The sequence below is a fragment of the Nicotiana sylvestris genome, chromosome 1, assembly GCF_000393655.2.
Source record: "Nicotiana sylvestris chromosome 1, ASM39365v2, whole genome shotgun sequence".
NCBI classification, from domain to species: domain Eukaryota; kingdom Viridiplantae; phylum Streptophyta; class Magnoliopsida; order Solanales; family Solanaceae; genus Nicotiana; species Nicotiana sylvestris.
In genome coordinates this window covers 48,271,893-48,343,981 of record NC_091057.1, presented here as the reverse complement: position 1 = coordinate 48,343,981, position 72,089 = coordinate 48,271,893, and the positions used below count along the sequence as shown (strand labels likewise).

Here is a 72,089-nt window from a genome sequence, read left to right as displayed (position 1 = left end):
GTTCGTGGCTGGAGCTCAAAGCAGTGGCAGCCATGGTGATGACGAAGCAGAAGATGAAGCAGCAGGGAGCTAGCCATGGCAGCCATGGCGACGGGTTGACGACGAGGACGCAGCAGCAGCAACAGAAACGAGCTCAATGGAGGAGAAAAATGGCGGTGGCTGGAGCTGTTCATGGTTGACGAAGCAGAAGCAGTAGCAACGAATGACCGGTGAAGGATGGTCGTTTGGTGGTCGCCGCTGGTCATTGAGAAAGAAAGTCGTCATGGGAGCTTGAGCTTGAGCTTTGCGACGAAGAAGACGAAGCAGTGGCAGCGGGGTCATTAGGGCGATGAAGAACGACGTGTGTGTGTGTGTATGTGTGTGTGTGTGTGTTGGGGGTGAGGCATGAGGGGGAAAGCAGCCATGGTTGCTTGTGTTGGAGAGGTGTGTTCTTGGAGAAGAAGAAGAGAGGGTGGGGGGCGGATAGGTTTTAGGGTTTGGGGGGATACAAAAATGAAAATGAAGAAAAGGGGTTGGGCGGGTGGTTTTAGTTATGGGGCGGACCAGGTCGACCCGGGTTGAAATGGACCGGGTCATGGGGAAGGTTGCGTATTTTTTGGGCCTGTGGTTTGAATTTGAAGAAGAGGCCCAATTCTGATTTTCTTTATATTTTTTGCTCTATTTTCTTTTACTTTCTAATTAATAAATTAAAATTCTAAATTAAATTATAAGCTAAATTAACTTATAAAAAATACTAATTAGTTCCTAGAGACAAATATCATACATAATTAAACACCTATTAAAACAAAATTGCACAATCTGACATTGAATGCTAAATATATAAACGATGCATATTTTTGTAATTTTCATTCTTGTAAAACAAACTTAATTATTCCTAATTGTAGAATTAAATCCTAAATGCAAATGCGACATATTTTTGTAATTTTTTATTAATTTAACAAATAAACATGCATGGACAAATACAAATAATTATCCAAAAATGTCACAAAAATTCTCATAATTGCACATAAAGGAAAATCGTTTTATTTTGAATTTTTTTGGGAGTAATTCTTTCATAGGGCAAAAATCACGTGCTTACATGTGTTACTTCTTACTGTTGCACTTAATTATATTGTCTTATTCTATATTGTTGTACATTGTTCTTCATTTAAAATCAGTAGGGCCCTGACCTTCCTCGTCACTACTCGACCGAGGTTAGGCTTGGCACTTATTGAGTACCGTTGTGGTGTACTCATGCCAATTTTGCGCATGTTTTTCATGTGCAGATCCAGGTACTTCGACTCAGCCCTACTACCCTTGAGGCGAGGCGATTCTCCAGAGACTTCGAGGTATATCTGCCGCGTCCACAGACCGAGGAGTCCCTTTCCATTCTCTCTCATAGTATTAGACCTTTTGTATTTACTTTTGTTTAGACATTCTGGAGTTAGACACTTGTAGTTATTCAATAGCTTGTGATTTCATGAGATTCCGATTTTTGGAAAATGTAGTTTCAGTTTGAGAGTTGTATTGTATATGCCGAGCGGCATCTTAAACGCTTCATTTTGATATTTTTCTACAGTTTTTGCTAGTTTTATTCTGTTGTTTTCTTTTTCCGCAATTTGTTAGGCTTACCTATTCGTAGAGACTAGGTGTCGTCACGACAGTTCACGGCGGGCGAACTTGGGTCGTGACAGTTAAAAAGTCTAACAAGTATTAAATAATATGTTTGAGTTTTAAGATAAAAATTTAATGAAAATGTAACTAATATAAGTTCTTAAAAATAATATACTCCCTCTTTTTTTATCTATGTGATACAGTTTGTTGAGCATAGAGATTATGAAAAAATATAAAAATACTTTTAAAATTTATGGTCTTAAACATGCCATATATTTGTACAACTATAAGACATTTGAAATTTGTGATTTTAAACATTCCAAAATACTTGTGTGGCTATAAAAACTTTTTATTAAAGGTAAAATAGATAAAATTTAAAGTTAAATATAAAAGTATATCATTCTTTTATTGAAGGGACTAAAATCACCTCATTCTAAAATCCTAATTTCCATTCCCTGCGGTCTAGGGCTGTGCATAATTTAGTAAATACCGATTAAATTACCGTATCGAAATCGAAAATTTCGGTATTTAGTATTCGGTATGGTTTTTGGTTTAATTTTAAAAAAAATTAGTATCAAGATACCGATACCATACCGAAATATATATTATATTGCATAATACACATATTATTAATTATAATATAAATATAAAAATTTAAAATTTTACTTTCTTTTATTGTCTAAGTTTATCAATTAACTTTAAGCGAGTAACAAGACATTTCTAATTATCAAATTTATTACTTTATGTACAGTTTTCTCTCTCTGGGTTGATATTTGCTTGTTTTGGACAAAACTTTTGTCAACAAACATTTTTAATTTTGTATTTTTGAGTACTTTAATTAAGAATATTACAGTCTATGACTCTTGACACTAGTTAGTATTCAAACCGAATAAACTGAAGTTACCGAAGTTACTGAAAGGAGAAAAATCGAACCATATCGAATTTAATTAGGTATGGTATTGGTATAGCATTTTAAGAAACCGAATACCAAAAATAATGAACCAAAATGTCTAAATACCCCACTGTACACCCCTACTACGGTCCCTCTCATAGAAAAATGACCAAAGGAATAAAGGCTTTGCAAAAACATTGAGGTTTTTTACTTGGAAAGGAATGGTGATAGGACTCTTAGCTAGCATTTAGTAACAGAACTGTTTGTGCGTGTGTTGACATCTGTTAACTGAAAAAATTCTGCCATAGCCATGAAGTTTATAAGAGTGCCATTGTCTCTTTTGAAAAACATCATAGTTAGGAGGGTTTATATGTATTTTAACATTTGGTGAGATATGACATACAACATCGTTTGTTATCAAAACTGTAGGGGTTATTGTGTAATTAGTGAAAGTTGGAGTTTGTAAGAAGAGAGTAAGAGTATATGTGGGTTAGTTATCATGTTAAATAGTGAACTTCCAGGAATTAGTTGAGACAAATTCATTTTGCCCTTTCATCTCTATCTGTAACAATGTAAAGAGCTAAGACTTCTCTCTCTTTCTCTTTCTAGAAGATTCCTTTGATCTCACATCTTCATTCATTGCATGTCGTTAATTCAAAGATTGTAAGCTCACAATTCAAGTTCTAACATGGTCTCGGAGCGTCGATCACTGGATTAAAGTTGTTTTTCGCAATTCTATTTCATCAATTTCATTCTTCGAAGCTTGACCTAAGTTCAGCAATGGCGGACGATGAGATTGCAAATTTGCCACATGATCATCCACTATTCCTAAAGGATTCTGATGCACCAGGAACAGCTTTAATCTCGCTCAAACTCACAGGGCCAGAAAACTATGCCCTTTGGAGTAGATCTATGCGAGTTGCACTGCTGGTAAAGAACAAATTATGGTTTGTGAATGACACTTGTGTCAAAAGCTCTTACAGAGGTGATTTGGTCACACAGTGGGAAAGATGCAATGTCGTTGTGGTGTCATGGCTAAGTAGCACTGTTTCGGCAAAATTAGTACCAAGTATTATGTACGCGTCTAGTGCAAGGAAGGTTTGGGATGTATTCAAGGAGAGATTTGATAAGGACAATTTGACTAGAATTTACTAGTTGTGGACAGAGATTACAACCCTAAGACAAGGTATGGACTCTGTCACAAGTTATTTCTCAAAATTGAAGGATCTATTGGATGAACTAGATATACTAGCACCTTTACCTTCATGTGACTGTGAGGAATCTTGAACTTATGTAGAACACCTAGTAAGACAAAGGCTGCTGCAATTTCTAATGGGATTGAATGAGATTTATAGCAATGTTAGGAGTGATATTCTGCTGAAAAGATCAGTTTTAAGTGTTAATCAAACATATGCAGTTGTAGTTCAGGAGGAAAGCCAAAGAAGATTGGGTATATTGGATTCCAATAAGGATCCTTTAACGATGTTAGCAGTAGGAAAAGGCTAAGTGTTTAAGAACAAAAGTCCAGGAATGATCTGTGAACATTGTGGTTATAAGGGACACCTAAAGGAGAATTGTTACAAAATCATCGGGTATCCACCTGACTTCAAGAGCAAAAAGAAAGGACAATACAATGTAGCCAAACCATTTGCCAACACTGCAAACACTAAGGAGAATGTAATTGGGAAGAATTAGATTCAAATTCAGTAGGGGAGTTATGTTATTGAGGAGCAGTAGAATCAGTTGGTGAACTTGTTGTCAAAGACCTCAACAGGTGAAAACTCTTCAATTCAGGGAGCATCCTCTAATTCGGTAGGTACTATATCACTATTGTCTAATGCTTAATGTTATGATTGGGTAGTAGACTCAGGAGCTTCACATAATATTACTTTCTGCAAAAATATTTTGGAAAGTATTCAGAGCATAAACAGACAGAGTAATGATGGAGTGCAGACTCCAACAGAATCTAGATCAGAAATTATGCACACAGGGGATGCAATAGTAATGGATACATAGAGAATTATAAATGTTCTACATGTCCCTGACTTTAAGTTCAACTTGCTTTTATTATCAAAACTGACAAAAGAACTATGTTGTTCAGCTTGCTTTTATCCTTACTTTGTCATCTTTCAAGGCCTTTACAATGGCAAGATTCTGGGTATTGGTAGAGAGGACGATGGACTGTACATACTCAGAAGGGCGAAGGATGTAGCAGTAGCATCTGTTCAAAGGGAGGAAATAAACACTACACTATGGCACAATAGGCTAGGACATGCTTCAACAACAGTTATGCAACACCTACCAGATTTGTAGAATAAAGTCAAGTTAGATGTACAAAAAAACTGTCGTATCTGTCCATTAGCAAAACAAAGACTAAAGTTTCCTATTAGCATTAGTAAGACTAGTAGTATCTTTCAGCTTGTGCACATTTGTCACGCCCCAACCTCGGGAGGCGCGATCGGCGCTCAATCGAGTGAACCCAACTAAGTAATCCTTTATAACACTTTCTACCCAACTCAATATAATTAAGGGAACCATGCTTTTGTTTATTTAGACATTAGGAGATATCATATATTCAACATTGTTAGTTCATTTTAAATCGTAAACCTTAAACCGTGGTTATATTCCCAAAACATCATATAGTTTACAGTTTAGAAGAAACAGGAGTTCAGAATTTCAACATGGTCTAGTGACCCACCAACCCAAACATAACCCACACAAACGTCTACGAAGCCTCTAAGGGTACAAAAGACAGTTATGATAATGACGACAACAAGGCCCCGGCTATACCTCAAAAGTGGAAATTTACAACAAAAGATGTACAACATAACCCCTTGAAGGAAAAGGGGCTCACCACGATTTTGAGAGGAAGATACTCCACTACGTGCGATCGGCACTATCCGCTATAGAGCCACCTACATTCATTCAAAAATATAGCGCCTCCGGCAAAAGGGACGTTAGTACCATGGAATAGTACTAGTATGTATAACTAAACACCATCTCATTAGAAAGAACTATCATACAAGAACAAGGAAATCACAAAAAATTAATCAAAGGCTTTAAATGAACACCACATCATCAAATAAAAGAATCATATAACTTTCACATAATTTCCGTAGCTTTAGGTTGGGGCCTTTAATACTATTCGTCACCATTCACAATACCACCGCTTTCTTGAGCGGAGTTTGATCACGGCCCGATTGGCTAAGGTGCCTCATTTGAGACATATACCTCAATCATCAGTTCATTCTCGCTTTCCGGTTTCAATTATCAACACAATACCACCATATATATAGCATGACGTCCGATCACGTCCAGATCGGCTAGGCCGTCTTACCAAGATGTTACCCTTTTCTATTAATCATTTCACTTCCATTTTTAGTTTCACATACATTAGTTCATCGGCACTTGGGGCTACAATTACCACATCATACTGGGCACTAGGCCACATTCCATAACTCACATTTCACATTATTCCCATTTTTCAACATTTAACTTGTCATTTAAGATCATAGGCACATACAAGAGCAATTCAAGTTATAAGCATAGAGAGGAATTCATCTAGTTCGGCATAATAATCACAATATAACCTTGACTTGAAATTTAGGCATTTTAGCACATAGTTCATGTTCTTCACATATCCTCAATTTTACAAAGAATAGCATACAAAACACATGGAGACGCATCTTCCACATACATTCTCACAACATCTATCCATTTAATATAACAAGTACTACATCAATCAAATTTTGGACTTACAATATTTGCACGAACACCATGGAAGCTCAATTTCCAAGAAGAGGGGTTTTTAGCCATACATACCTCAATAGAGCTTTCCTTAAATCCTTACAATAAATTCCGTAATTTCCTAGCAACTTCGATCTATTTTATGAGAATTACAAATTGAACCAAGAATTACAGACATGATTAAGGTTCTAGCTCATTTGAGCATATTATCAAGCACTAAGTGTGCATTATAATTTTAGGACCCTTTTGTGAGATTTTTATCATCTTACACCCCAATTGCTATCTTTTTAGCTCACACCCTCCCCATACCCTATTATCATTTAAGCATGCAAGAAAATCCATTCTCATACCTATGAACCCACTTGCTAATTATTCATTCTAGTGTGAATTTCGAAATTAAAGGTTAGGTCTCAAGTTCTTACCTCTTGAGGTGAAGGCCTTGCAACTTTACTTGATAATCTTCAAGGGTTTAAGCAAGGATTGAGTGGGAAACTTGATGATGATCATTCTCTCCCTCTAGAACCTCCTCTCTCACTCTATTTGTAGTAAAAATATCATAAAAGGGACCTAAGGAGGTGTTTTTAATGGGATGGGGTCGCGTTTTAAAAGTTAGAAAATAGGAGCCCTGACATACTCTACGATCGCATAATGGACATGCGGCCCACAGAATGTACCGCAAAAATGGTCCCAAAAACCTAAACAAACTATCCGGGTATGCGGCAAGAATGCGGTCCGCATACCTATTTTGCGGTCGCATAATGCACCGCAGAACTGCCCCTCGCAAAAATTCCAAGGGGATTATGCGATGACTATATGGCCCGCATATTGATTATGTAATCATATAATTGGCTGTATAGTTGACCTCGAAATTAACCATTAAACTGTCTGACTCTACGACGAATATGCGGTCCACATAGCCATTATGCGACCGCATAATGGACCGCGGAAATGCACTTTTCTGGAAAACATTAGTCCTTAACTTTTTAATGCACAGACCAGTCCAAAGGGTCCAAATCGTGCCTCGCAAGCTCGCTGTGAAGAATTTTACCAATTTCTAACACATATTCCTAACTTTGCACTACGAGCTTTCGAGTTTTAGGTAGAAATTTTCATGAGGCCTTACAACATTGATGTATGGGGTCCATATAGGACAACAACATATGACAGGAAATACTATTTTGTTACTTTGGTTGATGACTTTAGTGTATATACATGGGCTTGTTTGTTACATTCAAAATGTGAAGTGATAGTTGTATTGAGGGACTTCTTCTCATTAATAAAGACTCAGTTTGGTACTTGTGCAAAGACATTGAGATCTGACAATGGAATAGAATTCTTCAATAACAAATGTAATGAGCTATTATCTTCTCTGGGAATTGTACATCAAAGTAGTTGCCCTTATACACCCCAATAAAATAGGGTGGTTGAAAGGAAGCATAGGCATATTTTGGAAGTAACTAGAGCTCTAAAATTTCAAAGTGGTTTGCCTTCAAGGTTTTGGGGTTATTGTGTAAAAACTGCAGTCTATCTAATTAATAAGTTGCCTACAGAAGTGTTGAAGGGAAAGTCACATTATAAAGTGTTGTTTGGTAGGACACCTAAAATAGACCATTTAAGGGTATTTGGATGTCTATGCTATGCTTGTATACTACCTAGGAAAGACAAGTTCTTACCAAGGACAAGGAGGACTATCTTGGTTGGGTATTCAAAAACTCAAAAGGGCTACAAATTATATGACCTGGACACCAGGGATTTTCTAGTTGGCATGGATGTGAGTTTTAGGGAGGACATATTTCCTTTTAAGCATCTCACAGAAGACAATGAAGATATATTCACTCAATTTACAGGTGCACCAGTATACTCAGAAGCAAGACCAACACATGAAGGTGAACATCTTGCTACTAAAGGAGATGAAGATGTTGCTACAGCAGATGGAGATAATACTACAGGTGCTGGAGATATTATTTCAAAAGCTGAAGCACATTTAGATGAAGAAGAACTACCAGTACCAGTAGCATCAGATCAGACAGCAGTAGAAGCAGATGTAAATCCTACATAAGAAACAACATATGATCCATCTGATGCCTCAGCACCTGCAGCACCTTCAGTAGAGGAGCCTATGCAACCAGTCAACGACACTACTAAGATGAGGAGATCTGATAGAGGAGTGAAACCACCTATTTCGAATAAAGATTTTGTCACTGGGTGGACACCTACTCGGAACAATGCACACTCAATCACCAACTTTGTCAGGTATGCTTATTTGCTAGTCTAAATATCAGTCTTATCTAGTAGAATTCTCTACCACAATAGAACCTGCTTCCTTTAAGGAGTGCTCAAGGGACAACAGGTGGATAGAAGCCATGAAACAAGAAGTTCAGGCTCTTGAGGACAATAGGACCTGGGAAATAATAGATCTACCTCCAGGGAAACAAGAAATTGGTTCAAAATGGGTTTATAAAGTCAAGTATAAAGCTAATGGTGAAATTGACAATTTCAAAGCTCGATTAGTGGCAAAGGGTTACATTCAAAGGGAAGGCCTAGATTACCGTGAAATTTTCTCACCAGTAGCAAAAATGGTGACAGTGAGAATAATAATCAGCCTGGCAGCTGCTGAAGGATGGAATATCTTCCAAATAGATGTTAACAATGCTTTTTTGCAGGGTGATTTGATTGAAGAAGTTTACATGGATTTACCTCAGGGATTCCATAGGCAGGGGGAGTCTAAAGTGTGCAGATTACACAAGTCTCTATATGGTTTGAAGCAAGCTCCAAGGCAGTGGAACATCAAGTTGACCAATGCTTTAACTGATGTTGGATACTTGCAGAGTGCATATGATCATTCCATGTTCACTAAGAAGGTGAAGGCAGACATAGTCATCATACTTATCTATGTTGATGACATTCTAATTACTGGCAGCAACAACACATTTGTAGATGAAGCAAAGAACACACTACATAACAACTTCAAAATGAAGGACCTGGGAGAACTTAAATATTTTTTGGGAATAGAGATCATGAGATCTAAGATAGGGATCCTATTAAACCAAAGAAAATATGCCCTACAACTTATTTCAGGCACAGGATTAAGTTGTGCAAAACCTGCTAGTTCTCCACTGGAACAAAATCTGAACCTGACAACAATCGATTATGAAGAACACATGAACCAGACAGATGATGAGGAACTGAAGGATATCAATGGATATAAAAGGTTAATAGGGAAATTGATATACTTGACTATAACCATGCCAGACATCTGCTTTGCAGTACAGTTGTTGAGTCAATTCAGGCAACATCCAAAATAGTCTCACCTGGAAGCAGCTGTGAGAGTTGTCAAATACATCAAGAAGTCACTAGGCATGGGGATATATCTGAAAAAAGGAGCACTAACACAAGTAACTACCTATTGTGATTCAGATTGGGTGGCATTCCCAAACACAAGAAGGTTAGTGACTGGATATGTGATCAAGTTAGGTGACTCCTTAGTTTCATGGAAGTCTAAGAAACAACAAACAGTGAGAAGAAGTTCTGCAGAGATAGAATATAAAAGTATTGCAGCAGTTACTGCAGATATTGTATGGCTAGTAGGACTGTTGAAGGATCTTAATATGGGAGTACAAGAACCTATGGCAGTTTACACAGATAGTAAGGCAGCAATGCAGATAGCAGCTAATCCAATCTATCACGAAAGCACCAAACACATAGAATAGACTGTCATTTTGTGAGAGAGAAGATTAAAGAAGGGTTGATTGCACCTGACTATGTGCCCACCAAGGAGCAAATTGCAGACATTATTTCCAAAGGATTAGGTGTAGGCCAACACCATTTTTAAATGTCCAAGCTAGGAGTGTTAGATGTATTCCACCCTCCAACTTGAGTGTAACGACCCGACCAGTCGTTTCATGAGTTATCACTGCGTTTCCTCTATTTTTGCTTCTTTATGTCTTGTTCAGCTATATTATGTGGTATCGTATTGGTTAGTTTGTGTTCGGAGTGGTTTTGTAGAGAAATGAGACACTTAGTCTCTTGAGTTGGCCTTTTGGTTGGAAAAGTCAACCGGAAGTTGACTTTTGGGTAAACAATCTCGGAATTTGGTTTTTATGATTCGGATAGCTTTAGGAGGTTATTTGGGACTTAGGAGCGTGATCGGAATGTATTTTGGAGGTTCGTAGTAGATTTAGGCTTGAATTGGCGAAATTGGAATTTTAGCGTTTTCCGGTTGATAGGGAAGATTTTGATATAGGGGTTGGAATGAAATTCCGGATGTTGGAGTAGGTCCGTTGTGTCATTTGTGATGTGTGTGCAAAATTTCAGGTCATTCAGACGAGGTTTGGTAGACTGTTTGATCGAATTCGGAATTCGGAAGTTTTTTGGAATTTCTAGGCTTGAATCCAATGATGATTTGATGTTTTGAGTGTTCCGAAGGTTGGAACAAGTTTGAATGATGTTATTGGATAGGTTTGCATGTTTGGTTAAGGTACCGAGAGCCTCGGGTGAGTTTCGGGTGGTTAAACAGATCAAATCCTTATTTTGAAAGTTGCAGATTTCTCAGTTCTGTGTTGCAGAGTTTTTGCTCTTAACGTTCGCGAAGAGATGTTGGGTGCGGTTGGCTAGTTGCCCTTCGCGTTCGCAATATTGGTCCCTCATTTGCAAAGTTTGAGGTTGAGTATGAATCTCGAACGCGAAGAAAGTCCCGCGTTCGCATAGAGTGTTTGGGGTAGCTGGGATCCGAGGAGCTTTGTGCTTCGCGTTCGCATAGGTGAAGTCGCGTTCGCAAAGGCGTGGTCGGTTGAAGCATCGCATTCGCGAGGAGGCTTCCGCATTCGTGTAAGAGGATTTTTGGTCAACGAAATTTTTGTGCTTCACGAAAGCGAGGCTTTGAACGCGTTTGCGAAGAAGGAATTTAAATCGCTGGGCAGAATGTTTAAAAGGCCATTTTCGCGATTTTTGGCCGTAGTTCACCATTTTTGAGTCGGTTTTGGAGCTTTTTGAGGGAGATTGAAGAGGGAATTCAAGAGAACTTCTTGGAGGTAAGATTTATGGATTCAATACTCGATCCTTTTGTGATTTCTACCTAATTAAACATGAAATTTGGGGGATTTGAAGCCTAAAATTTGGGAGTTAGGGCTTGAAAATTGGAGACCTTAATCTAGGGATTTGAGGGGTCATTTGTGGTCGGATTTTGGTATTCTTGGTATGTATAAACTCGTGAGAGTACAAGGATTCTAGTTTTGATTTTTATTGGAATCCGAGACGTGGGCCTAGGGGTCGGTTTAGACCAATTTCAGGATTTTGATGTAATTTGATTATTTTTGAGTGGGCTTTGTACCTTAGCATATTTTGATGGTTATATACCGATTTTGGTTAGATTTGGGGCATTTGGAGGCCGAATCGAGATGCAAGAGTTTGGCTTGGCTTGAGGTAAGTAACGCTTCCAAACTTGGTCCTGAGGGTTCAAAACCCCGAACTATGTGTTCTATGATTACTATTAAGGTGACACAATGCCATATGACGGGCGTGTGGGCGTTCACCATGAGAAATGCGGCCTGGATCATTCCATGGAATCGCCTAGTGACTCTTTTATGTTGATGTCTATGTTGTAATTATGTGATTAAGTTAATAAGTTGCAAATCATGCTAATTATCATGTTACGGCTTCACGCCAACACTGTTAAGACCCAAGAGGTCGTTTCTTGCCGTCATGTCATTAGCTTCATTTATAACCTATACTCAGTCATGTTCATGCATATTATATCATGCCTCAGTCTCGATTATTGCTATTTGACGTATCCTATCATTGCTCAGGCTTGTACCATGACATTTTTAGCCCGTGTGTGCGAGACTGGAGAGTATTGACTGAGTGAGGCCAAGAGCCTGATATTGATTGACAGTATGAGATCGGGTTGCACGTCGCAGCGAGATATTTGATCATGCCTTCGCTGGCATTGATATGGCGCTTGGGCTCAGAGAAGCCCCTCCGGAGTCTTTACACCCCCAGTAAGCGCAGTTGATGATATTGAGGGATGGATCTTCCCCGGACATGGATCTTGTCCGAGGTATTGGTATGGAGATGGATCTTCTCCATGAGGCTAGATTGGCATATTTCCTCGGTACTGGGTGACTTATAGTCTATGATGTATATACATTCCGGGATGGATCTTCCTGGGCCGAGTGGGCCGTATACAGTATCGAGTGATTGAACACTGTGAGTGGAAGTATTATACGTAACATTGATCATGCTACATGTGCATTGGTACTTAGAGGTTCCTGAGCCTTATACTCTGTGCTTAATTACTGCTAAGAAACTACATGAACTGTAAACATGTCTACTTTTCCGTACAATTAACTGTTGCAACCTGTTGAGGTTTGGTTCGTCACTACAGTCAGTCCATAGTTTGGACTTGTTACTTACTGAGTTGGTGTACTCACGTTACCCCCTGCACCTCTGTGTGTAGATCCAGGTATCTCGGGGTACGGCAATGATTGTTGATCACACCAGTTGGAGATTTTCTGTGGAGATTGTGAGGTAGCTGCTTGGCGACCGCAGTTCCGCCTTCTCCTTTCCCTTATCTTCCTTTAGTGTAGTTATTTGGATATTCTCATATCGTGTTGGTCATGTTGTTTCAGACAGATGTAGTAGTTTTAGCTCATGACTTAGTGACATCTGAGGTCGGGATTGTGTTTCTTTCCGCTGGATTTTGATTTTTACTTTTATCTTATTGAATTTCTGTTAAAATTATGATTTTTCCTTAAGTTTTTATTTGAAAAATGGAGTATTTGAAAATAAGTGGCTGGCCTAATATCACAATAGGCGTCATCACGACATGGTTAGATTTTGGGTCGTGACATTGAGGGGGAGTATCAAAACTATAGGGGTCAATGTGTAATTAGTGAAAGTTAGAGTTTGTTAGAAGAGAGTAAGAGTGCACGTAGGTTAGTTATCTTGTTAAATAGTGAACTTCCAGGAATTAGGTGACACTAATTCATTTTTCCCTTACATTTCTCTCTGTAACAATGTAAAGAGTTAAGACTTCTCACTCTTTCTCTTTCTAGAAGTTTTCTTCGATCTCACATCTTCATTCATTGCATGTCGTTAATTCATAGAATGTAAGCTCACATTTCAAGTTCTAACATTTGTTATTTATGCCACTAACAGATGTCCAACGACATTATATTATAACTTATAGTTGTACTCAATATAGAAATTGCATTATCACAATGTATAAGAGAACCAAAAATAGAAAAAATACACTTGTTTGTTATCATATTTGTTAGTAGCTTGCCTAATTGTTTTCCACACTGCTGTACATACAACATTGTAGGTGACCTTATAGTATTATGTTTGTATTTATACTGGTAATGCATGAAACTAAACTCAAACTGAAAAGGTTTGTACTCTATATGGATAATGGAATCTTCCTTTCCAAGGCATAAGCGGATTCAATACATCGTTTTAGGAACACAAATATCTCATGACACAATCCGAAAAATAAACAACTTGAAGTATTCATGGATATTGTATAGTTCTTGAAACCAAGCTTTATATTAATGGTTCGAGGAAACTATGTGCTAAGTTGACTAACAACAACAACAACGATCCAGTAGAATCCCACTAGTAGGATCTGGGGATAGTATACGCAAATATTACTCCTACCCAAAGAAGTAAAGAGGTTGTTTGCAAAAGACCCTTATGTGCAAAGTTGACTAAGTCTACCACGTTTTCCATCAACACAAATCTTGATTTTATAAGTGAAGGATTGCGTATACGTGTTCGTAACACGCAGCGGAAGACAATAACAATCCTAGGCAGATCTTTTCATGTTTAAAATTTATTTACATATCAATAGATCGGATCTAAGACGTACCTGGTGAAGAAAGTCTTGTTTCAAATTCTTCGATAGTGCGAAGACTCTATGTGTATCCACACCGATACTGATCCTTGCTATCAACTCTTTGATCAACGAAACCCGCGAACAAATTGAATGGAAAACTTGTGCTGAAATTTTTCTCAAAAATATCAACTCAAAGATAGAAGAACAAGAAACACTTTTCTTGTAATTGTATTTTCTCTCTTGGCTTTGTATTGCACTCTCACTTTCACAAAGTGTTTTTCTTCTCAAGAATAATAATACGGCAAATATTCTCCATCACCCTTTATATAGTATTACCTATAAATCCTTTTCGTATTTGGTTGAGGTAATGATTTACTTAGGGTAAAAGTTTATTCCAAAAATAAACTTCAATCGAATTTTATGGAAAATTGATAAATCACGTCTTCATGAGAAAGTGACTACCGAATCCATTCCTCCAACTTAAAATTGGATTCTCGCCAATCCAACTTAATGTTGGATTCATTCTATACGTCCTTTGTGGACTTTATATTTCCAATTCCAAATTGGTAAATTAATTAATATTATATATATATATATATATATATATATATATATATATATATATATATATATATATATATATATATTTCAACCAAGAGATATAAATTAATTTTCTATTCCAAATAAAAAACTTTAATTTGTTCACAATATTAATTATATCCTCTGTGCTAGCAAAGAATATAATAATATTTCATTTGGGCTAACTAACTAAATTTATTTGACTAATTAAATTCTTTAATTTAATTATCAAATAATAAGTTAATTAATCCTTTAGCAAAGATCAGAACACTCGTTAGTGTGCGGCCCCATAGGTTCAATACTAAACCGGTAGTAAATTGACCACATCAATGTACTAATCAAGGGTGGCGTCTAGCAACACTCTTTAACGACCGGATAGCATGAAGTATACAATTTACTCTCAAGAACTAGTAGAAGAATAATGTAGTAATTCCTTCTGTCCTTATAGCTCTGGTATCACCCTAGGATATGGTTCAACTATCAAATCCTAATAGGCGACCAACTATGTGTTCATGTCAGATATAATCGACCATTGAATGACCTAAGAAACTCATTTCTTCTTTCATTCAATTGCCCTGGCCAAGGTCTTAGTTTGGTCATTTATAATTCATGACAACATGGAGCTTAAACTCATTACCAAGAGTTGACAGATTCCATCTTGATCAATCACGAATTCTACAAGTATTTAATCATACCCAATATCCTTTCAACTATCGCCCTGGGGCCATAGGTGTCTGGTATCAAAGCACAATAAATAACTTGTCAATTACTATGACGATCTCAGGTCAAAGGAAACTCTTACATCACATTCTTCAAGAGAATATCTTATTGACAGTTTATGGTAATTCTAACCATTAGGAATTATCCAATGAGTCGGTTCAATGATCATATCTCTATATGCATCATCTATCTATGTGATTTAGTTAATGAGATCAACTAATCTTTATCCAATAAAGACGATCACATAAATATTGATCTAACAGGATTACTAATGTCCAAATTAATAATCTTACGATCAAGAACAAATTTAGATTAAATTGTAAGAGACTTTGCTCTCATTATCATGATCTCTATCACGATGACAAATCTTAAAATTTAATCAGGGACCTTATCAAATTAATCAAATAATTAATAATAACTATGATATATAAAAGAATATCAAATGCCACATATTTTTATATCAAATAACATTCACAAAAATATGTTCAAATCATCAAATATGAGATTGGATCTAGGGCATATCTACTATATCCCTAACAATAAGAACTATACAATATCCATGAATATTACTTTAAGCTGTTTCTTTTCGAATCTAGTAATATAATATTTTGTGTTACTAAAACGATTAAATTTACGTATGCCTTGGCAAGGAGGGACCCACACAAAGAATAGAGCATTGGCAGTATAAAAAAAATTATACTATAAGATATATCATCCATAAAGTTGCAGGTAAAGCAATGTGAAAAATCTACTAACAAATACGGTAGCAAATGTTACAAGTGTTTTTTTCTTCATTTTTGGTTTTCTCATTGTTGGACATCAGTTATTAGTTGCATAACTAAAAATAAAAACAAAAGAAAAGAAAAGAAAACTGGTCACTTTTTTATACATGGAAGAATGATGGGCATATAGTAAAACCAACTTTGATGATCTTTATTTGATACTGTTTACTAATCGAGCAAGTGAAGAATGTCGACTTTAATCAAGTAAGAAATGTTCTTATATGCAAAACTAAAATCATACTAACATATACCCCTCCGTCTAATAGCATGAAAGAAATCTTGTCTAACCAAAAAAAGTTTAGTACCATTGTACGAACATAGGTCTACCTATGATGAACCAATATGATATACTAAAACAACACCATATAATAGTGAAAATTACCATGTATGGTCGTCGAAAAAAATTATTAGCCCGAAATTTTGCACGTAACCCGAAATGTTCAGTCGGATGAAATTAAGATCAAATTGTAGCCCATCGGATAAAAATAACAGACAAGACAAAAATAATTTTGGTACAGCTTTTTTATCTTCCCTAGATATTTTTCCTTCCCAACACCAAATTGTTTTCTCTTTCTTATGTATCACACTTGATTTTTACTCTTTCTATTATTTTCACTTTTTTCTTCGATTCTTTTAATTCTAACACCTTTTTTTTCTCTTACTTTTACTTTTTTTTAAATACTATTTAATATTGAATTTAATGATAGGCCAATAGTGCACTATATATATATATATATATATATATATTGCATCCTAAGTTCGACAGTCTATCTTTAGTGTATATTGAGTCTATCTCTAGTGTGCTTGTGTATCTAAAGTATATATTTAGTCTATCCCAAGTGTATTTTGTATCATGAATGTATAATCTGTCTAAACAATGTATCAAGATTGTATACACATGTATAGGGGTGTATAAAGAAAATCGATAAACCGCACCAACCCGATAATCTGAGTCAAACCAGGAAAAAAAAGGATTGTGGTTTGGTTTGATTTGGTTTGGTGTTGGAAAAAAACGACCATAATTGATTTGGTTTGATTTTAACTAAAAAAAGTCAAACCAAAAAACCAACCCGATATTACATTTATACAATTTTTAAAAATATTTTTATACATATAAATATTTATTGTAATATAATTTATGAATATTTATTAAACTTGTTCACAATTTTATCTTTAAATGTATTATTTAAAGTTTGGATTTAACGTTCTTGAATGGTCCAATAAATTTTATAGCTCATAAAGGTAGTAAGTCAAATAAAGTTCAAATCAATACTAATGCTAATAAAGGAAATTCAATTCAACACTAGGAATGACAATAGTGTTGGATATCTATTTTTTAGTTTTGCATTGATTTATAATGAAAATGTATAACTTAGTTTATCTTTTTCTTTAGTGCTTAGTTGTGTAATTAATACTAGTACTTATTAGTTGTACTTATTTTAGCATGACCTATATAGTATTTTTAGATTAAGTTAATTTTTATTATGGTGTATTAATTAGTAATATTTTTTGTGCGATTTTATTATCTACATTATTGAATATTCTAGTATAATGTTATGATTTATCTCATATTATTATTTTATTTTCTTGGAAAATGCATTATATAGTTGGATCCTACTAGGACTAAAATAAATATTTGGAGCACAAGTTACATATTTTGTGCTATTAAGACTTTACCAAGAAAAAAAAACCCAAAAATCCGAAAAAATTTAAAAAGCCCGAGAAAAACCGAGATTGAAAAACCCGACTTTATTGGTTTGATTTGGTTTATAAATTAAAAAATCCGACACCATTGGTTTGGTTTGGTAATTGAAAAATCCGAACAAATTCGACCTACGTACACTCCTACACATGTGTATTGTCTAATATGTAAACATAGTATATATAATTATAGACACATTTTGTATGTGTAATGTGTGCACACTGTGCATTTAGAGTGTATCATGTATTTTGAAATGTATTCCCAATGTATCATTAATGTATTCCGAGTGTTTTTATGTATTCAAAGTGTATAGTGACAATCTATTTTGTGTAGTTGTATCTATTTTGTATATATTTTGTATAGTGATACCTATATTGTATATTTTTGTATAGTGACAACCTTTTTTGTATATATTTTGTATAGTGACATCTATTTTGTATATTTTTTATATAGTGACAGCCTATTTAGTATATAAATTGTATAATGATAATCTATTTTGTGTATTTTTTATACAGTGACAGTCTATTTGTATATTTATTTTGTACTAGTTTTTATGTGCGTGCGTTGCACGTATATCTTTAGTCAACGTAATACCTAAATTTGAAATGATTAAATAATGTTTGAACTTGCAAAAATAATCAAATTAATTAAGTTAGTTAGATGCTTATGTTGTTGTAGTTACTGTGTCATGTTTAATACTCTATTCTCAATATTGATATACCTCTTGAAAATGCAACATAAAGTTATCCGGATAGAAAACATGTCGCCGTAATTATAGTACAACATTGAGAATCGTATGAGCATTTGTTGTTGAAAAAATAAATGTACTTATTTTCATATAAATATAAAAGGATATCCACTTTGTAGAGGAGAAAGTTGAATTCTTGGAATCACATGTTTGGAGCCATATTGGTTTAATATGCACATATCACATATGTTGTTAAAATATTTGCATACTATCTTTGTATGATTACTTAAACTGACTTTTCCTCATCTAACATGATATAAAGAACATAACTATCATGGCCTTTATATAAATTGTATAGATACTTTACTATATATATGTATACTCCTGGAGCAAGTTTCTACATTAAGGTTGCAATTGTATCTAGTTAGTAAAGAAAGATTATATGGCTCTAACTCATTTGGTTATTCATTATCATGCTAAGGAAAATTGTAATTTTCCTATCATTTCTTCTCCTATAAATAGTGTCCATCATTTTGTTACTACATACCGGAGGATGGTAATTCTTACATTGTTCATCCTTCATGTATGGATTTATTTCACAAACTAATCTCACTTCGATTTTGAGGTAACATAACAGTGACAAAGTAGCCCCCTAATGCTAAACTCCGTGAGTTAATTAATTAGTTTATGAAATTTGAATGACCTATCACTTTTTAATTTACAATTATTTCAAACCTTATTACAAATAATCTTCCATATTATGCATCACCATTCACAATATTTTGTCGTCTTTCTAATTAAATGAATCCCTTCCTTATCTTTAGCTAGATCTGTCACTAAATGCACATATATAGTTGCGAACTATAGACCGAGAAGAACATAAATTTTTTTTTAAAAAAAAGAGAGTAAAAACTTATTAAAACCATATATGTCTTGTAGATTTGGCTTCCATGAAATCCAAAAATCTCTAACAACAATCTAAAGTAAAGAGGAAAGCATATAGAATTGATAGTAACTTACATATCCATATAACAATTTGCTTTTGTTGATTCTTGTACCTAATGATTTTGATGAGTTCGTCCAAACAGCTCGTCGTAGCATAAATATCATAAAATAGGACTCTTGTGAATTCGATGGTTTTATGGCATCGATTGCTCCCTTAAAGGATTAGTCTTTAGATATTATCCATACGTTTACTTTATTGCGAAAATAGTCTTCTTGAGTTATATGTGCTGCAATTATTTTTCTTCACCAAAAACACACCTAGAACATCATAGTTTTTTTTAAAAGTTAGTGATTGATTATTGTTAAAATTATTTGAGTGTTGATAATTTGTGTTTAAGTTTTTAGTTTAAACATTGATTTAGTAATTTGCTTTTAAAATTTCAAAACTTCATTATTGATCCCATAAGAAATTCTTGTATAAGTAAAGTAAGTTACTAATTTTGTTTCAAAGTCCTAATATTAATATATGAGATAGTAATCAGTACGCCTTAGAGTTTGATTTATAGTCGAAGTTTCAACAAATTAAATTGTGAATCATTATTTTTATCCGATACGAATTACTTGTTTGAAAGAATCATTTAATTTTTTTAAAGACTCCAAAATTTAATGAATTTCAGGATTATGCCTTTCCATATCTTTCGACTAAAGAAAGCTATAATTTTCGAGGTATCATCTCCTAACTATCTCCTGAAATATTTTTTTTGTATAATATAATTAATATACAAGAGAATCCTTCTGGATAATATCCTAACATCTAAAGCAAACTTTTTGTAGGAAAGATATCGAGCTAATACAACTTGCAAACTTTTAACGTTAGAATATTTTTTAAAGATTTATTAGAACTCGATATTTTGTATCTAACAAATGAATACAAGAATTATGTGATTTATACATATATTTATTATTTAATACAATTAAGTAATATGTGCTCTCACTTCAATATACATCATCCATATATGATATACCTCACTTTTGTATAACTACTTCCATGCTCTATCGATTTGCACCTTTTCATGAATTCTTCCGGTATATATGAACATATAGCTTCGATTAATAGAACCTTTTTGAGGACTTTTAACAACAATTACCTTACCATATATGTATGGATTACAAACATACTCGAAAATAATATTTTAGGCCAAAGCTATTCACATTATCTCGCCATCACTCTATTTAGAGAGTTTCTAGATTATAGATTAATCAAAACTTTTGCTTTAAGAAATTCAGTTAACTAAGAAACTGATGAAACTAATGCAAAAAGTTGTAATTAGTGTCAAAAAATATGTAGACAATTTAATTGGGGTTGTAACTAATGTTTAATGCAACCAACTCCAAAACAAATAATAATATGTAGCCGCTCTTTATTTAACACCAAAATACAAAGGTAGAATCAATTTAGAACTCTAATTTTCTTCTGTTTACCGAAATAGTCTATATATTTCATAATTATTGTGATTATAAATACTAACATAAAATAATTTTGTCTCCTTTTGTGAACTAATAGAAAATCTAACATATTCCTAAAGGTATTAGGTTTACATTCTAACATGTAGTATTATATATCTAATGCTCGAAAATAATTATACTAATGGATTCCTAAAGGTAATCGTGTTGGATTCCTAACGTTTAGTATTATGTCCTAAAACTAATAAGATTACAAGTTTAATATCTAGAATTTCGATTATGTCCTTTTACTGTGAGTTAATATGCTTAATATTAAAAGGTTATTTCTGTAATCCAACAGTTTATTCATGCTTTTATAATAATATAGATAGTGAGAGTCTTTTTTTGTATATTGAATGACTACACGTTTGCAAAACCAGTCATTACATAATTGATCCGTAACCTACTTTAATCCGTCCTTCCCCTTGCTCTGCCACCAACTTAATCCATACCTCCGTAACCAGGTTTCTTTCAAAACATTTTTGAATTTATTAGTTGTACTTCTATGCATCACCATTTTATGTGGTACAAATATTGTCATGTTTGAAAAACTATTTAATTTTATTAACCTCATTTTATTATTAATGATATAATTTAAAAGTTCATCTTCTTATGAGGGGCGAGAAATAAGAAAAGACATGCAAAACTCTTAGCAATTACCCCAAGCCCTAACTCATTTAATTGTTGGAACTTGGTATTATAATTTGCTATTTTAGAATAACATATATATACAATATATAATATGCATGTATATTATTGATGTGTCAAAAACATTCCTCTATTTTTAATTCCGTGTCCGATTATACATCACTACATAAAATGAGTAGGGGGGACATAAAAATTTTACTATTTTATTGTATTTGTTTAGTCGTCTATAAAACAAAACCCCACCAACTTGGCTATCTTTTATGAATGTTTGCTGGACTTGATCAAGTATGAAGTAGACAGAAGAGAGGAAACTCCCTCAATTTTCATTGTTTTTGCAGTAAACCAAGTATACTTATTATTGTGAAGTAAACCAAACAATTTACTTCGAATTTCTCTAAGTAGGTGGCAGAGTGAGGGAAGATATGGATTAAAGTAGGTTACGGAGTTGAAAAGTTTGAAATTTGAAGGCGGAAGAGTGGCAGTGATTTTGGGTTAGCCCTTGTAATTAGTTTTGGGATATTAATTGTATAATTTATTTTGTGACTACCTATTATCATTAGTTTTTCCCGGATGGCCACAAATGAATGAATTGAAAATTTACCATATATTGCTCTCTCTAAGTATTCCGAATCCCAATCTTCAAGACATAGGGCACTGAGAAAAAGAGAAGAAGAAACTTTAGTTGTATATATCTTACGTACTTTATTTCCTAAAGATGTAAAAGATCATGATAAGTGTATAAAAGATAGTGTACTTCAACCGAGATCCAAAATTATAGAAAAATTAAGTTAAATATACTGAAGCAAAAAACACCATCTTTTCGGCCATCAAGAACTCAGGACATTCGGAAGCATGAAGATAAAAAGAAATTTGAGTCTATCGAAAACAACCCCTCTGCACAACATAGAAATAATGTCTGCGTACACACCAATATCTTGAAGAGTTTGTGAAAATGGTTTCTTCAATTACACTACATAATAAAGTTGAAAGTAAAATCTTAGTTGATTTTAAAGTTCCAAAAAATAGTTAAGGTCCCAAATATATAATTTTATACAATATGAAGTTATTTATATGAAAAAAATTATAAAACTCAGTCGATATTTCAAGATTATTTTAGTCGTACTACCCCTCTGGTAACATTAGATGCTCCCGGTAACAAATTAAAGGTCTCCTTCGGCTTATGTAAGAATTTCCCTATCGGTTAGTATGAGAAGGAACAATACAATTGACTCTCTTTCATTCTTCTATTCAAGTAAGAGGAAAAAGACCTTTCAAATCTCCTTAGACATGATTATCCTTAATAAGCAAGCCAAGATAAACACATCATTTTCACAAATATAATAAGCAAAAGCCAAGATAAAAGCATCCAAGTCGCCCCAAGACTGAAACAATTAATCATTTAACCAAGTCAAAGACCTTAATAGTATGTCTGACTAAACCTGACAAGAACCAAGCACTTAAAATTGCCAACCAAGTACTCAAACTACTACAGATACAAGACTAGTTATGGCTTTGGAGTTTCAGCAGAGAGAATGACAATAAGATATAATTAATTATATGTGTGTGTGTGTGTGTGTGTGTGTTGTGTATAGAAGAAAAAAGAAACATGTAATGTGGCAACTGTTTGACCAATAAATAAGAAATAAAAGAAGATGAAATCCTTGAATTATGAAACCTGAAAAATATTTATTGTGACAAGTACCTATGTTAACATTATAAAGATCTTGAAGCATGCTGCGATTTTGCAATTTCTCTCAATATAGCACCCACAATTGCTGCCTGCTCAAGACATTCTGCCTTGTGTAATGCATCTAAAAGAATAACACAAGTTTTTGTATATATATTACATCCTCTTAATCGTGTTTCTTCAAATAGCTCATATGCCTCCATCGCCCTGTTTGCGATGCTTAGCCCCTCTATCATAGTGTTGTAACAAGCAGAATCTGGTATACCTCCTTTGCCCTTGAATTTCTGGAAGAGTTTATCAGCCTCTGATACATTTCCCGCCTTTGCAAGCCCAGAGATCATGGTCGTATAGGTGATCATATTGGGCTTTAGTCCTTCTTTCTGCATCTCTTGCCAAAATACAAATGCTTTATTGAATTTTCTTACTCTACAGAGACCATTAATGATGATGCTATAAGTAAAAGTATTTGGAGTGCACTTTAACTCCTTCATCGACTTGAAGCATACGAGGGCTTCGTCTATTTCTTCAGCCTTCACCAACGCATCAAGCAAACAATTCCACGTGTATACATTTGGTGACAAGCCTCTTTGCATCAATTCTTCCATAATTAGATATGCTTCATCTATTCTACCCACTTTACCAAATCCGTCTACTAGACTACTATATATAACCACATTTAATGGAATACCTTTAGATTTTGCTTCTTCAAAAAGCATGTAAGCTTCGTCAAGTCTGTCAATCTTGGCAAGCCCATCAATGACAGAACCATATGTTACTACGGTCGGGTCAAGACCTTTTACTTTCATCTCTTCAAGCAGCTGATAAGCTTTATTCACTTTACCTGATTTGCAAAATCCATCTATGACAGTATTATAAGCAAAAGTATCCAGCACGTACCCCTGTTCCTTCATTGCATAGAAAAGCTCATATGTCTCACGAGCACAGCCGGCTTTTATGAGGCCATGGATTAGTATAGAATAGCTCCGGACATCTGGAGTGAATCCCCAAGTCTTGATTTCCTCGAAAATAGACCTACCTTTCTCTGTTTCACCTGCTTTGAAAACACAATCCACATAAGTGTTAAGGAGGGTAAGGTCAGGAGAAGTTCCTCGGCGGACCATCTCCTTGTAAATTTTGTGGCCATCTTCCTTTCTTCCACACTTGAAGAAGTTCCTGATAAGAGATGTATAGACAATGGCATTAGGAGTAAGATCAAAATCCAACATTTGTTCATAGAGTCTGTATGCACCATCGACTCTCCCTTGCCTACCCAGGCCATCTATCAGAGAACAAAATGTGAATTCATTTGGTGAACAAACTTTATGATCCATAGATTCGAAGATAGAACAAGCTTCATTAAGTTGTTGAGCCTTACATAGACGATCGATCATTATATTCACAGTCAATACATTAGGAAACAAGCCAACTGCCTTCATGGTGTCACGAATTTCTAACGCATCATCAAGCTTCCCTGCCCTGCAGAGCATGTCTATGAGAATATTATAGGTAGAAAGATTAGGTGCAGCATCTTTTCTCATCTCCTGAAATATCCTTAATGCCTCGTCAACTCTCTGTTTCTTCCCAAGGCAAGTAAGAAGACTATTGTATGCAATCACGCTTGGTATGGAACCTTTTTGTCTTTGTCTCTCAAGCAAATTATATGCTTCATCAAATTTTCCAGCGGATCCATAACCCATGATCATGGTGTTATAAGCATATGCACATGGAACGGTCCTGTTGAATTCCAACTGCTCAAACAAGTCTACAGCTTCATTCAATCTATTAGCTTTGCAAAGAACCCCAATCATACTGGTATATGTCACATCGTCAGGCAAAATACCATGCGCCTTCAACTCATGAAAGAATTTCCAGGCCATATCAACTTTGCCAGCCTTACCAAAACAGTCGATGCAAACATTATAGAGGACAATATCTGCATCAAAAGCATTGCTTTTCATCTCATCCAACAAGGAGAGAGCAGCATCAACTCGGCCCTCCCTAGCAAAAGCTCGAATTACTGTCGTGAATAAATGTACATTTACTTCATATCCTAATTCTTGCATCTGATGAAAGAGGGTGAGCATGAGATCAGGTTCTTGAACAGCAGAGAGCGCACCTATTAGAGTTGTATATGCAGAAAATGCAGGGCGAATCTTAAACTTTCTCATGGTTTGAATTATATCAAAAGCTTCTTTCAGTTTTCGCTTCTTTACACAGCCTGCAACCAACTCAATCGATACAGTGTTAGATGGGCCAAATCCAGCAAGACTAATTTCTTCCAGAATTTGTTCCAGATATTCAAAATTTCTACTCCTGGCCATTACCATGAGAAGTGAATTATATGCTTCTGGACAATGTGCTTGGAGAGTTTTCTTCTCAGCCCATCGGAAGTAGTTTAATGCAACATTGACATCGTCTAGCCGCCTTAATACTCCAGTGACCAACTCAGTGCTAGGATTTTCATCACATTTAGATAAAGCAATCTCCACGGAAGGTCCCCAAGGACCACTCTGCAAGATCTTGCAAACATTATCCACTGCTTGCCTTACACCCTCCAATTTGCTTGAAAAGGCCTCACTCCACCCATGCACGTTATCTACTCCATTTTGCACATACTCCGGCCTGTTTGGAAATTCAGGGTTCCTCTCTGGAATGACGGAACTGACAGGTCTATCCAAGTTGGAATATCCATTATTGGAAACGCAGAACCTCTTGCAATTAGCAAATACAGAGGTGCTTTTTAAATCGTACTGAGATCTCAATCCTAAAGCAGAATATAAAAAGAGTAAGCAACTATGATATAGTGCTGCAATCAAAGAAAAGAAGGCTACAAAGAAATAAATACTCCCGGCTGTCAGAAAGATAAGTACTCACTATTGGAAAAGCATCTAGACGAACACATTCACCCCTCCCCTCCCTTCCTTCACCATGTAATTTGTTTCTTTTTTTCCAAGTTATTTAAGTGAATAAAAAGTATCTTTAAATCGTGATCAATAACCATCGTGTAGGTAAGTTCTTTAAGTAAATTTGAACAAAAAAGTAATCTTTAAAGCTAATCAATAACATCATGCAGATACTTAAACAACAACAGCAATAATTTCGCTCAATCCTTATCTAGTTGAGGTTGGCTATATGAATCCTTATATGCATTCTGCTCAACTGGACCTGCTTCATTCTAATATTCGATAAGTTGTCTTTGGTAATTTTTACATGAATGGAGTCTATAAGAAGATCAGCAGAACTGCCAGCAATCAGTACTGCTCCGACTTATGTGCTAAAAATTGCTTACGATAGATTAATCCCAAGTCCCAACTAATGCATCAAGTAGGTACTTGAAGATCAAAACTTTATAGCTGAGATACACACATGAATATGAGGTTTTACAGCAACAGAAACAATGTTTTCGCAATTAATGGAAGGTTGATAAGCAACACTGGACAAGAACTGCTTCTAATCTTTCCAGTTTTCCTAGGAACGGCAGTCAAACAGCTAGGCTATATCTAACTTATAACAAATACCTCTGTTAATCAATTGTAACCTCATCCTAGCCCGTTGCAGCTGAGGCTATGTCATTCTCTCAACCTGCCAAATAGACAAATCGAGAAGTCTTGACCTAAAATTATCTCAACCTGAAAAAAAAACAAATAGAACATATAAGACTAGGTAATTAATCAAATTATCCTTCAACAGTCCTGCAGAAGTGTTTTAACATAGAGTACAACTAAAGCTTTGACACAAAAGACCAGTTTTTTATGTTCTGGGCTACAGTGTTGTCAAAAGTGAAAAGCTTCAAAAAGTGCTCCAGGTCGATTGGGGCTTTAAGCACAACACGCAATTGAAGTGCGGACTTTAGCAAAAAAGGCGCAACAACTCATTTAAGAAGAAGGAAACAAACTCATTCCTAATGTTTTCCTCAACAACTAATGCACTTATTTGTCAAAAATATTTGTTGTTTAGTACCACTAGAGTCAAGATAAAACTCATGCATGGCATAGTGCCTTGCCTACACTGAAGCACAGCTTAAGCGAGGCAAAGCGCCCTCCCTGAGCTTTTCTGAGCTTCAGGGCTGAAGCGCGCCTTAAATGAGCCTTTGACAACATTGTTGGGCTACCAAAGTTCCAAACTTTCCTGGCTCAGTATCTACTGCAAAACAAGAACTGAATTGCAACTAAATATTTGAAACAAAGAGATTAATCTATTATATGCCTGGCTTCCAAGTAAGAAGCTTTGAAAATCCTAGAGTACAAAGAAAAACAAGAATCGGGTTGCAACTAAATTTACAAAAGACCAATTTATTAGATGTATGGCTATAAAAAAGATGGGTTTTTCTGGGTCGAATAGAGAATCAGATAAAACAAAGGAAAAAAATAAAAAGCAAGAATTGGAGAAGAAAGACACAAATTTGTTACATAACATACCTCTGATTGATAGCTCAAATAGTTGCTGGTTAGGATTTTGGGGTGAAAACTTTAACACCCCAAGAACTAAAATGGAGCCTGAAGTTATTTAAGAAAAGGGTTTTAGCAAGTTAGGGTTTATGCTCTAAGGAGCTGAGTGAACAGAGTTACCAGGTGAGGAGTTTTTCACTTCAATAGTTGAGAGTGATTAGTGTGTGAAACGTAAACTGGAGTCCGATGTAAGATCTTGGTTTTTAGTACTAAACCAAGTGTATTGTCGTGTTCAATCTATTTTTAGGGGTGAAGTCCATAATGTATATTCCCATTGACCAGAAAAAATGACATGGTCAATACATCTAGTTTTTGTTGTTATGTCTATTCAATTTTCTTAAAGTTTTCCAATATTTACTTACTTACTTAAGAAATTTAGAGTACGATAAAACATTTAATAAATTTTTAAATCATGTTTTAAGGTATTAACATATTTTAAAGTGAAATAATTTTTCTTTTTTTGTACAAAAGATAAATATCATTAATTAAATATATGCGTACAGAGAGATCGATGCCCAAATTACACCATATTACAAATTAAGCTATTACTAGTAGTAGCTACATTGTTTGTGATATTACTAATGGAGCTATCATCACAACAACATAAGGAGGTTGATAGTAGCTGATGTACATTCGTGTTTCCATTTTGTGGTTCATTGCTGCTCCTCCCAACTGATACAGCATGGTGATCTTCTAAGGCACATGTTGTTGATGGTATTGAGCGCATAATTGTGAGCCCTTGCTTATCAACTTCCAAAATTGGTCTAACAAAAAGTGGTGGTGCATCAAAAACTCGCATTGTAAAGGTGCTATCGTACCTCGTTTTCTTGCGAAAGCGGGTTTCGACGTCGTGACAACTCCTTTTGGAATGGAAGGTAGAGTTCTAAAGAAGAAAAGTCGCCACCAAACGATTTTTAAGGTGCGTTAGGGCACCTATTTGCAAATAACTCTATTTGACTAGTCAACGCCACCAAAGATCGGGTAAAGGCTCAAATTACCTTAAAGAAAAGGTGTTAGGCATTCTTCGAGGACCACAACCGTGGGTCTCGGTCGAACTTAAAATTATGTGGATTACTATTAAACTAGGTGATCAAATAAACAAAGGGAATTCAGAAGTCAAAGGATTTTATTATAACACAATTAGTATAAGTCTTAACATGAATGCATGGATACAATTATTTATATCTAATAACCGCACATGAAAGAAAGAAAAGGAGGGGGGAGGTCCTAAGTTTTTTAGCCTAAAGGATCACCTAATGCAACATAAATAATACTTCGCAACTCCCTTAGGATAGGAGTTACTCATATTATTCAACGGGCACAGACTATTATCTCCTGCTACTCGATTACTATGTTAAAGTTGTACCTAAAGCGTTCTAATTTAATTCTAAGTCATACCATATGCGTGCACTACCCGTCCCATACCTATGGTCCAGGAGGTATTGGACCTCTATTTGGGTGGATCTAGACCTCACTTAGGCTGCTCAGAAATGTCAAAACTAGGCGACATACAAAACACATTGGACTTCACATATAGGGAGTTAAGACTCAAGTTTGCCTCCACACTTATGCAACAAATGCATGCAAGACAAATATTCAAGTTAAAGCAATCCAGAATTAAGAATCTTAAGCCCTATAGACATGATTTCTTGACAAGGCATCAAAGCATACAAGCAGTCACAAAAGACCAGGCGTTGTTTATCTCTAAATGATTATACGATTTGCATGTTGATTTGAGATTGCAGATTTCTAGTATTTTAACCTACAGACACTGTATTTAAGTGATTTACGCACTAAGTGATAGTGAAACCTATTGGGAGAGACCTAGAATTACTTACACATTGACAGTGGCCTAAGTGAACATAAACAATATTGAGAGGTGCAACATTAACCATTATTAAGACGAACAGTGGTACCTTATAGACAGGATTTCTAATGATTAGCACTTTGAGCCGATTTTATTATTATACTTAACCCTATAGACATGTTTTCTAGGTAAACAGTGTGATGCAGTAACAAATGAGATGATTAAAATCCTATAGGCATGATTTCTAGTGGACAGTACGAAATAATAGCAAATGAGCTGATCAAAATTCTATAGACATGATTTCTAATGCACGTGCTGAAGCAAATTGAAGGAAAGTTCAGTGACATTTGTTTCTATAGGCAGGTTTTCTAGTAACACGTAACAACAAGAATAATTGCAGCATATGAATTCATGTTTTCCAGCAGATAGTGTGTGTGTGTGTGTGTGTGTTTCCCTTAATGACATGATTTCTATAGTACACGTAGTGATTGAATAGCATATATAGCAAGTAAATCACTGAGTCCTATATGCATGTTGTCTACCCCTCTTCATGCGAATATTAAGAATCTACCCATTCTCCATTTTTTATTAACACCCCAATTGTTTATTACAAAAGTTATTACATGCCCAATAATGAATAAGATTATAAATGTGGTATAAATAATGACAGTAAGCCCATAACAGGCCCAAATAAATACCCAGCATTGTCTGGGCCTTCAGCAGCATACCCAGACTTTCAACAAAGTCCATGTTCATCAACACAACCCAGAATCCATAGAAGAACTCGAAGCCAAATCACACAATCATATTGCCACACATTGAATTACTTAAGCCAACCAGCTTACATGCTCATGGGACAGTAAGAAGATGGAACAGGGATAATTCAGGTTCCAGCATTAGGGGAAATGATTAAGGACCCAAACCCTAGTGTGTCAGAGTTCACAAGGGCCTCAAATGGACCCCGAGCAGTGCTCACACTAGGGAGGTCAGTAGTAAAAGTTTTGGTAGCCTTGACTTTCAGTCGGCTAAGAATAAGAGGTTTAGAGAGCATAGGTGACAAGTGAAAGGGAGTGGACAATGGTTGAAAGGCAGGAATTGAGAGGTACATACATAGTCTAGTTAAGCATATAGAGCAGATAATCGAACAAGTCATAGGATTTAAGAACAAATAGGTTCAACACTCAGTGCGTTGGCAATCACACATTAGCAGGGTTAAGGAAAGAACAAGTTTGCAGGATTGAAAAAGGTTATCATACCCAGATTCATAGTATCAAACAAGTTTGCAGGATTGTAAGAAGTTATCATACCCAGATTCATAATACCAAATGAGTTAAAAACCAAAAAGGTCCAAATTATGCTAAGTGTAGGTCCTAGTATCATAAAAATAGTCATGTTAATTCGATAGCAGAACAACATTTAGACAGGATAGGGGAGCAAATCATGACAACTACTGGTGAATCAAGGGAACCAAAAACATACTAAAGGGAATATTGATATAGAACTAGTCATGGTTGATAAAAAATTCTTGATACAGGATTAGAACGTGCTACATAGGCAATATACAACCATAGAAATTCAGAATAGGAAAGAAGATAGACTTGTACCCTAAGTGTAAACATTCATGTTTTGAACACAATTGACTAGTTAGCTAAAGAGAGTACAAATTTTGCAGGTAAAACATGTTCAAATAATAGAATTGACAGTCTGAAGCAAAAATAGACACCAAAGAGATGCTGACAAGTGCAAAGGTCCCAAATAGCAGTAGTTCATAACACATTGGCTAAATAGACTTAAAGAAGAATCTAATTTACTCGAATCACGCTTAGGCATATTTCAAATTATCAACATTATGAAGTCAAAGGTTAAAAAGACCTAAAATTGAAGTAAAGCAATCAGAATTGCACATAAAAACAACCCAGGAAACACATTAAGCTACGACCTCCAGAAGTGAAAGCATATGCAAATGGCAAGTAAATAGGAATGAAGTGGCAAAGGTCCAGTAACTCACAAGTTAAACGAATAATAGTAAAGAACGAAATTCCACAAGAACCCTGAATCCCAATGCTCTAGGAAATGCTCGCACCCAGAGATGGTTGAGTAACAAGGTCTTAGTGGCCTTGGCTTTCAGTCGGCCAAAACAAAATACAGAATAATAGAATAGCAAAAATCCCAATTTTAGTGAAGAATATGTAGATTCAAGTCTCGTAATAAAGGGGAATGGGGAAGGGTTTATATAGCAGTAAAAATTGAACGAACACACAAGGAAATGAAATAAATCAAACAACAAATAAGAAAAGAAAACATGCAAAATCAGTTCAAAATCAATTTAGGAGAAAAATCCAGTAAACCCTAGTATTTTATGGAAAGTGTAAATCAATAGAAATCTAAATGAGATCGGGCTCACATAATATAGTATTGAACGTATATAGACGAAATAATGCTCAAATCAAAGATTCGGACCACTTTGGTTCGATTTCAGAAGATATTGCTTGCCATGTTTAGGCAAGCACCTAGGTAACATCACAAACAGATAACCAGTACCAAAAGGTTTCAAATATGGCAAGAGAATAGTAGTCAAATCCCATTATTAGTGGGATTTGGAGAGGGATAAAGTGGAGGCGTCTAGGGTCCGTGAAAGAGAAGAGAAGAGAGGATACATGGGCAGTGTTTTAGACAAAATGGGGTTAGGGTTTCTAGGATTGAGGTTAAATTAAAAGGGGTTAGTTTATTAGGGGTCGTTGATCTCTTGAGATCAACGACCAAGATGAGAAAAGGGAGCTGGGTGGGTTGTGTAAAATGGGTTACCGGTCGGATTGTAAAATAAAAGGGTGGTTTGGTTTTGGACTTGGGGTAATTGGACTAATGTTGGTCCAAAAATTGTTTAAAATTGAACTGTTATTTAAATACCCAAAATTTATCAAAATAATTTATAAAAAATGCTTAATAAATAAATAAAAATATTTTTTATATACTACAATGCTTAAAATAATAGCTTTGTATTATAAAAAATATAAAAATGCTATTTTGACACAAATAATATAAATAAAGAGCATTTATATGTGAATATAGGCTATTATTGTAAATTAGATAAATAGCTTAAAAATGGTAATGTGATTGTATGAAATGAAGTAAAAATATTTGAAACATATATTATAAGCGCAAAATAATAATTTAGGTAATTAAATCATCACAAAATAATTTAAAGGGATAATTACTAAATATTTATATAATTTAAATGCTAGAAAAATTAATTTAAAAGCTCTAAAATTATGGAAAATTATAAAAAATGCTTGTACATATTTGTAAACTAAATAATGATGCATAAAATGCTATTTTGAAGGCATGTATATATATTGAAAAAATATGAGAGCAAAATTAGGTATCAACAGCTGCCCATCTTTACCTAGGGATGATGAAAGAGTTGTCGGGTAAAGAAAATGATGACCAATTTTGGCCGAATTTAGTGAGGTATGATGTGATTTGGAAAAAATGGGGGTCAAACCCTGGTTCCTAGTTGCCTACGTATCCCTGGTGTTATGGTAATCATGTCGTGTGTAGTTCTGGATCCAACGGTGAATGAAACCGATGAAGTTGTTACAAGAATGGTCGTATGATTTGGAAAGGTTTTTTGGGGGTAGGACAGTATCAGATAAATTTATGCAAAGTCATAAATGTGAGTTTGAAACGTTACGGATGTATCTCCGAGCGAGTATTTGAACGGTTGTAGAGTAAAAGGCTGGTGATTGATGGTGGTTGGTTATGTTGAAATGAGTGCAGGATGTGAATATTATGAACATAAACCGGAGCAAAGATTGCTCCTGTTTGAAGAACGGTTACTTCCTGGGTCACCTGCAAAACTTAAAACACGATGCATGCAGATATATATATACAGATTATTGCAAGAATTTAAACATGATACAAATTCCCTTTAGACCATGAAGGTTGCCTTCGGACGGTGGGGATGATGTCCTTAGACCATGACGTCCTGAGCCACGAATCATGTGATAAGGAAATCGCAAGCCATGAAATGATGTCCTCGGTCCATGAGGATGGTGCCTCTAGATGATGATACCTTTGAATAATGATGTGCAATATTGAGAAATCCTCAGGCCATAGAATGGTGTCTTCCGGCTATGAGGATGATGCCTTCGGACTATGATGCCTTTAGATAAAAATGGCGATGTTTCAGCCTATGAGATGCAAGGATATGATACTTGATCATATGCGAAATAAAACAAGACAAAGCTTAGTCTTGTGTAAGATTAGGGCAGTGCTTAGCCCCAGGCGAATAGAAGATATTTCTAGGCTTTAAATAGCGTAATGGAAATAGTATTTGGTCTTATGTGAGGACAAGGCAATGCTTAGCCTCAGGCAATTGAGGAGGCAATGCTTAGCCTCATGCAAGAAGAGGAGACAATGCTTAGTCTCGATGTAAGGAATGACAGTACTTAGCCTTGTGCAATTAGGGGAGACAATGCTTATCCTCATGCAGAGGAGGAGACGACGTTTAGTCTCATGCAAATAAGGAGGCAGTGCTTAGCCTCATACAAGAAGGAGAGACAATGCTTAGTCTCAATACAAGGAAAGACGATGCTTAGCCTTACGCCATTTGGGGAGGCAATGCTTAGCCTCATGCAAGGAGAGGAGACAAGGCTTAGTCTCAATGCAAGGAAAGGCAGTGCTTAGCTTTATGCAATGACGGAGGCAGTGCTTAGACTCATGCAAAAAGAGGAGACAAGGCTTAGTCTCAATGCAAGGAAAGGTAGTGCTTAGCCTTATGCAATTGTGGAGGCAATGCTTAGCCTCATGCAAAAAGGAGACAATGCTTAGTCTCATGCAGAGAAAGTCAATGCTTAGCCTTATACAATTGGGGAGGCAATACTTAGACTTATGCAAGGAGAGTAGACAGGGCTCTTTTTTTTTACAAGGCTTAGTCTCATGTAGAGAAAGGCAGTGCTTAGCCTTATGCAATTGGGGAAGCAATGCTTAGCCTCATGCAAAGAATAGGAGACAAATGGGAAAGTAAAGTATTTCTTAGCTGAAGATGTTTGTGCTAGATAATTTGTTGTCTTGAAGGCAGTGACTTGATGTATCTACGAATATCGTTGTCTTATTGTGCCTGCATTCAAAGAAAAATTGTGAGTTCTGTGGGGAAGGTTGGTTCGCACTTTCATTTTCTTGCTCTATCTTTGCTCCTGCTTTGAGATCCTATTGGATTTAACCTAGGTAACATCTGGTTGTCATAGAAATAAAATTTTTGAAAAATATGCATGCATTTGCAGAAATATAGTTATTTGAAATGTAATAGTATGCGATATCAAATAATCTAGATGAACCGGTGACTGTGACACATTTTAGAGACATTGTTACCTCCTTACTTCCCCCTCAAAATTCTACCCTGGTTTAAATGCAACCTTTTGACTGTTCCGCGTATGACAAAGTTGGCTAGACTTGCTTTAGAATTTTGAGGGTCCTCCTAAAAATTCTGCTCCAGTTTCTGATCATGGCAAAATGAAGATTTTATTATGATGTGACCGAACCCACATGGCTGCCTAAGTATCCCCCCTTAAATGGGAATCAAGTCAAGCATAGTTCAGTTACATCAAATAAAGATATGTAAGTAATCCTAAACATAATATCTCTTGATTACGTTTGAGTTGATAGGTTTTGGCCAAATCTCCCCATCCATTTCTGCAAGTATAAGTGCTCCCCCTGTTAGTACTCGATGAACCATGTAGGGACCCTACCAATTGGGTGAAAATTTCCCTTTAGCTTCATCTTGATGCGAGAAAATTCGCTTTAGCACCAACTGCCCCGGTGTGAATTGCCTTGGTCTGACCTTTTTGTTGAAAGCTCTTGCCATTCTGCTGTGGTAGAATTGATCGTGAACTACTGCATTCATTCTCTTTCCATCAATGAGGGCTAGTTGTTCATAGCGGCTTTGTACCCATTCTGCATCACTGAGCTCAGCTTCTTGTAAGATTCTTACAGAAGGGATTTCTACTTCGGCAGGGATAACCGCTTCAGTATCGTAAACCAATAAATAAGGAGTTGCTCCAATTGATGTGTGAACTGTGGTACGATATCCCAGCAAAGCAAATGGTAGATTATTGTGCCATTGTTTGTTATTATCTACTATTTTCCTCAATATCTTTTTGACGTTTTTGTTGGCAGCTTCTACAGGTCCATTCATTTGCACCCTATGTGCTATGGAATTCTTATGCTTGATCTTGAAAGTTCCATACATGGTCTTCATTAAATTACTATTAAGATTGGCGGTATTGTCGGTGATGATTGACTCTAGAACTTCGAACCGACAAACAATGCGGTCCCAAACAAAATCTAAAACGACCTTTTTAGTTACATCCTCGTAAGATGCGGCTTCAACCCATTTTGTGAAATAGTCTATGGCCACTAGAATGAAGCTATGCCCATTTGAAGTAGCGGGTTCGATTGGACCGATGATATCCATGCCCCAAGCGGAGAAAGGCCAGGGTGCATTTGTTGCATAGAGTTCATTAGGTGGCACTCATATCATGTCAGCATGTATCTGGCATTGGTGACACTTCTGGACATACTTGATGTAGTCTGTTTCCATGGTCATCTTGAAATACCCTACTTTTAGTATTTTCTTGGCTAAGACAAAACCATTCATGTGCAGACCGCAAGTTCCGGCATGTATTTCCTTGAGCAATCTGGATGCTTCCTTGGCATCGACACAACGTAATAACCCTAAGTCAGGAGTCCTTCCGTATAGAATTCCTCCACTTTGAAAGAAGTGGTTGGCTAACCTTCGGAGTATGCGTTTTTGAGTATGATTTGCGTGCTCAGGGTACTCTCCTTTTGCTATATATTCTTTAATGTCGTGGAACCATGGATTTCCATCACTTTCTTCTTCAACATGAGCACAATAAGTTGGTTGCTTATGGATTTCCATCACTTTCTTCTTCAACATGAGCACAATAAGCTGGCTGCTTATGAATCCCTATTGGGATAGAATTGATGGAATTCTTGTCTGGGTGTTGTATCATGGAATATAAAGTGGCCAATGCATCTGCGAACTCATTTTGAATCCTCGGGACATGTTTGAATTCTATCTTCGTGAACCTCTTGATCAACTCTTGTACACAGTATAGATATGGAAATATTTTGGTGTTCTCTGTAGCCCATTCTCCTAAAACTTGATATACCAAGAGATCGAAATCTTTGATCACTAGCAATTCCTAAATATTCATGTCAATGGCCAACCTGAGTCCCAAGATGCAGGCCTTATATTCTGTCATACTATTGGTGCATGGAAACCTGAGTTTTGCGGATACCGGATAGTGTTGGCCGGTTTTTGATACTAAGACAACTCCAATACCCATTCCTTTAAAGTTTGTGGCTCCGTCAAAAAACATCCTCCAACCATCATATGCTCAAGTGAAGTCTTCTCCCATAAATGATACCTTATCATCGGGAAAATATGTTTTCAATGGTTTGTATTCTCCGTCTATAGGATTTTCTGCCAATGCTTGCCCTTTAACCACCTTCTGAGTTACATAGACGATGTCGAACTCACTCAGCAATATCTGCCATTTTGCTAACTTTCCGGTAGGCATGGGTTTCTGGAAGATGTATTTTACGGGTCCATACTTGATATGAGATATGTGGTGTAGGCACAGAAATAATGCCTTAGCTTTTGGGCAATCCATGTCAAAGCACAACAAGTGCGCTCCAACAAAGAGTATCGAGCATCGTAAGGTGTGAATTTCTTACTCATATATTATATGGCATGCTCCTTTCTCCCAGTCTCATTATATTGTCCCAGAACGCAACCAAAAGCCCCATCTAGTACAAAAAAATAAAGCAGCAAAGGTCTCCCTGGTTCTAGTGGGACCAGAACAGGCGGTTGAGATAAATACTCCTTGATTTTGTCGAAGGCTTTCTAGCATTCTTCAGTCCAGCCTGTTGCAGCATCTTTCTTCAGTATTTAAAAAATCGGTTCACAAATCACGGTTGATTGTGCTATGAAACGGCTGATATAGTTGATACTCCCTAAGAAACTCATCACATCTTTCTTATTTTTCGGAAGTGGCAAGTCCTGAATAGCTTTGACCTTTGACGGGTCTAATTCAATCCCTCGACGGCTGACAATGAATCCTAGCAATTTTTCGACGGGGACTCCGAAGGCACACTTTGCAAGATTCAATTTCAGATTGTACCTTCGAAGCCGATCAAAGAATTTCCTCAAGTCTGCTATATGATCTGCGCTTTTCCTAGATTTGATGATGACGTCATCCACATACACCTCTATTTCCTTGTGTATCATGTCATGGAAAACGATTGTCATAGCTCTCATGTAAGTGACTCCAGCATTCTTCAGGCCAAATGAGCATCATTTTATAGCAATACATTCCCCATGGTATGATAAAGGCTGTCTTTTCGGCATCCTCTTCATCCATCCAGATCTTGTGATACCCCGCGAAGCAATCCACAAAAGACTGGAGTTCATGCTTGGCACAATTGTCGATCAATATTTGTATATTGGGCAATGAAAAATCATCTTTAGGGCTCGCTCTGTTTAAATCCCGATAATCGATACATACTCTGACCTTCCTATCTTTCTTCGGAACCGGCACAGTGTTGGCCAACCAAGTCGAATATTCAACCACTCTGAGAACCTTGGCTTTGATTTTCTTAGTGACTTCCTCTTTTATTTTCATACTCATATCTGGCTTGAACTTTCTGAGCTTCTATTTTACCGGTGGACACATGGGATGGGTAGGTAGCTTGTGAGCCACTATGGATGTGCTCAGACCAGTCATATCATTGTAAGACCATGTAAAGATGTCCTTATACTCCTTTAGGAACTGGATGTACTCTTCCTTCTCTGATGGTGATAGGTGAATGCTTATACGAGTTTCCTTGACTGTTTCAGAATCCACTAAGTTAACCGTCTCGGTCTCGTCCAAATTAGACTTAGGCTTGTTTTCAAAATTTTTGGCTTCTCTGACAATTTCGTCAGGTGTTATATCATCTTCCAGATCCTCTGAATCACTATCCTTATATTGCGTTGTCTCATTACATGTCACAGTCATAGGTTCATCGGGATAAGTAATAATAATGTTTTAGAGAGAAAATATAAGGGATAATAATAAATACTAAAATAGCAATGCATTAAATAAATCTTGAAAACATCAAACAATTACGGCTCGATGACTCGAGCAATTATTTCAAAACAAAATACGTTCAAAACAAAATACTGAAAATGTCTTAGATGCTCAAAACATTGCTTTAAAAATAAGTTATGCTAATTTCCAGACTACCTAGGAACTCGACGAGCCCGGGATGGTGCGGAAGTCCAGTTCTTGAGAATAACTCATTTCTCCACAATCTGAATGGTAAGATCTTCCTACTCCTCCTCCTCCTCAACTATTACACTGCAGTCCATGTCTTCATCATCCAGAAATAACTTTCTCATGCCAGCTAAAGCTTCATCCTTCTCAGATCCCCACATCACGTCAGCTTGATGAAATGTCTGGTGCAAATGCGGTACCAGTTGTTCCAGCGGATAATAAGGGCCTTGCCATGGCGGCAACCAATTCTGGTATTCATGCCAAGTATATTCATACCCAAGCCCGAAAGTTGTACCATGACACTTTGGCTGTAGTGGTTTGGTGATCCCCTGGAGATTCTTACCGAGACCTTTGCCAGGTTCATACCCTGTCCACATCAGTATGCTTTCTATCTTGTTACTCCACCATTTGTCTTTTTCAATTGCGTTGACGCTCTCAATGTGGTGGTATGTTTCTCCACACAACTTCTTCTTATTCTCGATGACTGGAACAGTCTGACTGGTATAAGTGGGATTACTCCCATCTCCATAGATGATCACCTCCTGATAGTTCCATTCAAATTTTACAACTTGATGTAGAGTAGGAGCCACTACCCCAGCGTCATATATCCAGGGATGTCCCAACAATAGGTTATAGGTAGCAGATATATCCCGCACTTGAAATTCAACATCGAACCAAGTTAGACCCATCTGTAAACTGAGGTTAAATTCTCCAATTGTGGCCCTTTGAGATCCATCAAATGCCTTCACATTCATGCTTCCTGGCCGTATCTCGTGTAGGCCTTTACCCAGCCTCTTCAGAGTAGTCAGTGGACATATGTTGAGACTCGAACCCCTATCTATAAGGACCCTGGTGATGAATTTATCCTCAAATTGCACTGTGATATTTAGTGATTTGTTGTGACTTAGTCCTTCCGGTGGCAGCTCGTCTTCATAAAAAGTGATTTTGTGGCTTTCCAATACCTTCCCGACTATGTTGGCCATTTACTCACTAGTGATGTGGGTGGTTACATAGGCTTCACTCAGCACCTTCATCAGGGCATGAATATGTGTCTCGGAGTTTCGTAGCAGTGATAAAATGGATATCTAAACGGAAGTAATATTCAACTAGTTAACCACAGAGTATTCTCTTGCTTGCACCTTCCTCCAAAGGTCATCAGGGCCAGTCTCAACAACAGGTGGCTTAGATGCGGCTTCTTTTCTCGTTCCTCCCAAATGCTCAGGTGTGTAAACCCTACCAGTTCTAGTCATGCCTTGTGTTGCGCCTATTTTTCCCACTTTTGCTATTCCTTTCCTCATTGCTTCCACAACATAATCCCATAGTATATATTTAGACTGGTAAGAGGGAGTAGGTGCTACCATCACAGTAAAGGGCGTGGACACCTCAACTTCGAATGGCATTAGTGCGGTTACTTCAACTTCAATTGGTGCCTGGGTTTGTACTACAATGTGTGTGTGGGTGACTGGAGATGTTTTAGGATCGTCCCACTCCTGAATGAGTCCAATTGACCCTTCCAGATTCCATTCTTCATCGGTCTCTATCACATTTACTCCTTCACCTCTGTGATCTGGGAGAGGATTGTTACACACATTGTGTGTAGTATCCTTTGCCTGTATGAATTTTGTGTCAATTAGTGTCTGGATCTTGTCCCTCAGTGTGCGACATTCATCAATGGTATGACCCTTCATGCTTGAGTGATAGGCACATGTCTTGTTTGGGTTAATCCATTGAGAAGAGTTTTCCATAGCAACAACGGGAATGGGAGTGACATAACTGGCAACCTTCAGTCTCTTATAGAGTTGGTCTATGGGTTTAGCAATTGGAGTGTACTGTCTGGGTGGTCGGCGGTTGAAATTCGGTCTTGGTTTTTGATAATTTTGGCGGGTTGGTGGTGGTGAGTGGTCATATGCGGGTTGGGTGTTATAATTGTGGTAGGTGGCAGTAGGTTGTTGGTATCTGGGGGGTGAAGGTTGGTATGTGGGTGAAGGTTTTTGGTATGTAAGAGGAGACTTCGGACCTTGGGCTACCATTATTGCACCTGCTTCTTTCTTCTTAGAGATACCTTTGGATTGCAAAGCTTTATTTGTGTCCTGGAGTGCTTCGAAATTCGTTACCATTCCGCTTTTGATCCATTCTTCTATTCTCTCTCCCAACTTGATGATGTCAGAAAACTTATGATTTTCAATGAACATCAACCTTTCATAGTATTGCGGGTCTTGAGCTCTGACGAAGAACTTATTCATCTATTCTTCTTCAAGTGCCGATCTTACCTTCGCAGGTTCAGACCTCCATCGAGTAGCATACTCAAGGAAGCTTTCTGTTGGTTTCTTCTTGATATTCTGAATGTATAAAATGTTTGGTGCATTTTCTGTGTTGAACCTGAATATCCATGAAATCTGATGCCATGCTCACCTAATTAACCCACTTTTTTGGGTTTTGACTAATGTACCAAGACAGAGCATCTCCAGTGAGGCTCCTCATGAATAACTTCATGCCGATTCATTCATATTTGCCAACTCCTACCATTTTGTCACAATATGTTCTTAAATGTACCTTCAGATCACTAGTTCTGTCGAACATTTTCAACTTGGGAGGTTTGTAATCCTCTGGCAGTTCTACATCCGATTGTATGCACAAGTCCTCATAATTCAAACCTTTAATGCCATTACCACCTTCGATATTCTGAACTTTGCTAGTGAGCTTCTTGAGTTCTTCTGCCATGTTCTTGATTAACAGGTCCTTCTCAGCGGATTACGGTATATATAGGGTTTGTTGGGGGGTGTGGGGTAAAGTTTCCAAATATATGGGATTTCTTTGGTGGACTCCGGGAATCCGGGCATAATGGTGGGCATTGGTTGAGTTTTGGGGATCAGGAGTAGGTTGCGGTGCATTTTGAGGAATGTGGTATGTGGTCGTTTGTGGGTATTGAGTCGAATGGTGATAGTGTTGTTGAGGTGTAGGTACCGATGGAGGGTTTTAGTTCTAAGGAGGTATGGCGTATTGATGTGGTATGAGAGGATTTGGTGGTGGGTTTTGATTTTGTATGTTTTGGGGAGGTGTCGGGTTTTGGGCGTTTGTGTTTTGCTGGTTGATATCGGGGACATTTAGAGTGAGGGAAAGGTTTGCCAAGTTCCAAACCTGCTCAAGTTCTCCTTGTAACTCCAGTATTTTCTGCTCTAGGCGTAGGACCAATTTATTCTATGCTGGAGTACTCCGACCATCCGAAGTTTCAATGTTTTCTGCATTGTCCTTTCTAATATCACTTAAATCTTCCATCTTTCCTTTCCTTTTGCTTTTGCCTTTAGGATCACTTGGTGGAGGAGGAGGTGGAGGACATCTGGATCTAGTATGATATACGGATGGTGCCAGTATGCCCGAACCAACCTTGGGGAACGGGAATAATCAAAGAAAGAAAAACAAAATGTAACCAAGTCAGTAAGGAACATTAAAAGAATGCTTGCAATACCGAACATGCTTTGCAAAATAAATTCACATCCTAATTTGGAGGGACCTCATTATGCCCGAGGTAGGCCTAAGCGACACATAGACTTGGAGAAATTTTATGCCAGTAATTGTGTCATTTAATTAATGTGAAAATGAATCAAATCTTTACTAAAATTACAATAATAAGAAAGTTAATAATGACATTTGCCTTATTACAATCGAAATCTAAACTAAACTAGAAAGCAGTAAAACAATATTCTCCTAAATTACTCGGTCTCAGAAGGACCCTCACTATGCGTGGCTCTCTTGACTCCATCGATCAGGTTCCCCAAGTCGCGCATATCTAGCATTAGATAAGCCTTTGTTGGGAGCCCTCCTTCATTGCCATCGATGTTTTGACAGCCTGCAACCCTCTTTCTCATTTTCCCTTCAAGTTCCATCAACCCTTGCTCCAGATATTCTAATCTCTCTGTTGATTTGGTGGCAATTTCCCTCCATTCATTGAATGTTTCCATATTCAATTTGTGTTGCTCTAGATGCCTAGCTTTATATTCAAAGACCCTCTTTCATAACCTCTTGTACTTGACATGTGCTTTAGCAGCGTCATCTATGGTCCTGTTTTTCAAATTAACTCCCTGCTTGACGTCTCCTGCTATATCATCCACTAGCCATGATGGGTAGAAGTACACATGACCGGCATAATATCTGTTTGGCTCAATAGTATCCTTTTCCACAATGACCTTCTGATTCCACATATGTTGTGCCTCGAACTTGAATGGTATAACGTCCCCTTTAAAATCTGCTTTGTACTGGACCATGCTAGAAACCTGAGGTATAACCTGCTTTCTTCCCGCTTGTCTCATTACCCTTATGGGAGCATAAGGATAAATTCCCCTCAACCCGATCAGTACTAGATGAGTAGTCTCTCTTGACCTGATGATGAACTCACTACTAGGAAACCATTCGAACATCCAATGTACCTGCTCGTCCGTCGGATTGCTGAAGAAGCATACCCAACTCACAACATTTCCAGGTTGTGCAAACATGTCTGGGATAAATGTCATTCTCTTTGGGTGATGGTAAGCTATGTGGTCATTCAATGGTCGACGCAGGAGCTCTTGGCGATACTCTCCTTTTTGAAAATGTTCTAAGAGCCAAACTTGCAGTAGTAGATTACAACCCTCGAGGTGCCCGAACCCTTGCTTGCACCGATCTAGAGCGTGGTACATTTCAGCCAAGATCATGGGGATGATAGTGTAGGTTTGTCCCTCAATGCCTTCCATTAGAGTCCCGACAACCATGGCTAGACGAGTGTGGATCCTTCCCCCTTTTAATCAGAAATATTAGCAACCCCAAGAAGTAGATACACTTGAAGGTGCGTCCAACCCAAGAAGTATTGGCGAGTTCATCATGATGAAGGCGGTATGACTTGTTGTGCCCATAACGATCATAAAGAAATTCAAATGGGATGTATGACTTCTTCAAACAAAGCATCTCATCATTTTTCTTGAAACCCAACATTTTTAGAAAATCGCGAGGGGTGCGATTTTTTGGCACTAACAACCCTGGACTATCCTATGGCAGCTTAGCGAAACCTCCTATTTCCTCTAAGAGTGGAGTCATTTCTAAGTCACTGAAGCGGAAGATAGCATTTTCTCATCCCAAAACATAGTAGCGGCCTCAATCAATGCTCTATTCGGTCGGATGTCTAACAAAGACGGCAAATTACCAAGGACCCTTCTCACATGATTCTTGTCGCTAGGCGCGAGATTTTTCCACCAATCCAGTAACAGAGGTGGGATGTTTTGGACCTGGGGACTTCGTGCTTTATTTTCTACAAACAAATAGAGTTAGCCCTTTCCCTTTCCAAATTCGACTATTTACATACTAATGATCAACATATTGACATATTTTCTCCAAGTAATGCATATAACGTGACGGTGTCCATTGGGATTGTGGAAATCCTGTCGGACTTGGGACAAGGCTTATCTTAGCGGGATATCATGTTGACAACATTATAACCTGTACTAAGTTTAATATGTTGCATGTACATTTGATATTGGAGTAAGGTTTCTAGAATGATCTAGACTGGTACTCTCAAGTGGACAACTTGAGAGGAAAAGGCACGAGACCGTCGACTGCACCGCTGATCTAGTCTATCGCAAATAAACCTTTCCAATTTAAAAAGGGTAATTTTACAAGAGCACGGACACTTATTAAGCGTTGTTATATTGATAATTTGCACGAATGGAGTATGATGTGGAGCATGCTTTATGCAGAGATAATAACACATTGTCAATTATTTGCATGATGAATATGTAAAAAGTGGTAAATAAGTATTAAAGTAAAACATGAAAAAGAAAGACAAAGGAAGAAGTTAGTTCGCGGAATATATACGGAAACATAATAAAGCAAACAAGGGAGTAGGGATGGGAGAGGCATGATATAGCGGTCTTTAAACAAATGAAGAGCAGTTATAACAAATAAGGGTGAATAGGAAAGGGATGTACATGCTATAACGGATTTAAACGAATAGGGTGAATAGGGAGAGGGGTGTGCATGTAATAGCAAATTTAAACAAAGATGGGAAAGGGATATGCATTTTATATCAAAGAAGATAATCCATATAAGCCAAGTTCATTATGGTAAGAGCATAAGTATAAATCCCTAGCAGAGTCACCATGCTGTCGCACCCTGTTTTCTCGTGAAAGTGGGATTCGATGTCGTGACAACTCCTTTTGGAATGGGAGGTAGAGTGCTAAATGAGAAGAGTCGTCATCTAACGATTTTTAAGGTACGTTAGGGCACCTATTTGCAAATAACTCTGATTGACTAGTCAACGCCACCAAAGATCGGGTAAGGGCTCAAATTACCTTAAAGAGAAGGTGTTTGGCACTCTTCGAGGCAATGTGGGTCCCGACCGAACTTAAGATTATGTGGATTACTATTAAACTAGGTGATCAAATAAACAAAAGGAATTCAGAAGTCAAAGGATTTTATTATAACACAATCAGTATAAGTCTTAACACGAATGCAGGGATACAATTATTTATATCTAATAACCGAATTATTTATATCTAATACCCCATACAACATAAATAATACTTCGCAACCCCCTTAGGATAGGGAGTTATTCATATTATTCAGGGGCACAGACTATCATCTCGTGCTACCCGATTACTATGTTAAAGTTGTTACTTAAAGAGTTCTAATTTTATTCTAAGTCGTACGCTATGCGTGCACTACCCGTCCATACCTATGGTTCAGGAGGTGTTGGACCTCTATTTGGGTGGATCTAGACCTCACTTAGGCTGCTCAGAAATGTCAAAACTCGGCGACATACAAAAACACATTGGACTTCACATATAGGTAGTTAAGGCTCAAGTTTTCCTCCACATTTAAGCAACAAATTTATGCAAGACAAATATTAAAGTTAAGCAATCCGGAATTAAGAATATTAAGCCCTATAGACATGATTTCTTGACAAGGCATCAAAGCATACAAGCAGTCTCAGAGGCCAGGCGCTGTTTATCTCCAAATGATTATACGATTTGCATGTTGATTTGAGATTGCAGATTTCTAGTATTTTAACCTACACACACTATGTTTAAGTGATGTACGTACTAAGTGATAGTGAAACCTATTGGGAGAGACCTAGAATTACTTACGCATTGACAGTGGCCTAAGTGAACAACAAACAATATTGAGAGGTGCAACATTAACCATTATTAAGATGAACAATGGTACCCTATAGACAGGATTTCTAATGATTAGCACTTGCAGCTGATTATTATAATTAACCCTATGGACATGTTTTCTAGGTGAATACTGTGATGCAGTAACAAATAAGATGATTAAAATCCTACATGCATGATTTTGAGTGGACAGTAAGAGATAATAGCAAATGAGGTGATCAAAATCCTATAGACATAATTTTTAATGCACGTGCTGAAGCGAATTGAAGTAAAGTTCAGTGACATTTGTTCCTATAGGCAGATTTTCTAGTAACATGTAACAACAAGAATAATTACAGCATTTGAATTCATGTTTTCCAGCAGACAGTGTGTGTGTGTGTGTGTGTGTGTTTCCCCTAATGACATGATTTCTATAGTGCATGTAGTGATTGGGCATGATTTAAAACACATGTAAACGCTTGTTATAACAGAAGTTGAACTGGTTTATATCCTATGGGCATGGTATCTACTTGTGAAATTAATTTTAAGACCTACAAATATGATTTCTATTATTGGAACCACTTGAGACCTATAGGCATGATTTCAAACATAATGAGGCAAACATAGCAAAACATGAAGTCCTATAGGCATAGTTTCTACCCGTATTACCCCACAAACATGTAACTGCCCGCCCTTTTTCACTAGTTACCCCAATATTCGTTTACAAATTATTATAGACCATATGAATGAATTACACAAGTAGACAAGAAAATAAGAAGTTATTCTATAGGGAGCCTACAGATAGGCCTAGATTTCCAAAGCCTCCAATAGCCTTAAATGCCCAAATTCCATAGACAATGTCATAGTCTAGGTGCATCAAAATTCCCTAAGGATCTCAAGGATCCGGGGCAGTGCTTACACCTAGACTTGGTAACCAAAATTGAATAAGTGCAGTGTGGAAGGGCCAACCTCAGTATGTCGGAGTTCAGAGTGATCTCAAGAGGATCTCAAGGCAGTACACATACCGTAGGGGGCAGAACCTATTGATTTAGGAGTAGAGTAAGAGTGCTTGACATAGTTTGAAAGGTTTCAGTGGAAAAATAGTATTTAAAGAGATTTGCTGGAAATAGTTTGTGGAGTAAAAGAGGGAGTCATGCAGTAAAGAAACTTTGAAAAGAGTGAGTTATATGATTAGACAACAGTAAATCAAACATGGAGTCCAAAAACACATCAGCAATACTCACAGGACCAAAACAGAAGGAACAAACCTACACACAAAGGTGATGGGGATTGGGGATACATAAAACACATGATTGTAAACACATAACAAGAAAAGGTCTTAGGAACTGGTACATGCATGCTCAGGTACAACTGATCAGACATAGTCACAGAACCAGCAAAGCTTAAGGGGGTTTAGTATAGGATCCACATGATTTCAAGTCAATCCCAAAACTATACAAGTTTAGGGGTGCAGACTACTTCACAAGGAGACTCATACCAGAAACCAGATAGAGCAAAATCACATGGAGATAGACTACATAGAGGGGAGGGTAACATGTTTATATTGATCCTAAGGAAGGGGAGTATATAACATGCTAATCATGCAATCATATTAACTGCAAGTTCATAGCAAAATCATAAGTAAAAGCAAACTAGAAACAGGATGAACTGAAGCAATAAAAGAACCATATTGTTTTTGGAACTTGAATTGAAATTAGAACATACCAATAAAGAAGATAGTAAACAAAAGTGAAGGAGCAGGAGAGCACAATAGTTAGCCTTGGCTTGTAGCCGGCTAACTCAGAATAATAGCAAGTAGCACAAAAGAAAGAGCAGAAAGTTTAAGTGAGAGAGAGAGAGAGAGAGCTTTTGAACCAAAGTGTTCCTGTATTTGTGTTAATGAGAGATTATGTATATATAGTAGTTCGAAAATTAGGTAAAATAAGGCAAGAATCATAGTAGCATAGTAATTATGGAACTCAGAACCAATTAGAGCAAAATTTAAGTTAAGGGAATCAATTCTAACGGTAAGAGCAAGTAACAGATAAGGAAAGAAATCAGTGTATGACTAATAAGGAAAGAATCAAATTCAGTAAGTATAGGGTAAAAAATTAGGGCTAAGTTCAGAAAACTCTAATTAAGGAAATAGTCAGTAAGAATAAAGTACCACAGCAGACAAGGTAGGCGAATCAGTTAATTTGAATAGAAGAGGTAGAAATTCAGGGTTTAAAGCAAGGACTTTCAATCAAACCATAAAATAAGGAATCCAGAATCAATCAAAGAGGAAGTCACGATTCAGTATTCAACATATAAATAGAGTAAGATAAGAATAACCAGACATAGCAAACATGCGGGTTAAACAATATCGATAGAAAGAGGCAAGTCTGAACAGTCAAGATGAATATAAGCCCATAGAGGTGATATAAGTTAGGCTAACAACTTAGCAAGAACATATTCGAAGCAAGATAGTCACAGAAACTCAAACAAGAAACGAGCAGTCATGCTAATACATAGAACCAAACGAAGAACTCTAGAAAATTAGGGCTTTCAACATAGGCGAGTTGAAAAGGTAGTAAGATCATAGAATAAGTCAAAATATGCAAGAGATAGAAGCTTAAACATAAAGAATCAGTTTAAACAAAGTTTTAGAAGAAGTTCCGAAAACCCTAATTTTTTAGAAGAAGACGAAAACACTTGAAATCACATGGTTCTTGTAAAGAGTTCCAAGGATAGTGTAAAACATCAAAGAAACCAACTCAAATCGTTTTAAAATCGTACAGATCTAAGAGATATAGGCAGAAATTAAGGTTTCAGAAGAAACCCAAATAGAGATGAAAGAACCTGTCTAGAATTCCAAGGATCGTAACAAGTATAGCATGATTTTGCCCAAAATCAAACTGAAGTAGCCAAGAACAGACAAATGACAAACCTTAGATGCAAGTCGGCGTGGACATGGGCCCTTGAAGGCCTTAGAGAAGGCAAACATAGCATTAGAGGAGCCATTAGAGGCTTAGGAGTTGATGGGAGATCACCGAAGAAGACCAAAGAAAGAGAGGTTGGTAGTTGAAGGGGCTAGGGTTAGGTCGAGTTACTGAGAGAGGAGATGAGATGAGAGAATATAGAGGCGGCAGATTTGGAAAATGAGATAGGGTTGGGGGGTCGTTTGGAATAAAAAAGGAAGGGGCTGATACGGGTTGTTGATCTCTCAGATCAACGACCATGATTCAATTGATTCTGGGTCGGGTAGGCGGGTTTAGGTTTTGGGTCGGGTAGTTTTAATATGAAATTGGGTCGGGGTTGGGTTTAAATTAAGGCTAAAATTGAAATGTAATCTGGCTATATTTTAAATAGCCAATTTTCCCTATATAATTTATAATAAATAATGAATAATTTTTGAAAAACAATTTTGTGTACTAAAATGAGTTAAAATAGATATTTATTATTTTAAAAATATAGAAGCTCAATTTTATGCATATAAATGTAATTATACATTAATAAGGTTAATATTGCAATTATATGCAATTTAGCTTTAAAAATGCACTAAAAGTATTTTAACAATATTTTGGCATAAATATAAAATTTAAATGACTGAATAACCCCATCAATAATTTGAGAGATAATTATTGGGGATTTTATGAGTAAAAGGAGAGGAAATAAATTAATTAAAAATATTTAAAATTATAGAAAAATTATAAAAAACTTATGCATGCTTATATATGCATATATATGCTATTTTGAAGGTATTTATACATATAAAAAATATAGGAAAAATTTGGGTATCAACACCTCTACCCCTACCACGGCCTCGACCGCGTCCTCGGCCTTTAGTGACCCCAGCTGGTGGTACTGGTGGTCGTCCATCCTGTCTGGTAGCATGTATCCTCACCATTTGTGAGAAAATAGAATAATAGAAGTTTAGTACTCAGATCAACAGATTCACACGACAAGAGTTTCAAGAATATGAAGTTTTCCTAAAGGTTCTGCAGCCTCCCGAGGATAAATACAGACGTCTCCGTACCGATCCGCGAGACTCTACTAAACTGGCTCATGAATCGCGAGACATATATAACCTAGGCTCTGATACCAACTTGTCACGACCCCAAAGGCCCGGTCGTGATGGCACCTATCACAATACTAGACAAGCCAACCAATCAAGTACCCACAGTCAATTTCTTTTAATAAAAATTTTTTCTAACATTTAATTAAGTCTCAATTTTTCATAAGAAATATCTAAATCACTAAAATGTGTGGAAAAATAGTAAGACATCAAACCAACACAACCCAACTATTTGGTGTCACGAGTCTAGAGCCTCTAAATACAACAGTTGCCCCTCTTTACTCGGGAAGGATGAAAGAGTTTTCGGGTAAAGAAATGATGGCCAATTTTGACCGGATGGGATGTTTTGAAATACAGAGGCCGGACTTCGGTCTTTGAGTTGCCTACATATCCCCGGTCTTACAGGAATCAGGCCATGTGTAGTTCTGGATTCATCTGCGGAGTATGCCGATGAAGTTACTACAAGAACGGGCATGCGATGCGGAAGCGGCTATGGTGAGTGGTTAAAGCTCGGGATGGTTGGAGGGAACTGGAGTGAGATCACTCCTGCTAGGATAGTAGTTGCTTACTGGTTATCTGCAGATAAAGATGCTACAAACGTGTATTTGCAAAAATTTAAACATGATGCAGATTCCCTTTGGACCATGAAGGTTGTCTTTGGACGGTTAAAGATGACGTCCTTGGACCATGACGTCCTGTGCCATGAATTGTTTAGTGCGGGATTCATAGGCCATGAAATGATGTTCTCGGGCCATGAAAAATGGTGCCTCCGAACCATGACGCCTTTGAATAATGATATGCAAATTTGAGAGATCCTCAGGCCATGGAATTTTGCCTTCCGGATATGAGAATGATGCTTTTATACTATGACGCCTTTGGATAGGTTGGCAATATTTCATCCTATTATATGTGATAGGCATGATGTTATCAAGACAATGATTAGTCTTGTGAAATGGAGGGCAGAGCTTAGCCCGATTGGAAAGCAAATAGATAGTAAAATAGAGCAATATCTGTGCAAAAAGGGACAGTGCTTAATCCCATGTGAACGTAGAGGCAAGGATTAGCCTCATTCAGGTATGGATGCAAGGATTAGCCTCATGCAAGTAGGGAGGCACAGATTAGCCTCATGCAAGTATGGAGGCAGGGATTAGCCTCATGCAAATGTGGAGTCAGAGATTAGACTCGTGCAAATAGGGAGGCAGGGAATAGCCTTATGTAGGTAGGGAGGCAAGGATTAGCCTCATGCAGATATGGAGGCAAGGATTAGCCTCATGCAGGTATGTGGGACAAGGATTAGTCCCATGCAAGTGTGGAGGCATGGATTAGCCTCATGCAAATGTGGAGGCAAGTATTAACCTCATGCAAATTTGGAGTCAAGGATTAGACTCATGCAGATATGGAGGCAAGGATTAGACTCATGCAGGTATGAGGGACAGGGATTAGTCCCATGCAAGTATGGAGCCAGGGATTAGCCTTATGCAAATGTGGAGGTAAGGATTAGCCTCATGCAAATATGGAGTCAAGGATTAGACTCATGCATATATGGAGGCAGGGATTAGCCTCATACAAGTAGGGAGGCAAGGATTAGCCTCATGCAGATATGGAGGCAAGGATTAGTCTCATACAGGTATGGAGGCAAGGATTAGGCCATGAAAATATGGAGGCAGGGATTAGCCTCGTGCAAATATAGAGGCAGGGATTAGCCTCATGCAAGCAGGGAGGCAAGGATTAGCCTCATGCAGATATGAAGGTAAGGATTAGCCTCCTGCAGGTATGGAGGCAAGGATTAGCCTCATACAAATACGGGGGACAGGGATTAGTCACATGCAAAGAGCGAGTATCAGATAAGAGTAGTGTATTTCTTAGCTAGAGATATATCAGTGTCTGATGGCCGTATGGATAGTGAGTTTGCTTTTGCAAGTGCTGAAGTTACGTCAAATGTGCCTGCGTTCAAAGAAAAACTGTAAGTTTTGCCGGGGGAGGTTGGTTCGTGCTTCTGTCCGCTGGCTTTGCTTTGCTCCATCCTGGCAGCCTTTGCGAATATCCCCTAGGTAACACCTGACTGCTATGGAAATAGAGTTTTCGAAAATATGCAATTTAAGAAAAATAGAGTTGTTTTAGAAACGTATTGATATATCGAGTAATTTTGATGAACTAGTGACTGTAACACGTCTCAAAGATGTTGCAACTCTCTTATGGAATTTTGAGGGTCCTCCTCAAAATTCTGCCCCAGTTTGGTAGATGATCTTTGATTGTTTGCAGATGACGAACCCTGCTGAACCTTCTCTGGAATTTTGAGAATCCTTCTCAAAATTCTGCCCCAGTTCTTAACTGATTATTAACTTTCCTGGCATGCGATGGAGTTGGCTGGACTTGCTCCAAAATTTTGAGGGTCCTCCTTAAAATTCTGCCCCAATTTCTGTTCTTGGGGGAAATGAAAATTTTATTATGATATGACCGAACCCATAAGGCTGCCTACGTATCCCCTCTTAAACGGGAATCAAGTCAAGCGTAGTTCAATTACGTCAAATGAGGAAATGTAAAGTATCTAAGCATAATATCTCTTAATTGCATCTGAATTGATCGGTTTTGGCCAAACTTTCTTCGTCCATTTCTGCAAGTATGAGCGCTCCTCCTATTAGTATTTTGTGAACCATGTATGGACCTTGCTAGTTGGGAGAGAATTTCCCTTTGGCTTCATCTTGATATGGGAAGATTTTCTTCAATACCAACTGCCCTGGTGTGAACTGCCTTGGTTTGACTCTTTTGTTGAAAGCTCTGGACATTCTGTTCTGATAAAGTTGGTCATGACACACTACGTTCATTCTCTTTCCATCGATAAGGGCCAATTGATCATAGTGACTCCTTATCCACTCTGCATCGCTAAGTTCAGCTTTTTGTATGATTCTTAAAGAAGGAATCTCCACCTCGGCTGGGATGACAACCTCGGTACCATAGACCAACATGTAGGGAGTTGCCCCGGTTGACGTGCGAACCGTGATGCGGTACCCTATCAGAGCAAAGGGTAACTTCTCATTCCACTGTTTGTGATTCTCTACCATCTTTCTTAGTATCTTCTTAATGTTTTTGTTGGCGGCTTCTACGGCTCCATTCATCTAAGGTCTGTAGGCTGTGGAATTCTTGTGCTTGATTTTGAAAGTTTCACACATAGCTTTCATCAGATCACTGTTGAGATTGGCGGCGTTGTCGGTAATAATGAATTCGGGAACTCCGAATCGGCAGACGATACGGTCCTTGACAAAATCTGTGACGATTTTTTTGGTTATAGCTTTGTACGATGCAACCTCTACCTATTTTGTGAAGTAATCAATGGCTACCAGAATAAACCTGTGTCCATTTGAGGTAGTGGGCTCGATTGGATCAATAACATCCATTCCCCAGGCGGCGAATGACCAAGGTGAGCTTGTTGCATTGAGCTCGTTTGGCGGCATTTTTATCATGTCGGCATGTATTTGACATTGAAAGCATTTGCGAACATACTGAATGCAATCCATCTCCATGGTCATCCAAAAATAACCGGCTCTGAGTATCTTTTTTTCCAAGACAAAACCATTCATGTGTGGGCCACAAGTCCCCGCATGCACATCCTCAAGTAGCTTAGAAGATTCCCTTGCGTCAACACATCTTAGTAAACCGAAATCAGGAGTTCTCCTGTACAAGTTTCCTCTGCTGTGAAAGAAGTGATTTGACAATCTCCAGAGCGTGTGTTTCTGAGTGTGACTTGCATGCTCCGGGTATTCTCGTTTTGATAAATATTCTTTGATATCATGGAACCAAGATTTTCTGTCCACTTCTTCCTCGACATGAGCACAATATGCCAACTGATTATGGATTCTCACCAGAATGGGATCAATGTAATTCTTATCTGGATGCTATATCATAGATGACAAGGTGGCTAATGCGTCGACAAACTCATTCTAAATTCTGGGCACATGCCGTAATTCTATCTTTGTAAACCTCTTTCTCAATTCCTGCACATGGTGCAGATATGGCAATATCTTGGAATTCTTGGTGGCCCACTCTCCCTGTACCTGGTGCACAAGCAAATCTGAATCACCGATTACCAACAACTCCTGAACGTTCATGTCAACTACTATGTTGAGCCCTAGTATGCAGGCTTCTTATTCCGCCATGTTGTTGGTGCAAGGAAATCTGAGTTTAGCAGATACCGAATAATGTTGGCCCGTTTCTGATACCAAAACTGCTCCAATGCCCACTCCTTTGAAATTTGCGGCTTCGTCAAAGAACATCCTCCAACCATCATATGCTTAGGTAATGTCTTCTCCTACAAATGATACTTCTTCATCAGGGAAATACGTTTTCAAGGGTTCATATTCTTCTCCCACCGGATTTTCAGCAAGGTGATCTGCCAATGCTTGTTTCTTGACCGCCTTCTGAGTTACATAGACGATATCGAACTCACTTAGCAGTATCTGCCATTTGGCCAACTTTCCAGTTGGCATGGGTTTCTGGAATATGTACTTTAGGGGGTCCATCCTGGATATGAGGTATGTAGTGTAGGCATAGAAGTAATGACTCAATTTTTGGGCTGTCCAGGTCAAAGCACAGCAAATGCGTTCAAGCAAAGAATATCGTGCTTCGTAAGGTGTGAACTTCTTACTCAAGTAATATATGGCTTGCTCCTTCCATCCTGTCTCGTCATGTTGTCCTAAAACACATCCGAAGACTCCATCTAACATAGATAGATAGAGTAGCAAAGGTCGTCCTGGTTCTGGTGGGACTAGAACTGGTGGTGTGGACAAGTACTCTTTGATTTTGTCGAAAGCTTTCTAACAATCCTCGGTCCAGCTTGTTTCAGCATCCTTTATTAGCATCTTGAAGATGGGTTCACATATGACTGTGGACTGTGCTATGAAGCGACTGATATAGTTGAGACGCCCTAAGAAGCTCATCACATCCTTTTTGCTATTAGGTGGTGGTAACTCCTGAATAGCTTTGACATTAGACGGACCCAGTTCGATCCCTCGACGACTGACGATGAATCTCAATAACTTTCTTGCGGGAACCCCGAATGCACACTTTGCGTGGTTCAATTTCAAATTATACCTCCTTAGCCTATCGAAGAACTTTCTCAAGTCTGCTATGTGATCTGTGGCCCTCTTGGCTTTGATAATGACATCGTCCACATATACTTTTATTTCTTTGTGTATCATGTCATGAAAAATGGTTGTCATGGCTCTCATGTAAGTGGCCCCAGCATTCTTCAGACCGAATGGCATCATCTTGTAATAATATACACCCCATGGTGTAATGAAAGCTATCTTCTCTGCATCTTCTTCATCCATCCAAATCTGGTGATAACCCGCGAAGTAATCTACAAAGGATTGGAGTTCATGCTTGGTGCAATTATCGGTCAGGTTGTGTATATTTGGCAGTGGAAAATCGTACTTGGGACTTGCTCTGTTTAATTCCTGATAATCAAAACATACCCTAACCTTCCCGTCTTTCTTCAGAACCGGCACAATGCTAGCTAACCAAGTTGGATATTCAACCACCCTGAGAACTTTGGCTTTGATCTTCTTGGTAACTTCCTCCTTAATTTTCAGGCTTATATCTGATTTGAACTTTTTGAGTTTTTGTTTTACTGGTAGACACATGGGATTAGTAGGCAACTTGTGAGCCACTATGGAAGTGCTCAAACCGGTCATGTTATCATATTACCATGCGAAAATTTCCTCATATTCTTTTAGGAAAAGAATGTATTCTTCCTTCTCTGTTGGTGATATGTGAATGCTGATGCGGGTCTCCTTGACGGTCTCGGCGTCTCCCAAATTTACTGTTTTCGTTTCATCCAGGTTGGACTTAGGCTTATTCTCAAAATTTTCAACCCCCTTGACAATTTCCTCGGGTATCTCATCTTCTTCCTCTGAGTCACTATTCTCATGTTGCGTTGTCAGACTACATGTCATAGTCACTGGTTCATCAGAAAAAGTAATAATAATGTTGTGGAAAGAAAAAGGGTAAAGATAGTAGTGAATAATAAATAGCAAAATGCATTTGATTAAAACTTTTAAAAAAATTGTTCAGACAAAGCATGGCTCGATGAATCGAGCATTTATTTTGAAATAAGTAAAGCTTAAAACGAAACTACAGGAAATCTTAAATGCCTATAATGGTTGTAAAAGTAAATTCTGCCAAGCTACCTAGGGACTCGGCGGACTCGGGATGGTGTGGCGGTCCAGTTTTTGAGAACATCTCCCTTCGCCACAGTCTGAATGGTGAGGCCTTCTTCCTCTTCCTCTTCAATTACGGCACCGCAGTCCATGTCCTCATCCTCTAAGAACAAATTCTTCGACCCCCTTCTTCCTCTGCAGTTCCCTATATTGTGTCAGCTTGATGAAAAGCCTGTTCCAAATGTGGCACCAGTTGCTCAAGAGGGTAATATGGTCCACGCTATGGAGGTGACCAATCATTGTACTCTTGCCATGTATATTGGTATTCGAGCCCAAAAGTGGTACCATGTTTTTTCAGCTGTATTGGTTTGGTAATAACTTGGAGGTTCTTTCCCAACCCTTTGCCGGGTTCATATCCGGACCATGCTAGTATGCTTTCTATTTTGTTACTCCACCACTTATCCTTCTCGACGGCATTGACCCGTTCGATGTGATGATATGTTTCCCCTCCTAGCCTTCTTCTATGTCCAATGGCCGGGATAGTTTGACTAGTGTAGATGGGGTTACTTCCATTTCCATGAATGATTACTTCCTGGCAGTTCCATTCAAAGTGTGGAAGGAACGACTCCAGCAGCATGGATCCAGGGTCGGCCCAACAGAATATTATATGAGGCTGGTATGTCAAGTACTTGGAATTCAATGTCGAACCAAGTCGGCCCCATCTGCAAGCAAAGGTTGATTTCCCCGATCGTGGCCCTCTGAGACCCATCGAAAGCCTTCACATTCATGCTTCCTACTCGTATCTCATGGAATCCTTTGTCCAACCTCTTCAGAATGTCTAATGGATAAATATTTAGGCTCGAACCCCCATCAACCAGGACCCTGACAATGATCTTATCTTTAAATTGCACTGTGCTATGTAATGCTCGATTGTGATTCAAACCCTCGGGCGGTAGCTCATCTTTGTGGAAGATAATCTTATGGCTCTCCAGCACTTGCCCAACCATGTTGGTCATTTATCCACCAGTGATGTTATTGGGTACATAAGCCTCGCTCCGTACTTTCATCAAAGCATTCTTGTGTGCCTCTGAATCCCACAATAGTGACATGATATATATCTGCGCAGGAACTTTGTTTAGACGGTCAACAATAGAGTATTGTTTTGCCTGCACTTTCCTCCACAGGTCGTCTGGCCCGGTCTCAATGATAGGCTGCCTAGTAGTGGCCTCCTTACTTGAACCTCCCAGGTGTTCAGGTGTATAGACTCTTCCAGTTCTAGTCATCCCCAATGCAACGTCAAATTCCTCTACCTTGGCTTTCCTTTTCCGCCGAGCCTCAGCAACATAATCCCAGGGTATTTCATTTAAGTTGAACGGGGTATGGTTGATACTGTCACAGTAAAAGGTGTGACCACTTCTACTTCAAATGGAGCGGTGGTGGCTGTGAGTGGAGCCACTTCCACTTCGAATAGAACTGACGCAGTTACCTCAACATCAATTGGTGCCTGAGTCTGAACTACAATAGGAGTAAGTGTGGCTGCAACCTTAAAGTCATCGCCTTTTTGAATAAGCCCGATCGACCCCTCGGGGTCCCATTCTTCATTTGTCTCTAGCACATGTACACTATCACCTCTGTGATCAGGGAAGGGATTGTTGCGGACATTAGGTGTGGCTTCCTTTGCTTGTATGACCTTGTTGTTAATCAGTGTCTGGATCTTATCTTTCAACGTTCGGAACTCAGCAGTGGTGTGCCCTTTCATACCGGAATGGTATGCACAAGTTTTGTTCGGATTGACCCATTGGGACGGATTTTCTAATGCCACAGCGGGAACAGGAGTGACGTAACTTGCGGCTTTTAACCTTTCATACAGTTGGTCGATGGGCTCAGCAATGGTGGTGTATTGTCTGGGTGGCTTGCAAACGAAGTTGGGTCTTGGCCTTGGATAGTTTTGGCGAGCTGGTGGTGATTAGAAGTGGGATGATTGGGAATTATAAGTGTGATGGACAGTGGCTGGTTGAGAATATCTGGGAGATGAAGGTGGATATGTAGGCGGTGATGCTTGGTATGTGGGTGGAGGTTCTTGATATGTGAGTGAAGGTGTTTGATATGTGGGTGGAGGTGTTTGATAGGTAAGTGGAGAGTTTGGGCCCTGGGACACCATTACTGCCCAACATCCCTCTTCTTCGATATGCCACCTAATTGTAAAGCCTTATTTGTGGCTTGCAGTGCCTCGAAGTTTGTTACCATCACGCTCTTGATTTCTTCTTCGATTCTTTCCCCGAGTTTGATGATGTTAGAGAATTTATGATTTTCGATAACCGTCAACCTCTCATAATATTGTGGATCCTATGCCATGACGAAGAATTTATTCATCTGTTCTTCGTCCAAAGAGGGCCTGACCTTGGCCGCTTCCGATCTCTAACGAGTAGCGTATTCACGAAAAGTCTTAGTAGGTTTCTTCTTAAGATTCTAAATGTAGAAGACATCCGATGCATTTTCTGTGTTAAACCTGAACTGGTCCATGAAATTCGATGCCATGCTTACCCAATTGGACCATTTTTTTGGATTCTGGCTGATATACCAAGACAAAGCGTCCCCAGTAAGGCTCCTCATAAAGAGCTTCATCCAGATCTTTTCATCTTTCCCGACCCCGACAAGCTTGTCATAATAGGCCCTTACATGAACCCTGGAATCACCTGTACCATCGAACATTTCGAACTTGGGAGGTTTGTACCCCTCCGGTAGTTCGACATCCGGCTGTATGCACAGATCTTCATAGTTTAAACCTTCTATCCCTCTATCGCCTTCAACACCTTGAACTCGACTTGTTAAATTCTTGAGTTCTTCGGCCATGCTTTTAATGAGAAGGTCATTCTCGGAGGATTCCAGTGTATAGGAGATTGGTTGGGGTAGAATGAGGTATAGTTTCCACATATATGGGGTTGCTTTGATGGGTGCCAGGAACTTGGGTGTAGTGATGGTTATTGGTGGAGTTTTGTGGATCGGGAATGGGTTGTGGTGTGTTTTGGGGAGTGTGATAAGTGGTGGTTTATGGGTACTGAATTGGTTGATGATGATGTTGTGGTGGAGTTGGTATTGGTAGCGGATTGATATTTTGGGGTGGAGTTGCGTATTGATTTGGTGCAATAGGATTTTGTGGCTATTGGTTTTGTGTGTTCTGAGGAGGTGTAGGGTTTTTCGTGTTTTGTTGGTGGATATCGGGGACATTGAGGGTGAGTGACAAGTTTCCCAAGTTTCGAACCTGCTTAAGTTCTCCCTGCAATTCCAGTATCTTTTGTTCAAGTCTCAAGACCAGATCATTTGGGGCCGGAGTACTATGGCCATCTGAAGTCTCTACGTTCTCAATATTTTCCTTTCGGATTCCACTTAAGTCATCCATTTTTGCCTTTCCTCTGCCTTTTGTGTTTCTTGGAGGAGGAGAAGGTGGAGGGCCTCTGGATCTGGTATGATACGCCGATGAGGCCAGTATGAGTGAACCAACCTAAGGGGATGGGAATAATAATAAAAATAAGCAAAAACAAAAAGGTAACAAGTCAGTGAGGATCCTGAAACGTTTGCAGTATTTAAACACATATTGCGGAAATGTAAATTCTTGTCCTATTTTGGAACCTCGTTGTTCCCGAGGTGGGCCTGGCGACAAATAAACTTGGAGAACTTTAATGCCAATAAATGCTTCATTTCATAATATAAAAATAGACGAATCCCAAAAACGACACTAAGATAATAATAAACTAAGTCACTTGGCCTTATTACATTTTTAGGGAAAGCAAGTAAATCTAGCCTATTTGGTCCCAGAAAGACCTTCCCCACATTCGATCTTCCAGACTCCATCATATAGATCCCCCAGCTCGCGCAGTCCTAGCAACAAGTAGGCTCTGGCCAAATGTCCTCCTTAAGTTCCTTCACCGTTCTGGCAATTTTCAATCCTCTTTATGACTTTGCCTTCCAGCTCCACTATTCCTCGCTCTAGATGTTCCAGTTTCCTGTTGGAAGTGATTGCCATCTCTTTCCACTCCTCGATTAACCTCACATTCCTCTCATGTATTTCTCGGTGCTCATTCTTAGAGTCGTGGACCCTCTTGCGCAGCCTGTTGTATTTGACTTAAGCTTCAGCTTCCTCATCTATGATTCTGTTCCCTCGACCGGTCCCTGGTGTCACCCTTCCTTTCAGATTGTCCTCTAACCATGCCGAGTAGAGAGGCTTGCACCCTACATGATACCTGTCTGGATCAACAGTGCTTTACTCCACAATGATTTTGCAGTGCCACATGTGCTGAGCCTAGCATTTGTAAGGGACGTCATCATCTTGGAAATCTGCCCTGAAATGACTCATCTTGACAACCCTTGGTACAACCTGTTTTCTGCCTGCTTGCCTCATAACTCGCATAGGGACATATGGGTATATCCCTCTCAACCCGATTAGCACCAAGTGCGTAGCATCCCTGGACCTGATAATAAACTCGTCTGTTGGGATCCATTCAAACATCCACAACACCTGTTCCTCGGTCAGATTGTCGAAGAACTCTACCCATTCTATAGCATTTTTCGGCTGAGCAAATCTGTCCGGAATATAAGTCATCTACTTGGGGTGATGGAAGGCAATATGGTTGTTCCAAGTCCTTCGTGGAAATTCTTGATGATAGCGACCTTTTTGGAAATGCTCAAGCAACCATAACTGCAGCAACAAATTACAACCCTCGAAATGCTTGACCCATCTTTGACAGTGCTCCAGAGCCCTGTAGATGTCAGCTATGATCATGGGGACTATGGTATATGTCTGTCCATTAATCCCTTCCATCAGAGTCTTGGCGACCATGGCCAACCTAGTGTGGATTCTTCCCTTTTTTTATTGGCAACACTATCAGGCCTAAAAAGCACACAATGAATATAAATACTCTGCGGTGGATGTGACCCAGAGAAGTGATAGAGATCTCATCATGGATGGTGCGGAAAGACTTGCTATGGCCATACCTCTCCTACAGGTATTTGAAAGGTATGTAGGATTCCTTCAAGCACACTAGGTCGACATTCTTCTTCAGCCCTATCATCTTAAAAAATCCCCTGCCTGTACAGTTTTTTGGTACCAATAGCCTGGAACTGTCCCAAGTCAATCCTACAAGCCCTCTAATTTCCTCTAGAAGTGGTGTCATTTCTATGTCACCGAAACAAAACACAACTCTTTCACTATCCCTAAATAAAGTGGCAGCTTCGATCAACTTGTTGTTTAGCTCAATATCTAGCAAGGAAGGCAGGTTACGTAGGTACTTTTTCACATGTTTCTTATCACTTGAGGAAAGGTCCTCCCACCAATCTAGAAGCAATGGTGGGATGCCATACCGAATCTGGGGCCCTCATGCCTCATTTCTGCAAAACAAAAGGGTTAGACCTTACCCCCACCAGACTCGACTATTTATACATTTATGATCAACATATCGACATTTAGTTCTCCAAATTAATGCACAGAACGTGGTTGTGTCCGTTGGGATTATGGAAAAACCGATGGACTTTGGATAAGGCTTATCTTAAAGGATCATTATATGGACAACATAACTGATCCGACTAGGTTTGACCATGATGCATGCACAATTTTAACCAGAGTAAGGCTTCTATGGGGTTTTAGACTGGTATCCTCAAGCGGACAACTCGAGGGGGAAGGCACGGAACCATCGATTGCACCGCTAATCAACTAGTTTTACCGCAAATAATCCTTTCCGAATTTAAGGTAGTAAATAGGAAGAGTGTAACCACTCATTAAAGCGTTGCTATAGGATTTGATACGCTCGAGTGGAATATGATACGGAGCATGATTCATGCAACAATTAATAACATGTAGTCAAGTATTTTCATGTAGGAAAAAGTAAATACAGTATTTAAATAATTGAAAGACGATTACAGGAAAAGAAAACAAAGAGACAAGTCAGTTTCAGGGATAAAGACCCATAAATGCTTAAAAATATAGATAGTTAAATTCAAATAAGGGAGAAGGGTATGGGATAGAGCATGCTTGGACTAATTTGTAAAAAGATAAGTTCATTGTGGTAAGAGCCTAAAGGTATCCCTAGCAGAGTTGCCACGCTGTCGCACCCCCTTTTTTCCCTCCGCGGAGAGAGAGAAGTCTGGGTTTCAATATTTATGGGGGGGGGGGGGTAATAACTCCTTTCCTTTTGAGAACTGGGTATTTGAAGAGTCGCCACCTAGCAGATTATGGTGCGTTAGGGCACCTAGAATGATTAACTCTTGGATTGGTTTGCATTACCAGAGATTAGGGTAAGGGCTCGAAATGACCTCGAGGGGAAGGTGTTAGGCACCCCTCTCGGTCCACAACTGTGGGTCCCGACCGAACTTGTATTTATGAATTAGTCCATTAACAAATAAACAGTTGAATCAAATAGGTTGCAAGTAAAGCACATTGTATAACTTCAAATGATAAGATAAAGATTTCGAACAAGTTGTATAAAACAAAGTTTTAAACAAAAGGAATTTTGGAAAAGGGGAGGAGTCCTAGGTTGGTTGGCCTATGGGATCACCCCACACAATGTCCGGTAAATACTCCTCAATGAAGGGCTACACGTGATATTAGCGCATAGTTATCATATCCCATATCTACCCTTCCCACCCCTTAGTGGTCATTAAAGCAAGTGTTGGTCAACAATCTCTATTGCATGCTGTTACCCTTCTCTTCTTAATGGTCCTGGAGGAATTTAGGACCTCTACCTATAGGTAGTTTTAGACAGACCCCTAAGGTTTTAAAGGTGAAAATACTAAGGCGTCAGGCAAGAACATTTAGGACTTTGGCACATAAGATAAAAGGGAGCAATTATAGGCTCAAATTTACCTCCTCAAACAATACACATAAGCAGCACGACTCAAGCACAAATAAGGGTCTTTTGTTAAACAGTATCCTAAGGCATGATGTCTAAGTGAATATCAAGACACAGAAGAGTAGTTTATTTTCATAAACTCAGAAGTAATGACCCTATCAATTGCCTACTAATTTTTTAAAGCCTATTAAAAAGATCATAATGACATTAAGTAACAAAAACAGTTTCAGAGTTGCAAGTTTTGGAAATGCCCTATAGGCTTGCCTACGCGGAATACTGATAACTATGTTTTATAGTAAAACAGGGCAGATTTTAAAATAGACTCTTGAATCTCTATAGGTATGTTTTCTAATGATAGATTCAGGCAGTCTTTGAAAGAACTTGTTTCAAGGAAATAAAAACCATTAATTAAACCGGTTCAGAAGTGAACTAATCGTTGACTGGATTTATTTAAACTAAACTAGTTTACATCGACAGGCAGGATTTCTGGTGGTGTTCCCTATAGGCATGATATCTAGTTGTTTAACAATGATTTTTTAGAAACTGGCAGGCATGATGAAAAACACATGTAAACGCTTGTTATAACAGAAGTTGAATTGGTTTATATCCTATACGCATGGTATCTACTTGTGAAATTGATTTTAAGACCTACAAACATGATTTCTATTATTGGAACCACTTGAGACCGATAGGCATGATTTCAAACATAATGAGGCAAACATAGCAAAACATAAAGTCCTATAGGCATGGTTTCTACCCGTATTACCCCACAAACATGTAACTACCCGTCCTTTTTCACTAGTTGCCGCAATATTCGTTTATAAATTATTACAGACCATATGAATGAACTACATAAGTAGATAAGAAAATAAGAAGTTATTCTATAGGAAGCCTACAGATAGGCCCAGATTTCCAAAGCCTCCAATATCCTCAAATGCCCAAATTCCATAGACAATGTCATAGTCTAGGTGCATCAATGTTCCCTAAGGATCTAAAGGATCCGAGGCAGTGCTTACCTAGACTTGGTAACCAAAATTCAATAAGTGCAGTGCGGAAGGGCCAACCTCAATATGCCGGAGTTCAGAGGGTTCTCAAGAGGATCCCAAGGCAGTACACATACTGGAGGGGGCCGAACCTATTGACTTAGGAGTAGAGTGAGAGTGCTTGACATAGTTTGAAATGTTTCAGTAGGAAAACAATATTTAAAGAGATTTACTGGAAATAGTTTGTGGAGTAAAAAAGGGAGTCATGCAGTAAAACAACTTTGAAAAGAGAGAGTTACATGATTAGACAACAGTAAATCAAATATGGAGTCCAAAACCACATCAGCAATACTCACAGGACCAAAACATAAGGAACAAACCTTCACACAGGGGTAATGGGGATTGGGGTTACATAAAACACATGATTGTAAACACATAACATGAAAAGGTCTTAGGAACTGGTACATGCATGCTCAGACACAACTGATCATACATAGTCACAGAACCAGCAATGCTTAAGGGGGTTTAGTATAGGATCCACATGATTTCAGGTCAATCCCAGAACCATACAAGGTTAGGAGTACAAACTACTTCACAGGGAGACTTATACCAGAAACCAGATAGAGCAAAATCACATGGAGACAGACTACATAGAGGAGAGGGTAACATGTTTATACTGATCCTAAGAAAGGGGAGTACATAACATGCTAATCATGCGATCATATCAACTGCAAGTTTCACAACAAAACCATAAGTAAAAGCAAACTAGAAACAGGATGAACTAAAGCAATAAAAGAACTATATTGTTTATGGAACATGAATTGAAATTAGAACATACCAGTAAAGAAGACAGTAAAAAAAGTGAAGGAGAAGGAGAGCACAATAGTTAGCCTTGGCTTGCAGCCGGCTAACTCAGAATAATAGCAAGTAGCACAAAAGAAAGTGCAGAAAGTTTGGGTGTGAAAGAGAGAGCTTTTGAACCAAAGTGTTCCTGTGTTTGTGTTAATGAGAAGTATGTATATATAGTAGTTCGAAAATTAGGTAAAATAAGGCAAGAATCATAGTAGCATAGTAATTATGGAACTCAGAACCAATTAGAGCAAAATCAGGACAAGTACTCCCTTAAGTTAAGGGAATCAATTCAAACGGCAAGAGCAAGTAACAGATAAGGAAAGAAATCAGTGTATGACTAATAAGGAAAGAATCAAATTCAGTAAGTATAGGGTAAACAATTAGGGCTAAGTTCAGGAAACTCTAATTAAGGAAATAGTCAGTAAGAATAAAGTACCACAGCAGACAAGGTAGGCAAATCAGTTAATTTGAATAGAAGAGGTAGAAATTGAGGGTTTAAAGGAAGGTCATTCAATCAAACCATAAAATAGGGAATCCAGAATCAATCAAAGAGGAAGTCACTATTCAGTATTCAGCATATAAATAGAGTAAGATAAGAATAACTAGACATAGCAAACATGTGGGTTAAATAGTATCGATAGAAATATGCAAGTCTGAACAGTCAAGATAAACATAAGCCCATAGAGGTGATATAAGTTAGGCTAACAACTTAGCAAGAACATATTCGAAGCAAGATAGTCACAGAAACTCAAACAAGAAACGAGCAGTCATGCTAATACATAGAACCAAAAAGAGAACTCTAGAAATTAGGACTTTCAACATAGGCGAGTTGAGAAGGTATTAAAATCATAGAATAAATCGAAATATGCAAGAGATAGAAGTTTAAACATAAAGAATCAGTTTAAAAAAAGTTTTAGAAGAAGTTCCAAAAACCCTAATTTTTTAGAATACGAAAACCCTTGAAATCACATGGTTCTTGTAAAGAGTTCCAAGGATAGTGTAAAACATCAAAGAAACCAATTTAAATCGTTTTAAAATCTTACAGATCTAGGAGATGTAGGCGGAAATTAAGGTTTCAGAAGAAACCCAAATAGAGATGAAAGAACATGTCTAGAATCCCAAGGATCGTAACAAGTATAACATGATTTTGCCCGAAATCAAACAGAAGTAGCCAAGAACAGACAAATGACAAACCCTAGATGCAAGTCGGCGTGGCCCAGGGTCCTTGAAGGCCTTAGAGAAGGCAAGCATAGCATTAGATGAGCCATTGGAGGCTTAGGAGTTGATGTGAGATCACCGGAGAAGACCGAAGAAAGAGAGGTCGGCGGTTGAAGGGCTAGGGTTAGGTCGAGTTACCGAGAGAGGAGAACAGATAGGAGAATATAGAGATGGCGGATTTGGAAAATGAGATAGGGTTAGGGGGTCGTTTGGAATAAAAAAGGAAGGGGTTAATACGGGTTGTTGATCTCTCAGATCAACGACCATGATTCAATTGATTCTGGGTCGGGTAGGCAGGTTTAGGGTTTGGGTCGGGTAGTTTTAATACGATATTGGGCTGGGGTTGGCTTTAAATTAAGGCTAAAATTGAAATGTAATCTGGCTATATTTTAAATAGCCAATTTTCCCTATATAATTTATAATAAATAATGGATAGTTTCTGGAAAACAATTTTTTGTACTAAAATGATTTAAAATAGATATTTATCATTTTAAAATATAGAAGATCAATTTATGCATATAAATGTAATTATACACTAATAAGGCTAATATTGTCATTATATGCAATTTAGCTTTAAAAATGCAAAATGCAATTATAAAAATGCACTAAAAATATTTTAACAATATTTTGGCATAAATATAGAATTTAAATAACTAAATCAGCCCATCAATAATTTGAGAGATAATTATTGGGGATTTTATGAGTAAAAAGGGAGGAAATAAATTAATTAAAAATCTTTAAAATTATAGGAAAATTATAAAAACCTTATGCATGCTTATATATGAATATATATGCTATTTTAAAGGTATTTATGCATATAAAAAATAAAGAATCTCAAGCCCTAGTTTCCTAATTTTTAACCCTTAATTTCCATTAATTTACAAGCCAAATCAGTGAAATAACACCTTAGAATCAAGTTTAGGGTCCATAAACCTTACCTCAATGAAATTCCCTAGAAATCCCTCTTCACATAGCTCCCTCAAGCTCAAACCCGTATGAAAATGGTGAAGGATAGCTCAAAAATCGTGAAGGATGGAATATATGCCTTCTGACCCAGGGATTCCGCACCTGCGGTCCTATTTCCGCTTCTGCGGCCAACCAACCGCATCTGCGGTTTTCACTTAAAGGTCCATTATCGCATCTGCGATCACGATCTCGCACCCACGCTACCGCAGGTGCGCTCCTTTAGCCGCTTCTGCGATTCCAGCTGGTCCATCTCTTGGCCGCATCTGCGGCTCCATCTCCACTTTTGCGAGCCCGCACCTGCGGTCCCCTAGCCACATGTGCGGTTATGACAACAGACGTAGCTTCAGCTACAACTTCCAAATTCCTAACTTTCCACCAACTATCCGAAATCACCCCGAGGTCCCCGTGGCCTCAACCAAAATCACGACCAAGTCATATACCACTATTCAAACTTATACCAATCTTCAAAACACCTCGAACAACACCAAATTAACCAAAACACCTCGGATTCAAGCCTAAGATTCCAAAAATCTTCCGAATTTCATTTTTGATCAAAAAGTCTATCAAACCACGTCCGAATGACCTGAAATTTTGGACACACATCGTAAATGATTTAGGCATTTGTAATGCTTATTAAGAATCACAAAAATCACAATTTAAGACTCACGGGCATACTTGACACCAACATATAGGTACTTGTCACCACACCTATACGTCGTACACTACACTAGCACATAGTAAATAAGGCACAATACCTATTCCCTCAAGCTAAGGTTAGACCAAATACTTACCTCGATTCCACGACCACAAATCAAGCCTCAACTATCGCTTTTCCTCTAGAATTCACCTCCAAATCACTTGTATCTAATCATAATTAGTTTAATAACATCAATAAGTGCTAAAGAACTCACACCCAATGCTTAATTATAGCTTTCCCAATATTTTTCCCAAAAACCCAAAAATCAACCCCGGGCCCGCTTGGTCAAAACTCGAGGTTCAGACCAAAATCCGATTACCCATTCACCCCCGAGCCCGGATATGCAATTGGTTTTGGAATTCGACCTCAATTGAGGTCTAAATTCCCAAATTTTGAAATTCCCAATTTTCACCCAAAAACACCCAAATTCCCATGAAAATCCCTAGATTTTGTGATAAAATCTTGTAAAAAGTTGAAGTAGATTGAAAGAAATGAGTTAAAAGTTGTTTACCTATGATTTAGGGAAGAACCTTTCTTTGGAAAATCACCCAAGAGAGCTTAGGGTTTGAAAGAGTTTGAAAAATAAAGAAAATCCCGTCTAAGTTCCAATTTACCCAGGTGCAGTTATCACATTTGCGATGCTAGGTTCGCAAATGCGGCCAAGGCTTCGCAATTGCGAAGGTTGGCCTGGCCTGATTACTTCGCAAATGCGAACCATCGTTCGCAATTGCGATTACTGCTAGAGTCACTTTTGTGACATAGAGCTTCGCAAATGCGAAGGTCTCCTCCCTGCCAAGTCATCGCAAATGCGATGGTTATTCGCAAATGCGAAGCCTGCAGACCTGCAACTCTTTTGAAATTTTTCCTAAGTTCAAAACACTCTGCGGCCCATTCAAAACTCACCCGAGCCCTCGGGGCTCCAAACCAAACATGCACACAAGATGAAAAACATCATACGGACTTGCTCGTGCAATTAAATCATCAAAATAACATCAACAACTATGAATCTAGCCTCAAAATTAATGAAATTCTCAAGAAATTACTATTTTCACAACTGAGGGTCAATTTATATCAAATCAAGTCCGTTTCCTACCAAATTTCACAGATTAGACTTAAATATTATTTTAGACCTGTACCGGGCTCCAGAACCAATATACGGGTCCGATACCATCACATTCAAGCATTATTCAATTTCCAAACTCCCTATATTTTTTAGTTAAACAATTTTCTTCAAAAATTCATTTCTCGGGCTAGGGACCTCGGAATTCAATTCCGGGCATACGCCCAAGTTCTATATTATTTTACGGACCCTCTGGGACCGTCAAATCACTGGTCCAGGTCCGTTTACCCAAAATATTGATCGAAGTCAACTTAATTCAATTTTAAAGGCAGAATTTAGCATTTTCTCAATTTTTCACATATAGGCTTTCCGGAAACACGCCCGGACTGTGCACACAAATTGAGAAGAAGGAAAATAAGGTCTTGAAGGCCTCGGAACCCCGGATTGGGTTCTAAAACACGAGATGACTTTTTGGATCATCTCACAAAATTGTCCTTAAAGTCCCTTAAAGTGAAAGAATATATAGGGTATTTTTGTAAACAACTAATGTATTTAAAAAATGTGCAATGCATTTTAATTTTATACACCATACCAAACATGTATAAAAATAATCTATGTATAATTAATGCTTGCATTACTAACCCATGCATTACTAATACACTTTATTCAGCATTATTCTTATACACCCTACCAAGTGACCCCTTAGTGATTTTCCATTTTTATTAAGCAATCCCAACATATAGCTTTACTTAAATACAAAGCACTTGATAAATAACAGATTTTTAAGGCAAACAAAATGGAAACAACTAGAAGAAATCATAACCATAGAAATACAACCCAAAAATCAAGGTCTACTAATATGTGCCAAGATCTAGCGTCACAAGTGTGTGGGCAACTAGCAGAATATACAAAAGATGACTATCCTACTATTTGAAACAGAATAGACAGATACAAGCAAAAGAGAAACTCCGGTATGTTGCTGAACGACTCGAAAGGGGGCAGCTCACCATGAAGTCTCAGTCCAAGATCAAGTATGCACGCCGAGCGGGTAACTAGATGCACCTGCCTCAGATCCTATACAATTAAGTACCGAAGCGTAGTATGAGTACATAAATAATATGTACCCAGTAAGTATCCAGTCTAAGCTTGAAGTAGTAGTGACGAGGGGTCGACTTAACACTTACTAGGGCTAACAATGATATAATTAAAGTGTTATGCTAACCATGGATATCATGAATAATATTGACAGTTTAATAACAGGAAGTGATAAGTTCTTCTTTTATAAATATAATACAAATTTCAGTCATATCATTTAACAACTTACATTTCAAGGCATTTAAGCAGTATAAATCACAAAGAGTTCCGAATAATGCGCAATTATGCCAAGGTCATCCGGTCCAGTCCAACAAAATATTAATTGTGCACTGTCGGAGGGTCGAACGGCGCAAACAATAGATGCATTTATTTACTACCGTGGCGCTCGGCCGATCCACAAATAACAATTTATTTTCAAGAAAGCGCACATTTTCCATTTACAGTCAAGTATTTCATACAAATCCTCAAGTAAGTGAGTATAACCTTCTATATTTAATTTATCAATTTTCAGCATGACTTAAGTAATGATAATAGCAAGTAAGGATGCAAGCATTTCAAATATAGCATGATACGGGTCCTAAACCACCCGGACAATAATCTAATAGTAGTTATGTACGGACTCTCGTCACCATGTACGTAAGGACTCTCGTCACCACGTACGTACGTAGCCCCCATAGATAGGTACAAACATTTATTTAATTCACCTATAGGGTTAATTCCCTCTTACAAGGTTAGAAAGGAGACTTACCTCGTCTCAAATCCTACTTCCAAATTCAAGAACGCGCTTAAACCTCCAAATTTGACGCCAAACGACTCGAAACTAGTCAAACATGAAATAAACTAATCAATCTATGCTCAAAAGTTCATAATTCCACCATTTAAGTGATTACCCAACCTAAATTGCAAGATTCCTAAAATTCACCTCCGGGCCCACATGCTCGGATTCCAGATATTTTTTAAAGGAAGTTGTTACCCATAACCTTAGGAACATAAATATATAATTTCTACTAAATTTCATAATAAATGTTGTGGTTAAATCTCATTTTTTATCAAAACCCTAGGTTTTTACCTAAACCCGTGATTTTCACTTATTTACATGTTATAATCTACCCATAAACTATATATTTAACTCATATTGTGTAGAAGTTACTTATCTCAAAGTGCTAAGTCGAAATCCCCTCTTTGAGAGCCTCCCAATTGCCCAAATGTATAAACAATGGGAGAAAATGCCTAACTCCCGTATTAAATAAAGTGCACTACCCCAGCGATTTTCGCACATGCGGATCTGCTTCTAAATAATTGGCTGGGCCGGCTGGAGCCGCACCTGCGGATGGGCTCCAGCTTCTGCGGTCTCGCTTCTGCGTAGGGGGAACTGCATCTGCGAACCTGGCTGGCCATCCTTGGATCGTATCTATGGGGCTTGGCTCGCACCTGAAATAGGCTCGCAGGTCCGGTTACACCAGAACTAGTGCACCAACAACCCTGTTGAGTTTCAAACTCAACTCGCGCATCGTTCGAATGGCACCCAGGGCCCCCGAGGCCCCGTCCAAACATACCAATAAGTTTGGGATCATAAAATGGACTTGCTCGAACTCACGGAATGCCCGGAACAACGTTAAAACTAAGAATCACACCTTAAAACCAATTGAATCAAACTTAAAGAACTTTAAGTTCTTCAATTTACTTCCAATGCACCGAAATGTACTTATACTACTCGGAATGACATCAAATTTTGCGTGCAAGTCTTAAATGACATTATGGGAACTATTCCTTGTTCGGAATTCCATTTGGACCTCGATATCACCCAAAACCTACTCCAAACCAAATTTAAAGAACTTCAAAAACCTTCAAGAACCAACCTTCACTATTAGGCACCTAAACGCTCCTGGATCACCCAAAACCCGATCCTAACATGAGCCCAAGTCCGAAATTATCATACAAACCTATTGGAACAGTTAAATCCCGATTTCGAGGTCGTTTACTCAAAATGTTGACCGAAGTCAAACTTGGCCTTTTAAGCCAACCTTAAGGAACCAAGTGTTCCAATTTCAATCCAAACTCTTCCAAATCCCGAATCAACCATCCCCGCAAGTCACAAATCAGTATAAACAAGTACGGGAAGTCTTATTTAGGGGA

General features: G+C 37.9%; 4 protein-coding genes across 4 annotated transcripts; 1 reads left to right on the top strand and 3 right to left on the bottom strand.

Annotated features, from left to right (window-relative positions):
* Window positions 1-9,591: 9,591 nt before the first annotated feature.
* Window positions 9,592-9,942, top strand: LOC138870016 (uncharacterized mitochondrial protein AtMg00810-like). Its single transcript, XM_070147487.1, has one exon. It carries the CDS (start codon window positions 9,592-9,594, stop codon window positions 9,940-9,942), a length of 351 nt encoding a protein of 116 aa, XP_070003588.1.
* Window positions 9,943-23,273: 13,331 nt separating this feature from the next.
* LOC104241151 (pentatricopeptide repeat-containing protein At3g06920) lies at window positions 23,274-27,990 on the bottom strand. Its single transcript, XM_009796069.2, has 3 exons — window positions 27,736-27,990; window positions 26,836-26,946; window positions 23,274-26,081 (listed from the first exon to the last, which is right to left on the bottom strand). Exons 2-3 carry the CDS (start codon window positions 26,858-26,860, stop codon window positions 23,344-23,346), a joined length of 2,763 nt encoding a protein of 920 aa, XP_009794371.1. The 5' UTR covers window positions 26,861-26,946; window positions 27,736-27,990; the 3' UTR covers window positions 23,274-23,343.
* Window positions 27,991-35,315: 7,325 nt separating this feature from the next.
* Window positions 35,316-35,819, bottom strand: LOC104241152 (uncharacterized). Its single transcript, XM_009796070.2, has one exon. The coding sequence runs from the start codon at window positions 35,817-35,819 to the stop codon at window positions 35,316-35,318; it is 504 nt and encodes a 167-aa protein (XP_009794372.2).
* A 282-nt stretch (window positions 35,820-36,101) lies between these two features.
* On the bottom strand, window positions 36,102-38,652 carry LOC138870015 (uncharacterized). Its single transcript, XM_070147480.1, has 4 exons — window positions 38,317-38,652; window positions 37,671-37,931; window positions 37,021-37,179; window positions 36,102-36,557 (listed from the first exon to the last, which is right to left on the bottom strand). Exons 1-4 carry the CDS (start codon window positions 38,650-38,652, stop codon window positions 36,102-36,104), a joined length of 1,212 nt encoding a protein of 403 aa, XP_070003581.1.
* Between the last annotated feature and the right edge of the window lie 33,437 nt (window positions 38,653-72,089).

Bases quoted from the DNA above. Each gene is read 5' to 3' on its own strand.
- LOC138870015 (XM_070147480.1), bottom strand. From the start codon at position 38,652: ATGACTGTGACATGTAATGAGACAACGCAATATAAGGATAGTGATTCA. The intron at 37,932-38,316 runs GTAAAATAGAAG...TTTGGCCTGAAG, and splicing joins CCCATCCCATGTGTCCACCG to AATGCTGGAGTCACTTACAT. The intron at 36,558-37,020 runs GTATCATTTATG...CTATCCCAATAG, and splicing joins CATATTTTCCCGATGATAAG to GGATTCATAAGCAGCCAGCT.
- LOC138870016 (XM_070147487.1), top strand. From the start codon at position 9,592: ATGGGGATATATCTGAAAAAAGGAGCACTAACACAAGTAACTACCTAT.
- LOC104241152 (XM_009796070.2), bottom strand. From the start codon at position 35,819: ATGTATGGAACTTTCAAGATCAAGCATAAGAATTCCATAGCACATAGG.
- LOC104241151 (XM_009796069.2), bottom strand. From the start codon at position 26,860: ATGAGGTTACAATTGATTAACAGAG. The intron at 26,082-26,835 runs GTATTTGTTATA...ATTCTGCTTTAG, and splicing joins GTTACAATTGATTAACAGAG to GATTGAGATCTCAGTACGAT.